Here is a 72,089-nt window from a genome sequence, read left to right as displayed (position 1 = left end):
AGGGACACTACACATGGGGATTTTTTTGTTACTATATAAACATTCGGAAAATAAAATAAAATAAAATAAATATTCTACAATAAAAACAGCTATTTTTATTGATTTTGTGTGGAGAAACGCACACAGTGGATCTAGAACACTGTAAGTGTTACCTTCACCCCCAAATTGAGGAATGAAGGCCACAATGAAGCGCCAAAGGGTCCTACAAGTCCAGGTATTCCTCATTTAACGACCTACCTGTTTAACGACCTACCTGTTTAATGACCTACCTGTTTAACGACCTACCTGTTTAACGACCTACCTGTTTAATGACCTACCTGTTTAACGACCGTTCGGACATACGGCCAGCTCTCCAACCACTGCGTACTGCGTACAATACCGCGGTGTGCTCGCTGCGTGCACGGCATCTTGGCGTCAAGCATTTCATCTCATCACTCTTTATATACTCTATATACACTATATACACTATATATGCTATATAAACTATATTTACAATATACACTATATATACTATATATACTAAATACACTATTTATATATATCGCATCACTGTTGTGAGTCTCAGTATCGTTCCCACAGTCGGTCAGTATTCACTACACTAGCGTTGGCAATCTCCAAGACTGAAATAACAGTAAGGGGGCAGGTCCTCGCCCGGGGAGTCAGTGCAGGTGGAAGCAGGGAAGCCGTGGCAGGGTTCTCACCGGGCTATGGAGGAGCCCTGCTCCACCTCCCATTCACAGCATCTTACTAGCCAATGTGTACTCAACAAGCTGGCTGAAATTCCCTGCTGTATCAGCTCCCAACGGCCCACGAGGGACTGCCGTGGATTTTGGTTTCGGGAAACGTGACACCCAACAGCCCTCATCAATCACTCATGGTGTGCTAAAGCTGAAGCTCTGATGTACTGGAATGAATTTCAGTTAAGCGCGGAGCATTTTATCTGCCGAGATAATTCCCTTGCATTCTGTTATCTGCCGTCTGCTGCTGTGCTATCAGCAGACTGGAGAACCTCTATCCAGAGGTCATCTTTAACGTTGCTGGAGGCTTCGAATCGTTCCTGCCTAATAATAACCAGCATGTAAGGTGGATGGAAGTTTTGGAAAATAAACATTATGAAACCTCCTCAACAGGAACGGTTAAACTGTCCATAGGAAACCACCAAAGCTCTATAATTCATTGATTCCTGACTTGCCGGGAAAAACTAATCAGTTCAATTGCCTGTGAATCTGAAATTGTGAATTTAGAATATTAATGGTCTTTTCCTGTCTGTTTGGATGAAGGGAACACACATAACACACTTTTTGGTGGTGTCATAAACAGCCTTAAATCAGCAGAAAGGGCCAGTAGGCTCAGTTGGGCTATAACTAAAAATTCAAGGTTGGCAACTGCGCAAAACTTTTTTATAGAGAGCTCAGCCTTTACCCTTTTCCCTGATTATTTTTTATTTTTGTAAGCTGTCATTCAGATACAGGCTTATTCTGGCATTTAGCCACAGGGACACACTGAGATGCGAGATTAACCAAAATATGATCACAAGGACACACTTTAAGCAACAGCTCAAAATAAATCCAAATGATCAGACCAAAGGTTGAAGGTGGAGCAACTCATTTTCCCTATTTGATCAAATGATTCAGTTCATTGTAAGCTTGAGTATGGGGACATTTGGGGGACATTTTCAAAAAATGAGACATGCTATGAATATGACATACCTTATCTTGGCTTAAAGGACAGACAACAGTGTGACTATTTGCACATGAAGCAGGGAAGCTGAAATGGGATCAAAACTCCTCACTGGCGACGGGTTAGAGACGCATGCTACATGCAGATTGCACCCAAATGACACTTAATTACAACACAGTGGCGGAAGTGGAGCCTTCACAACAAAACAGGAGTGCGCGTTATAATAAATGTATTTTCAGCGCCCTATGACACAAAGATATTGGGAGAATATATGCAAACCCACCAGTTTATTGCAGAGAGTGGGGAAGATGGAACAAGCCGGGGGGCAAGTGGACACATCATGACAGAGGCTCTCCGCGCGTGTGTGTGTGTGGGGATGGGTGATTAATCTGTTGATCGTTGATTGCTCTGATGAGCAACAGGCGCACAGCCACCTCTGACCCCCAGACCAATTACCTAGACCCAGGACAGGTGTAGCTGCTTGAACCACACCACCCCTAGATTTTGTCTTTGTCCCTGGCAGAAACCGGCTTCCACAATAATCCAACCTGTAGCGGTTGTAAGAGGTAAAAGGTTTTCCCATTGAGACACGTCCCCCACTGGGATCACCAGCACATAAACAACGGCACCTCTACAAAAACATTATTTTACAACAATGGCCACAGACTGGGTGACCCAAGGCAGTGGTTCTCCAACTTTTAGTAGTGTACCCTCTCTAAGATGTTTTTTCAGCTTTTAAAAAAAAAAGAAAATGAACATAAACCAATATTTTTTTGACGCATTTTATTTTTATTTTACCTGAGTACTGGGTGCTGCAGTACCCCAAAAGAAACCTAGGGGTACGACTACCTCCATTTGAGAAACACTGTCCTAAGGCAAAGGAGAAGGGGAGGCTTTGTACCCCTGGCAAGAATGTTTTTTAAATTCATTTTAAATGCAGGAAATATGATTCAGCAGAACAGTAATTACTCCAGCTATCAAAAGGAAAAGCTTTGTTTTTCAAATTATGCAAAGAGACCCTTCATGGTACCATTTTTATCTTGGCAGAGCCTCAAGAACACAGACCAGCCTTTGTCTATTAACAAAATCAATTATTAACTATTGAGGGCAAGACGGCTCACCAATGATTTTGACGCATGAACTACTCTCTTGTAAATAATGAAGGGACTGACATTGATCAGAGAAAAAGAGGGGCTCTATACGGTATATACGCTACAGTATACGGTACATTGTAATTTCTTTAGCAAGGTCCACATATATACACCAAATTAAGTGTTCTTCTCTCAATGGCACCAGGGAGGCACTCTAAAGGTTTCCTCATTATCTAAATCTATAAATCAGTCTATTTATATATTAACTGTATATTATTTATAATATAATTACTGTATATTTTAAATATACAGTAATTATATAAATTATTACTTAGAAATTATAGTTTTATAATTATTTCTTCAATAATCTGTGATGACCTTTTTATAGCTAAAGTAAAGTGTGTACTTTTTTCTTTGATGGCTGACCTACAACTTGTTTTATCCACTCTGTTTCTCAAGTCAAGGTAAAAATGGAGTGACCACTGTTTACCACCCACTCCTATCACAATTTTAAACACAAGAAGAAGACACTCACCCATTTTGTTTCGGCCATCTCCAAACCAGTTAATGACTTCATCTTAGTCTGTTAGGGCTGGATAGATAGATTTTTATCCACAGTCTTTGAAATATATAATTGCAATCTTCCCTGTAACGCAGTTATTCTCATTTCTCAGACCAGCTTTAATGTGGAAGTGTTCTGGAATTCTGCTCCAAATCGACATCCAGGTATATTGACGTCAGCTGGCTGGTCAGCGTTCTCATCAAAGGGTGGTGCTGGTGGTGCTGGTGGTGCTGTGCACACAGTGGCCAGGACATTAGCCCCCTCTCCTGGGTGCTGAGAGCCAATTATAGACTAATCAGTTAGGAAATCTATTGTTTTTAACTCATTCATTCCTTTTTTGACATTCCTTGTCTTGGTGTTTTGGTCTTCTTCAATGAATACCTAGTTTGATTCAAGATTCAAGATTCAAGATTTTTATTTGTCACATACATATACATACTTCCATACATATATGCAGTGAAATGTAATAAACCGGAGCGCCGGCGCAGGCGACCGCTAGGGGCGGCGCCACTATCGCCTTTCCTTTTGTTTGCAGGATATCAGAAATAACGTTGTGTACAAACCAGCCACATCTTTGCTTTACCCCAAATAGTTTCTCGACAGCATACTGACCTCTTGCACTCTTGTGGCAAACAATATTTAAAAGAAAACCTTTAAAACTAGAGACTCAAACAGATCAATACCAGGATTTCTCCAGGAAATTCAAATGTACAACAATATGCATTGAGAGAAAAAAAACAAAAAACGAATGCATCATCATTGTAGTAGTCAAATCAAATTGTGTGAAATCTCGAGTTGTCAGGCAGAGGAAGTACACTCAGACCATGGACAATCACAAACTCAGTGAACACCGATTGGTAACTAAAAGAGGAAGAAAAAATGGAAGCCATGAGGAATTAATTATGTGGAGTTCAATAAAAGGTTCATGACAGGTCAAGGACGGCCCACATCTCACTAATTCAATGGAAGATGGACAGCATGCGAGGGACAGTTAGTGCCCCCACAATACATACATACTCACTTCTGGATTGTAACTTTATTTGTTGTTAGATAATGACAGTGTTCTGACACAATCTTTTGACAGATTTTTCTGGCAGATTGTCTGGCATATTTACACCAATATCGGTGATACCATAAGGCTGTATCTAATTTATTAGTTCTCAGCTAACTCGTATCAATAATTTGATCCAAGAGTGTGTGTGGAAACTGTTAAGGAAATTCTTCCGCAATGATCGGTGAGGTTAATCTGCCCGCTACAAGAAGACAAAACTGAGAATATCCAAGATTATTTATTCTGCAGAATAAAGAGAAAGATTCAGTACTGCTCCAAAGCAGCGCTGGGATCAATCTGATATCACATAGAAAGACAGGAGGCTTTATACAGAAGAAAACAGGGTGTGGTTTGGGTCAGAGGTCTCTGACGAGTCTGCCTTCCCCCTAACTGTCTTCCTGGCTTCCTGGCTTCCTAGAATGTAAATAACAGGTACTTGCAACCTTGACCAGGCTGAATGGGGGTTGCATGACAATGCACTTCTAGGTGTCCCCCATCTCTATAGAAGGTAAACAGGCCACGTGTGATCTGATTCTTTCATATTAGAATTGACATTGTAGGAGCAAGACATTTCTCTTTACATGAACTCTGGGGTGTTCCCGGGAAGACAGACAAATGTTTTCAAACCCCCTTTTGGAGGTAGAGGCCTTTGTCCTCATTCAAAATAGTTGATCGTAATCATTTTTCCCTCACAAGCCGTTGACCCCCTCTGAATAGGAATATGACAAAAAAGATGCTTATTTGTCTTGACATGTAGATGACTGTCTCTGTGTGAATTTGAAGAAATAGGTAGAAGAGTTATTACGTGATGATTGATGATGATTGTTGAATGAATTTTGATTACTTTTCTATCTTTAAATGGTGATCGTATTGACTTGGTACACAATTGGCCCCTTTTGGAGCCTTGTTGCGAAAAAACATTGAATTCACGAAATTGCTGGGCCTAATAGCACACGCAGTTAGAGTGAAATTATTTTTGTCTACAGAGGCCTGGTGGTAACTGCGTGGAGATCAAAAAAAACAAAACGGCAGTGCTGCACAATCTTCTTCAGAGAGCTTCTGCAATGGAAGTGAATTTATAAGGGGTGTTGAGCCCAGACTTTCCATGCTTTGAACCGTAGCAGTCTGTGGTGGTTTTCAAAATGCTTCAAAATGCAACTTGAAACTTTGAGAAGTGTATTGTACAAAGAAGACGTTCCAAATGTTGACAAAAATTCATTTCATAATTCCTATTTAACCAAAAAACATAAATAAAAAAAAAAGGAAACGTTATAGGGATTAGCGATGAAGTGGTCAAACTGGCATTGAACCAGAGATGGAATTGAACCTCATAGGACCATGGACAGCTCCGAAAGGCCGCAGATGGTGCAGTCCCTGCGCGATCAGAAACCTGTCATTGGGATTTGAAAAAAATGGAAATGGTCTGTGCCCCATAGAGAACTGCAATCATGCAAAACAAGGGCAAATTGCACTCATCAGCAATATGTTTTGTGAATCGGACGCCAAGCCAGCGCAAATAGCAGGTGCAAATTTATACGCAATTCATGGTGCTATTAGCGGCCGCAATCCGTTCTTTGTGAATTTGCCTTGAGTGAGAAAAAATGACAGCAAATGTAAATATTTAAAAAAAGTCCTAAAGTTGGAGGCATAATGGAGGCATGTGAAAAGACAAGGCAAAGACGCAGACGCGCATTAAGCCAAGTACGAGACGTGAAACGCAGAACTCTGAAGGAGGGAGCTTTTAAAGGTGGAGACATGCAATGTTCACACACAAACACACACACACACACACACACACACACACACACACACACACACACACACATACAGAGACGCATCTACTGTATAAGTGCGGCTGATAATCAGTAATGACTAAAAGGAATGTTCCTAAGCAACGTCTTGTTTCTCAGCTCAAATATCCCGACCAGTGACAGTCGCGCTGGACTTGAGAGAACAGCAAACTAAACCCAACACTGCGAGCGCTGCTGTAATTGCTATTCCACTAATAAGAGACCTGGTTAAATTAAATATTGAAATGAGCCATGACTTAAACGCAGGATGGGATAAGGTTACTATTCGATGTGAGGAGAAGCTGAAAATAATTAAAGATTAGAAAGATAAAGAGAGAAAAATAATTGAAAAATAAAGAGTCAACAAAAGAATAGAGAATGAAACTAAATAACACCCTGTAAAAGAAGATACTGAAAACTTGATATGCAAGGTAAGAAAATTATTAGAATCATGTTAAAAAACAAATACTGGAAATGATTTACTTATAAAATGTAAATAAATCAGATAGTGTATTTATTACATCCCATGGTGGATTATATGGATCAAGAGATTCCAACCTTCTATTTTCTCATGCAACAAGAGCACTTCTTCTCTATCAGCATTCACTGTAGCACTAAATAAATTTCAAAAGCTAATTGAAATGGCTTGTGTGAGAAAAATCTATTCCAGGATTACATAATCAATCAAAATTATGCCCTTAATATGCATTTTCAGATTCCACGAAGAAACAGTTGCTCGTTAACGAACGCGGCCTAAGCAACGTCTTCTATAGCTTCTGAGAAATCACTATAACGTCTCTCACATTTCTTTGCCTCAGTAGCTGTGCTTTCGATTCACAAACTAAGCTATTACGGCAAGCTTTCTTTTGCTATCCTTTCGGGGGAAGGGACAAGCAAGGAAGCCGCAACGTTGTTACTCTCAATGCTCACGTTCTTACTTTCAAACAACGTCATGACTTGCCATTCCAGCATTTGTAGTTCCTCTGTCGGGGCATGAATGGGTGTGTGGTATCCAGTCTCCTTATATTTAAATCCTGTATTCTTGTGTATTGTTCCAGGTCATCAATTCCACTCTCTTGGCCATCAATTTTCTTATCCCTCCCTTTAACCAGGTTCTTCAGTTGTTTGACTTCGTCCATCAAATCAAGTAGCACAGCTTGTTGTTTAGCCACTTTGCTCAGCTCATCTGACATGAAGTTCAGAGATTTTCTGATCTCCTCCAACTCTCCCTCAACTGCATTACTGGCTATGGTGTGGGGGTGATGTGGTCTAAGCAGCCACACCTGTCTTGGGTCTAGGTAATTGGGTCAGGGATCAGGGTGGCTGTATGCCTGTTGCTCATCAGAGCAATCCACGAGCAACAGGTAAATCAACCATCCCCACACACCCATCTGCTCCTGGCATGTTACATCGTTCCACTCTCTACAATAGACTGGTGTGTTTGCAGCGTCTCTGCTTGTGTCTCTGTGTCAGAGGGCTCTGAAAACGCCACTCGGGAGGCGGTGGAACTGCCACACTGGCTTTCTATGATGCCATTTTCATTTTGTTTTCGTCTTTGTTTTGTTCAGTTACTTTTCCCCGGTGATGACGCAGCCAGGAAAACTTATGCCGTCCCCTTCTCGGATAACACAGTGGCCCAACGTATCGGTGAGATGGTCCAGGATGTGTTATTTCTACTTTTGGAGACAGTGAGAGCCAGCCTCAAATTTTACTAATGCTGCACAACCACCTGTTTTCATTTGGTTGCTCGGTGATGAGAACTTGCTGAGAAAATATTGTTTTGCAATACACTAGAATAATTTAATCAAAGCCCGCCCTCTCATCCATCGGCTGTTTGCTGTCCTGTGAAACGAGATGGCCGCGAGTTTCGAGGGATTGCTCTCCCACTCCAATGTGTGTAGGCTTTGGAAAGGGGAAGTTGTCAGACACCAATTCGGGCCAAGAGAGGAGGTAACGGCTTTTCTAAGGTCTGGAAAAAGACCAGGTTGCAACATGCTTTGCAGATGCGGCTTGGATATTTAAACTTGCATATACTCTATGTCTGAAATATTTCCGGCATCGAAAAGCATTGATAAAGGGCCTGCAGGGACCTGGCACATACATAAAAAATGCCCAGGACAAATTATGAGCCTTCATGCAAAAGAATCTCCTCGTGGACAAGCAAATTCATGGATGGAAATTCACAGTGGTTGTTCTCACACCTTCACCAAGAGCTGCTGAGTGGTGAGAGGTCAGACATCTCACCACTGCCAATTTCAAACCTCACACACACACAGGAATATCACCTTGTCCTGGACAATGCACATCATAGCTGGATCAGAGCCCCATTTGCTGCTGGAGTTGGGACCAGCCTGGACCAAGAGGAACTCATTGATATGTTGAATAGGGGGGGCTGAAAATCGAATTCCCATCAGTCACACTCTCTGAGTACTGGATGTACTACTACATGTCAAGGATGCATTTTAATCAGCTGCTCACTAATTGCAGCAACACAAGAATACACCCTAATTGCTTCTGAGAACGGCTGAGCGGTTAGTACCGTATTGAAACAGTCTGAGGGCTGAGGAAAGGATGCGTGTTGTCCGCTCTTTCCGAGAACACGCTTTTTATCTTGAGGCAATTCTGGCACGGAAAAAACAGAGAGGGACTGGGTAGCACCTGGACAGACAGTGAAGCAATATATCATCTGTTTGCAGACCAAATGAGATTAATGTGGCTAAATGGCTATACAGGTGTATATAGGTGAAGTTATCCTGATACAGGTAGTAAACTTCTATTAACATTCCAGGTTGCCCGACATTATTCTTAAAGGCACACACATCCCATGAGAGTTTGACCTAGAGTTACACACACACACACCCACACACACACACACACAAACATATATATATATATAGAGTCGGATATTATAGTATAGATGCATACAAATATAGAAATACAGACTCTACTTTACATTTTCATCACAATAGTCTCTATATTCACTTCCACCGTCAAATAATGAGAGTGAGACTCTACTTGTTTATCAGTGCATGCCAAGGAGATACATGGATGGATAGATAGATAGATAGATAGATAGATAGATAGATAGATAGACAGACAGACAGACAGACAGACAGACGGACAGATAGACAGACAGACAGACAGACAGACAGACAGACAGACAGACAGATAGATAGATAGATAGATAGATAGATAGATAGATAGATAGATAGATGGATAGAATCTGTACATATACAGTATGTACTGGGGACATGTATAATTACTAACCACACCTTTTCCGGTTGGAGAGAAATGGAGAGGAAAAGCAGGAAGATTGACTGAAGGGAGAAATAGACGGCATTTCAAGTTCGAATAGATTTGACCTTAACTACTTGATAAACCTTTGCTTTCACCTTTAATTTTATATTTCATCTTTCCATCCAGTTTTTAACTTGATATTCCGGCATAGGTGGTACTTTTACACCTTCCAGGCTTAAAGAAGAGTGAAAGCCCACCCCAAGTATTTGGAGTCAACAATTTGGCTTTTCATCATTGCTACAGATTGGATTGGATTGGATTTTGTGGGCGTAAGGAAAGGTTTAAAGGAAAAGGAAAACCTTCCACTCTTACATACAGTTAACAAAGAACTTTGGAAGAAGAAAGAAAGAAGAAACAGTCTTTAATCGTCACACGACACTCCACAACACATGCTTGCACACACACACACATGCACATGCTTGATGGTGGCCGGTGAAATGGCTCCTCTGCTTTTGACCCATCCTGGCTTGTCCTTCCTCCGGGGGCACAGCCAGGAGCAGTGGGCAGCATACGTGGACGCGCCCGGGGACCAGGTGATAAGTGTCCATCGCTGGTCAGACGATGATGGGTGCATGTTTTTGGTGGGGGTCCTTACTGACGTGAGGTGGAGGAAACCCCATGTGAACACGGGGAGAACATGCAAACTCCACACAGAAAGGCTCCTGTTTTGGAAGATAACCCGCCGGAGCACGGTGCAACAGCGCCCCAGGCGGGAATCGAACCCAGGACCTTCTTGCTGTGAGGCAGCAGTGCAATGCACTGCGCCACCGTGCCACGAAGCTTTGTGTCAGAAGTGCGATTCGGACCCACGCCTCCAGGGGAGACTCCGACCTGAACGCAGTGCCTTAGACCGCTCGGCCATTCTGACTGCGGGGGTGGGGGTGACTGGGGGTGATGTTTTTCTCTTGGTGCTGAATAGCAATGCGTATGATAAATTAGCATTGCAAAGGTGGTATTTGGTGGATGATGCTGATACCCAGGAGTGTCTCCTACTGGTGAAACTGTGCGTGTAAAGGAGATGGGTCTGTGTGATGGAGGACAACCAGTGTCCTGCTGTTCTGGAGTGGTGGGTGAAGAGTGAAAGGGTTGACGGGAGAAGGCAAACGGGAATACACGTCTTGCTGCATAATGTTATCGAGTCACATCTCCCGATAATTCACTGATTAAATGTGAAATACACATCAATACACACACACACACACACACACACACACACACACACACACACACACACACACACACACACACACACATGCACACACTCACTCACACACACTTTTGCTATGCGAGCTATGAGAGCTGTGGTGTCCCTCTAAATCTTTCAAAGGGGTGGCCAGACGGGGACCCTGAAAATCTTGGAGTGGCACCCCATAGCACTTTTTTTTTCTGTTTGATTCAATTAGGAAACGAAGGAAAATAAATGCAGTGGTACTTTGACTTACGAGTTAAATTTGTTCCGTGACAGAGCTCGTTATTCAATCTGCTCGTATAGCAGATACATTTTCCTCATTGAAATTTATTGAAATGCCAATAATCCATTCCAGCCCCCAAAAAACCACCCCAATTTTTTTTGTTACGTGTTTTTAAATAAGAAAAAAATATTTATAAATAACAAATATTGTATAAAAACATGATAAAACATAATAAAAGAGAATGTAAAGAAATAAACTGGTTCATGCTTTAATTCAATGGACATCATCCGCTTCTTCTTCTCAGCACTTACTTTCTTAGGACCCATGGTTAGAAAAAACAAAATTGGCAAAATAACTGCACAAAAAGCACAAACGCGAGCACAAAACACAAAAGAGATGCTTCCGCAGTCAGGTAACCACGTGAAATGAAGGAGTGAGACGCAGGATGCTGGCCGAATTCGCTCGCCAAGCCAACTAGCGGCAGCGTACCTGAAGCTCGCTCCCTCTCATTCACATTTTTGCTCGCAAATCAATACAAAAAAATTGACGGAATGACGGCTCATAACTCAGAAAACTCGTATGTTAGTGCACTCGTAAATCAAGGTACCACTGTACATCTACAATTAAAACACACTGTGTTTATTTGTTTTGTTTGGAGACAAGCAGATCGTGGAGCAGAGATCGCTTTGCTGGGGTGGCACCTGGGGTGGCCAATCATGCTCCAGGGGTGGCCCGTGCCACCCCGGGCCACTCCCTGGACATGCCGATTGTAGAGAGGGAGAATCAATGTAAACTTAACTTGAAACCCCCGGTTTTTCACAACATCAAATTATTACTGCGAAATGGCTTTTTAAAATGTTTTTTAACAGTGTTTAGCCAAAGCTTCTTTTTCTGTCAGAAAGGTGAGGAAATTGCAGCACTTGAGTGCAAAGCACAGCCTGGGTACACATGGTGCCCAGCTGGGTTGTCATGGAAGCAAATTTAAAAGTACAACGGGAGAGGAAGTCTCCCCAGACAACTTTTATATACTTTATTGAGAGAAAGGCATTTAGAAAGTAGATTTCCTGCAAATTATATGTGTTATGCAGACTAAAGCCAAATAAGGAGCAGAATTGGAATTAACACTAGGTTGCTGGCATCTACCTTTGAGCAAAATAAAAGTAAGAAAACAATATTGGTGCTTTTAAAGTGCAGACAAAAAAATCCACCATGAAAATCATCCTCAAGGCTGACCAGAGTAAGGGTGATGCTGAGGCCGAAGTGAGCATCAGTAAAAAAAATATGATTTTCAATCCGGAAAACCCAGTATGCCATACTCTCACCGCTACAGCATACGCCAAAGGCTCCAGTCATGGAGTTGTGTTCTGAAGATTAATAATAAATTTCTTCTCCACTATGTTCACTTCTGTTGTCGATATTCGTAGACTGTGGGATTGGAATTCAATGTATTAACCATGTGATGGACAGAATGGACAAATTAATGGCAGATGGAGGCTTGAGCAAAATTGCTCTTGCCCACATGAATATACACATGATATCATTTTGGAAATAAAACACATTTTAAATAACCCAGTAGAGCATAAAAAGGCACTTGTTAGATCCGGGTAACAAGAAGGTTCAAAATGATATCGAGATTTGTATTTGTAATTGTGTGTGGCTTTCAGAACATATAAATCCAGTTATGAATTCCTAGATTATCTAACGTTCAGCTGGTACCAGCAGGTTTGAACCCAAAAGCAGGAAAATGAGACGGACCAAGTTGTAAAGAGAGTTCAGTTAACTAAAGTCAACAGGCAAGGTCAAAACCGGGAGATCAGTCACTCAGTCACAGGCAAACAAATCCGACAAAGGGGAAGGTAGGGAATCCAAGGTCCAGAAAGCTGGCAAGCAGGGTCAGAAACAGGCAAGGTCGGAAAAAACAGGGCTGAATAATACCGGAACCACTACAAACTACTAATACCGGAAACACAAAAGACAACCTGGCGGAGAACAGAGGGAAAAGGGGCTGTATATAAGCTGAGGGACTAATGAGGGTATGGGCTGCACGTGAGGAGATGGGCGGGGAACCTAGGTCAAGGGAATGAGGTGACTGAATGGCAAGAGGGAGTGACAGGATCCTAAATGACAGGAGAGTTAGTGACATGGCATTATAACAAAAATCCAAGATGCAATAAACTATGGTTAGCGGTATTTGTGACAGATTATATGCAAATAGCAGTTGGAAGGTGAAAGGTGACTATCGTTCCACAAATGTGGTGGTTAAATGAATCTCTAAATTACAATTGTGAATACCTTCATCTGACTGTGAGTTTTGAGAGTTGGCCACCGGCACACTGATGTCATAGACACAGTTTATCATGTTGCATCTCATGAAAGAAATCATCCTAATGAGAAGGATACCTGGTTAAATAAAGCCTGTACATATGAATCTGACTTAGAAATGAATGTATTTTGTTTCAAGTATACTCCCTAAGGGAGAGCATGGGGATAGCAGCAGTTTTCTAACACATGAGAGAATGTGGTTTAAATTGTTATTTTGATCAAAAATTGAATATTTATTGGAAATTTGGGTGGAAGAGATGAGCACACAAGCTTCCTGAACCAGAGTTTGACACAATGGGACTTGCAGGAGAGCGGGCTGCGAGTCAATTTATCTGTGAGCCAGTTTGTTATCCTCCCTGCCGCCCTCCCTCGGTTAATATTTGAGAGACAAAATACAATCATCAAATGCCAGCGCCAGTTTTGGGGGACACCGATTCGTAATCTTCCATTTCATCTCCAGTCTAGTAAGGAAACCTAAAAGCAGTGGTTTGTTATCATGCTGTAGCTGATGACGTCTGTCGAGTCTAGACGATGGGATTACGCAGTTTATTGATTCAATCAACCATAGAAACAGTAATTGCACAGTTCTGTTTGGTTTGCTAGAAACCCTGTATCATATTGCCATATGTTTTCATGTCCATTATCCACCCATTATGTCCCCTATCCGCCCATCATGTCCCCTATCCGCCCATTATGTCCTCTATCGGCCCATCATGTCCCCTATCCGCCCAACATGTCCTCTATCCGCTCATCATGTCCTCTATCTGCCCATCATGTTCTCTATCCGCCCATCATGTCCTCTACCCACCCACCATGTCCCCTATCCACCTATTATGTCCCCTATCCGCCCATCATGTCCTCTATCTGCCCATCATGTCCTCTATCCGCCCATCATGTCCTCTACCGACCCATCATGTCCTCTATCCGCAGATCATGTCCTCTATCAGCCCATCATGTTCTCTATCAGCCCATCATGTCCCCTGTCCGCCCATCAGATACTCTACCTGCGCATCATGTCCTCTATCCACACGTCATGTCCGCAACCACCCATAATTTCCCATATCCACCCACCATGTCCCCTATCAACCCATTATGTGCTCAATCCGGCGATCATGTCCTTTATCCTCCCATCATGTCGCCTATCCACCCATCATGTCGCCTATCCACCCATCATGTCCTCTATCCACCCGTCATGTCCGCATCCACCCATAATTTCCCCTATCCACCCATCATGTTCTCTATCTACACACAATGCCCCTATCCACCCATCATTTGCCCATCCACTCATAATTTCCCCATCCACCTATAATTTTCCCTATGCACCCATAATTGTCCCCCTCCATCTATCCTGCCCCATCCAACCATCATGTCGCCTATCCACCCATCATGTCCTCTATCCAACCGTCATGTCCTCCGTGGACCCATGTACTGTAAAGCTATAAACTATGATGAATCAATTGTAAAATGCTGAAACTTCGATTTAAATATTTATGTACATAGTGCTAACAATTATTCAATTGTTGCCCATTGAATAGGTCTAATCATTTCTCAAAAGTATCTCAAAAGGGAAACTTTCGATGAAAATACATTTCTAAATCTCTCTGTATGGCTTTTTGTGTAATGTAATGGGCTGGTAAACATGTTTTCTGCATCACATTTTTTGTTGTCAAGTGTGCCAGGATGACAACGACTTGGACGGTTAAATCCTCAAAGCTGATTAAGTATTTAGCAGTAATGGACTGAGGTCATTATGTTGACAATATAATTAACGTGATGTTAATTGGAAATCATTTGCCTGGGAATATGCGACATATCTGCAGAGGTACCATTGATTTAATGTCCACAGTCATCTGCATATAGAAGACGTTTGTGCAAATAGGAGCATTGGGCTTAACGAGAATGTATGATTTTAAAAAGTGGGGCTGCATAACTTTTTTTTGATGTGCATTCACTATGCAAAGGTCTCACATTATTCTGTATTGAACCAACTAAACCAAGTATTATTCATGTTCTTAAGTCAGCTGCTTCATCTACAGCAGGGGTCGGGGGCCTATGTCTCGCGGGCCAATTATGGCTCTTTCGATGACGGTATATGGCTCGCAGACAATTTTGAGCAAAGATTTTTCATCACAATTAACAAGTCATAAATAATTATTCTGTGTCATTTGAAAGTAAAACAGGTAAGAGAAATCACAATTTTGAAAATAAAATTCAAAATATAAATGTGGCAGACAAAGGGGCGTTAGTCTTGCACCGGCTGCAGACCACAGAAAGACTCCAGGGCGCCTTTTACTTGGCACCCTGCCCCTCCCGGGTCTCTGCCCGGAGCTTAACTTAAGGAGCTTAACTTAGTCCCGGAGCACGTGAGGAGACACTGCACCCCAGAGGCGCACACATACAACCCACCCCCATGTGTAGGCACAAGACGCAGCCAGAGGTGTAGAACCTGCGGTGCCAGCCACAGACCGCAGGCCCGGAGCTAGGTCCCACACCGACAGACCAACACCGAACCGCTTGCCCCGCAGGCAAGCCAGTGGGGCCCCCATGCCCACCCACGCCCTGCGCAAGGACGAGACCCATCCCATCACAACCAATCAGATGCCCCATCCAGCCGCGAGCACTGAGCGCTCATCCACATAGCCGGGTGTGCGCAGGGCACCTGGATGTCAGCGCCCCCCCCTCACCATCACCAGCAGGCTGCTAGATATGTGAGATATGTGGGCCCCTTCACCACCCGGGGCACCCGCTGCAGAGAAGCCACGCAGTGGGGTCAAAGGCCGACAGCAACTCACACCCACGACAGCAAGCGGCCCTCCAGGTGCCCCAGAAGGCACCCGGCAGCGCTCTCCGCAGCCCCACCAGGTCACAGCATACCAGAAACCACCAGGCGCAAGCCGCCAGGACTCAGACCCAGCCGGCAGGGGGCCCACCCAGCCGCCCCCCGACCAACCACACCCCCACCCCAACCCAGAGTTCCAAATTATTATGCAAATAGGATTTAAGTGTCTAAGTGTCCTAAACATTCAATTTTTTGTTTTTCAATTAAACTCAGGGATGGTATTGTGTCGCAGGGCTCTTTGGATCACTGAAATCAATCGCAGACACCTGTGATAATTAGTTTACCAGGTGAGCCCAATTAAAGGAAAACTACTTTAGAAGGACGTTCCACATTATTAAGCAGGCCACAGGTTTCAAGCAATATGGGAAAGAAGAAGGATCTCTCTGCTGCCGAAAAGCCTCAAATAGTGCAATGCCTTGGACAAGGTATGAAAACATTAGATATTTCACAAAACCTAAGTGTGATCATCGTACTGTGGCTGATTCAGAGCACAGACGTTAGTGCAGATAAAGGCATAATGAGGAAGGTTTCTGCAAGACAAATTCATGGGATTAAGAGAGAAGCTGCTAAAATGCCATTACAAAGCAGCAAACAGGTATTTGAAGCTGCTGGTGCCTCTGGAATCCTGCCAACCTCAAGGTGTAGGATCCTCCAGAGGCTTGCAGTTGTGCATAAACCTACTATTAGGCCACCCCTAAGCAATGCTCACAAGCAGAAATGGTTGCAGTGGGCCCAGAAATACATGAAGACTCATTTTCAAACAGTCTTGTTTACTGATGAGTGCCGTGCTACCCTTGATGGTCCAGATGGAATGCAGTAGTGGATGGTTGGTGGATGGCCACCATGTCCCAACAAGGCTGCGATGTCAGCAAGGAGGTTCATGCAAGAATCATGGGGCGAGAGCTGGTAGGCCCCTTTAGGGTCCCTGAAGGTGTGAAAATGACCTCGGCAAAGTATAAAGAGTTTCTGACTGACCACTTTCTTCCATGGTACAAAAAGAAGAACCGTGCCTTCCGTAGCAAAGTCATCTTCATGCATGACAATGCACCAGCTCATGCTGCAAAGAATACCTCTGTGTCATTGGCTGCTATGGTCATAAAAGGAGAGAAACTCATGGTGTGGCCCCCATCCTCCCCTGACCTCCACCCTATTGAGAACCTTTGGAGCATCCTCAAGCTAAAGCTCTATGAGGGTGGGAGGCAGTTGGCATCAAAACAGCAGCTCTGGGAGGCTGTTCTGACATCCTGCAAAGAAATTCAAGCAGAAACTCTCCAAAAACTCACAAGTTCAATGGATGCAAGAATTGTGCAGGTGATATCAAAGAAGGGTCCTATGTTAACATGTAACTTGGCCTGTTAAGATGTTTCTGATTGAAATAGCTTTTGATTTCAGTAAACATGACCTCCTAGTGCTGCAAATTCAACAAATGACCATTTTCAGTACTTTACAACCTATAAAATGTTTTGAAACTCTGTTGTGCATAACAATTTGGAAGTGCATTTTGAGTTTTTTATTTTTGAAAAAAATACTGTTATCATAGGGAGGCTTGTTCAATAACATTCAAATTATACCCTAACGCTTGATGACTTTATGAAATTATACTGTGATTTGCATCGACTATTTAGTCAAATCAGAGGAAAATATAATTTGCATAATAATTTGGAACGCGGTGTACTGTTATACCGACCTCATACACCAGAACCAATTAGAATAAGTCCTGAACAGTCACCGGTGGACACTACACACGCATCACACACGCACACACACATACACGTTTTTTTTCATGTACATGTTGTTTGGTTCCTTCCATCCGTCTCAACCGTGGTGATTTTCCCCCTTTTGGAGTAGTGATTATTTGTTTAAGACCCAAACATGGTAAGATAGTTCTCTAAAGAGGGGGATTGGTTGCAGTTCTGTGTAACCAAAAACTGTGCTCTTGTCATCCTACAAGTCATCCACAGGACAGAGTTATTGCAGCAGTTATCGATGATTTAAGAATTAATAGAGATGCATTGCAGGTGGTGAACTTGAACTCCACTTGCAGACTAACTGTCCTAAATGCAATAGCATACAAATACTCTGTGTTCTATGCCAAGCATGCTGACAGAACAGGTAAAAAAAGAAGGAAAAAAAGAAGTACAGATTATTTGATGTCTCTGTTGTTATAGTTAAGTTACAGATAAACTTATGGCAAAGTGTCCATTAGGCCCACTGTGAGAGAGAAGAGAAAAAAACAAATCAGAAATGGAGGGTGGAAGGACTCAAACTCTCTATGCGACCTTTACCTATACACTCAAGAAGGAAACTGATTTATCTGGAATTATGAAGAACATTTTTACTATTTTTCCAATAACGATAGCCTTCTTTCATATTTTAAATAACAGCCTTTCTAAAAAAGTTTTTATGTTCCACTGAGTCAGATAAGTAAACAATAAAGCTGTGCTCTTAGTATTTGGTTGCCTTGATAACAATATACTGCCCAGTAGCTGGATTGGCCAAGATGGGTGTAATTTGTTTTATTTGAATGTTTCCATTGAATGGACGGTCAAGTTTGCATGTGATGGATAATACAATATTCATCACTCAAATTTAAAGATTTATAATTCAGCTGTATATCCATCGATATACCTCAAAACAACTACTGTGAAAAGGGCTCATTATGCAATGTAATCTGATGTCCATTGTATGGACACCTCCCTCGACCCCTACTAGTGTAGTAATGGACTGCGTTGCTTTGTCTTTGTTTGTAGTGATCTTTGTCCATTCCTTGGCTTGAGCAGGTTCCGCTATGGATGTTGTTAAAAGTGATATTCGATTATTTTACTTGTCTCTGAAAGTGGGCCTTCTTTCTGTCAGATGCTGTTTTTACAAATGGCATTTTTGCACAAGTGATGACACCAATATTTTAATGGGGACACATTATGCCATTTTCCAAATCTCAAGAAAGCACTCATTTGGGAACATGTGGCAATCACGTTGACACGAGCGGGCCAGATTTATGATTTTCCTGCAGTTATGTAGTTAAGTCTATTTCGTAGAAGTGAGAGTATTTAATAAATGGCAAACTGGCACAGGTCCACCCAAGGGAAAAAAATGTTCTTGCACGTAGGACAGACAGACAGACAGCGTAGAACACAGTTCATTTATTCCTTCCTTGCACCCCTGTGCCCCCCCCCCCCCCCCCCCGGTTCGTCAAACATTGATGAAGCTCTTCTCTCCACAGCGTGCATAGACCAGTATTACTGCCTCAGTAATATTAAACTAAACTGCGAGTGGTGTATAATTATAAACAATGAAAAGACTTTCAATCCTTTGTATTAGGATTAATGTTGCAGGATACAATGTACAGAGCATGTACATCTTTCAGCATTTATTTCAACAGTTTGGTACGGGACCCTTTCATGTGATGATAGATATGAATACTTAAAGTAGCTTACATTAGTTCAATTAAGGTGGAATGAAAATGGAAAATGCTCTTTGACCTTTTTTTTTGTCATTATCTCAATCATCTGCTAAGAACATCATGGGGTACAAGTAACATTTTGATTACTTTGAACCCGAACACTGTCATTTTCCCTCATCAATGCCTCGTCTTTGAAATTCAAACAACGGCAGATAGGAAAAGTCAGAACTCAGTCTTGCTTTCAGCACATAAATGGAGTTGGACAACATTGTAAGAAACTAGTGTTTCTGAGTGCATGTGTTTGAATTCAGCAGGGGGACAGAATGTTCACGCAGTCTTCCACCATCTCGAACAGGAAGTGATGGGGCCCGCTGCGTCGGGCCACCTCGCCGGCTGTCTCGCCGCTGCTGCTGCGCAGGTTGGGCTGTAGGTGGCGCTGGGAGAGGAGCAGCTCCAGCATGAGGGCGGAGTCTGTGGGCGGGGCGCCGGCATGGGAGGCAGCCAGGTGCAGCGCCGTCAGCCCGCCGTTGGTCTGGGTGTTGACATCCGCTCCCCGGCGGAGGAGGATAGTCGCCACGGCGACGCTGCCCCAGCGGCAGGCGCTGTGGAGGGGCGTCCACCCGTCTGCGGTGCGGCGGTCGACCTTAGAGCCGGCGTCCAGCAGGGCGGCGGCCATGACGGCGTGGCCGCTGTACGCCGCACGGTGCAACGCGGTGTAGCCGTCCCTGTCGCAGCAGTGGACCAGCAGAGGGTTGGAGGACAACAACTGCTTGACGGTCGCCAGCTAAGAGACAGGAATGGTCAGAAATGAACAAGAGGGATTCCCTTATTCAACTTTATTCTACGGGGGATCATAACATGAATGACGATATCCGCTGAAACTGGCTTGTTTCTGGGAATATTGACTATTCCCCCCCCCCTACTTTCTCCAGCTGTTTTTACCAAGATTGCACCACTGCCACTGACCGCTAAGTACAGCTATTGACCAATCAGGATTGAGCATTCGTCAGAGCCGCGAAATAATTAATGAATGAAAAAGACATATTAGGGGATGTAATCTGTTATCTGATTTTATGAAGACTTTGTTTTTACACTTCGTTGTTCATTAACATTCTGAACCTTTTCCCCCTTCGTTCCACTATCGACGCCGTTAAGATTTATGGCGATTACTTCACTTGTTTCTGAAAGCGGGACTTCTTTTCTGTGGGATGCCATTTTGAAGTGAGCAAAGACGCCAATCTTTCAATTGGTCAGTTATGATAATTGCCAACCCTCACAAACGTGATTTCGTTGTCCCTAATTCCTCCAGCTGTTTCCAAGCAAGTAAACCACTTAGGCTCAAGATACTACCATAACCATACTGGTTATAATATTACTGGTTATAACTTATTTCAATTTGTGTGACACATTGTGAGGCGAGATGTAAAGTAATTAAGATAAAAAAAGATGATAAATCATGCGGAATATAGTCGTTCTGTATCCAATCCTCACTGCCGACAGAGTGAAATAGATTAACTGACAGCACATGGAAATCAGGATCCATATTATTAACGGTAAAACAGATACATTCATAGAACTTGAGAAATAAAACGACTTTCAATCAATGTGCCTGAGGCAGGACCGGATGTTGTATGTTATATTCTCGACTTATTATCGGTGAGGAGCTCCAAGTAATCATCAGAGTAAAATCCGAGTGACAAAAAATACAAAAATAGATCAGAAAAAAAACAAAACAGATAGAATAGATAAATGTCAACACTTATGTAGGCCTGCCTCTATTAACATTTTATACACCGAGTCATTCCGCTCATGTTTCATAGATGATTGGTGCCGTGTCGTAGCATTTTCGATTGAAGTGTGGTTTTAAGAATCTATGTAGAAGGATTGTGGTAAAGCTTGAGGTTTAACACCAAATAAATTAGCTTTTCTCCCACATAATAACATACAATTATTATTATTATGATGAGGGGTCCAGTCCGCAGGACCCTTATTGTGTTTTCTATTCAGTTTTTTATTTTTTTTGCCCTTGGCACTTTTCGGGCTCAAGGTGTCTGGCACACGCCAACCACCCGCCTGCCCAATTACATGCCTGCACCTCTGGAACGCCAGAAATTGTATTTTCATTGTCACTGCGATAAACACAGCGCAAAAGACCTGAAATGCGATGAATAACATAATCATTTTATTTACACGCAACATGCACAGTAAGCTGGCGGAATTTAAATGTTAACATTCCTCACCCACCCCCAAGTCGGTCAAAAACATAATATATTAAAGTGACAGGCCCCGCCACTACCATATCTGTCCTGGAAATGTTTTTAAAAAGACAGACAAAAATACAACAGACATTAGTTATTTTAATTTGCCATTTAATTTATACTTATTTAACCACTGAAGTTGTTTTCCCTCAGATATTTTTTATTTGAAGAGATGTTTTTGTTGAGTTTTGAGGAGAATATTTTCAAGGGAGCTGGGAAATTAAACTTTAATTTCTTAAAGATATAATGTCTTATTTAAATTAATGTTCTGTTTAATTGGTTTGGTATTCAAGAGCAATTCGTTCAATAAAATCATGTTCTAAATCGTTTATTTTATTTCTTAATTCAGTGGGCATAGGCTTTTCAATGTTTGGGGTCTGTGTTAGCAGTTTACCTATTCAAAGCAGAAAGCTATAGGAACTGTATAGCTAAAATGCACACTTCAAAATTTGTTTATTTATCACAAGCCATATCGTCAGCGCCCTTTTTAATGTTGTTGACCGTTGTTTTGTGCCTTTTTTCATTTTAAGTATCAGAGCAGAGGAGAAATAAATGAAAACATGTGACACGCACAGCCAATCGTACAGAGCAGAGAAACAACCATGTCAAATCCCCCGCCCGGACGCGGCTTGTCTTCCTCAAACGCCAATTTGACCTCAACTCACCCTCCTCCCAACTCGAGCCCAGTGCAGCAACCAATCCCCACAAAAAGGAGAGTGATTAAAGACAGAATTCACGAGTTTCGGTGACGTCTGTTGTGACATGGCCAGACCCTCGGTCAGCTTCAAACGTACCCGCCTATAATCACAGAGCGCAGGTTCGGGAACCTTGGTTTACGGAACCTCACAAATCTGTGATACATACGTAACAAGACTAAATTAGAGCCTGTGTATTGCTGCCTGCAGCTATATCTATTATAATTATTATTAGTAATTATAATCAAGTCTGTCTAGAATAAACAACACAGTTTCTCATTGGTCTCAAATCTAATGTTTTTCAAGAGGTGAGTAATGGAGACTCCACGCGGGACAGACTGCAGTGACCCACCAACAGCCATTTATTGAAACCTAAATACAGGCTGGACGGCTGTCTCAAACTTCTCATATTAATTGCTAAGAAGGTTTTTTTTTTTTTTTTTTTTTAAACATTCATCCCCAGGGCTTCACATTAAAGCTTGCCTGCTTGCCCGGGGCAAGTAAACTGTGTGTCAGGGAAATTGGAATGCCTCATTCAGTTGTCTGATCGGGCAAGTGAAAAATAAATGTGCTCTTTAATGTAATGTTATCTAAAAATAAACCGCGTACTGTTTCGCTGAAGCGGAGCTTTTCCAGCTGAGTCTGTCACCACCAAGCGTTGTCAAGGACAGTCTAGGGTCCCGTTAATCCGGCTAACACCGATACCGGTATTGGGCCCAATACTGTGCTTATGTACTCGTAAAATTGCTCCGATACTCAAACCACACCAAAATGATGTAACGTATTTGCTGCCCAAAAGAGGAGAGAAAGAAAGAAAATGTCAGCTGTTTGGAGTTACTTCAAGGTAAACGAGAAGATGAAAGTAAGACAGAAGACAAGCTCTGTTTACCCAAGATAAGATTGCAAAATTGTGCAAACTGCATATCTATTTCAAAGCTCCGTCAGACGCTGAGCCACGCTCAGCATGATTACTCAAAATCTTTAAAATTTCTAAATTAAATTCTAACGTCAGTAATCATTTAAAAAAAATGAGAATCAATTATTCCATAAAAACAAGTGGATGAAAAAGCTAAACGTCAAGCCCTGAAAACTTGCGTTGTCTCAAGGGGTCCCAATAGGGCTGGAAAGAAGTCTGTCTAACCGGTGATTTTGCCAAGGCTCCTCACAAATGAGTCAGATTTGGCCCCTTGAGGACCCAGGTTGGAGATGGAGCAATCTCATCAGATAGACGATTAAAAAAAAAAAAAAAAAAAAATTTAAAAAATGTAAAAAAATAAAAAAATAAATAAATAAAAGGAACATGGGATTTTCAAGTGGTGCATTAGGGAAAAAAGCACTTACACGATTCTTCTCGGCCGCCCAGAGGACGAGCTCTTCAGGTCGGTCTTTGAGTTTGCTCTCCTTCTCCAGATACCATTGTTCCCCGTGCTCCTCATCTTCCTCATCCTCCTCCTCTTCGCCGCCATCCTCCTCCCCTGTCCACAGGCTGCTGGCCCCGCGGGGGATCAGGTGGCCATGGGTTTTCAAGAGCTCCAGCTGGTTAAAATCTTCGGGGAACTCCATGGCTCATGATCTCTGTCGGGGAAAAAAGGTGCCATGGTGATGGCATTGATGAGTAGAAATTGACTCGGCTCGTAAACACGAGGATTGGATTGTACGGTTGTTCTGAAGTCAAAGTGTGGACTTCTCAGCGCCAGTCAAACAGCCAATGTAACAATGACGTTCATGAAGCAATGCTTGACTCATTCTGTAGTTGACCACGATCCATGCTAGCTGCAGCCATCTCTGAAGTCCCTGGGGAACTTCAGTTAGGGCTGCACAATTACTTCTATATTTATCCCGACGTTGATTGATGATCCACAAAAGAGATTGCGCTAATGATATGCCGGCGCAAACACGGCCATAAAGTTTTGCAGCTGAGTGCAATTTGCCCTTGTTTTTCCATCTGATCGCAATCATCCATGTGTAGCAAAATAATTAAACCAGGCATTCAAGATTCGAGATTCAAGATTTTTTATTTGTCACATACATATACATACTTTCATACATATATGCAGTGAAATGTAATTGTGCAATTCGTGGGCCAGCGGGAGCGTGAGCAGTTTTTACATTAGTCTTAACCTGAATTAATTAAGCTAGATCCTGCACATATGTCCCCTCAATACACATAAGTGCTCCTTTTGTATGGAGGGGCAGTGGTTCGATTCTTTCCGGTGAATTTCATGATCAGATTGTATTTGGGACGTTACATTGAATACTTGCCAACTAATTTAGAATACAAGAGTATGAAAAGGCAAAGATGCACAAAATCAAAAGATAGATAAAAATAAAAATAAATAGATCGGGATGTATGCCATGACTGTGAGTGATATATGATTTCACACACCAATATAGAAGATTTTGGCCATATCACCTATCCCGACATCCCCATACTCTTCGGCCTACTAGATATACTCGAATATATTAGATAGATACTGTAGTCATCCTCCCCAGAGGGAAACTGCTGTGTTGTTACAGCAGCACACATCAGAACAAATAAACAATAAAAGTACACAACAAAGCACAAAAAAAAAAAAGTAAAAGTAGAAAAAAAATACTATACAAACAAATATTAATGGAAAACATGACAATATACAATAAACCTAAAAATAAATACCCCCCCTTGTCAACAATTCCAAGGAAAAAAGCAGAAAGTTGTGCTCTGTAGGACTACTGTATGAACAAGTATGAGTACGAGTACGAGCGTGTACAATTACTTACTAGCCTAGTGAAAGAAATCGGGGATTAATTATTAGTATTTCTCAGAATATACAACTTGTTTTCCTTTACTCGTTGCTGTCTGATGTATCGACTACAAGCTCCAGACAGGAAGGTATTGAAATCGTAAACGTCCCAATGCTTAGAGAACCCTTCGCTGCTCATTTACACTCCAATTACTAGAAATGACTAGGTCGACATGCTTGTCAAACGTTAGCAGTTGTCGCACTTAGCTTTATCTCGATCTAACGAGATCGATGCTGAAAATAAATGTGCACTGCTCATTCGACGAACCCGGGGTGGAAGATTGTAGCGCTGTTGCGAAAGTTAAACCTTGTAGACGATTAGTAACCGAGGAAATACGAATTGTACTTACCACACGTCCGACTTCCAAAACAAACCACGATACCCTCGTTCGACAGTCGCTGTTGCTGTGTTCCTGGGAGATGTCGTTCTTGCCAAAGGATATTTAATGTAAGAGCATGTCATAAGAACTACAATACCCGTCGGCAGTAGTGCTGCGTTCCGGTGACTTTGAAAAATCGGACACCCTACTTGGAAAAGAAGAAGAAAGAAAGAAACGGTCTTTATTCATCACGCAACACACCACACCATAACAGATGCTTGCACACACACACACACATGCACATGCTTTTTTTAATGGTGGCCGGTGAAATGGATTCTCTGCTTTTGACCCATCCTGGCTTGTCCTTCCTCCGGGGGCACAGCCAGGAGCAGTGGGCAGCATACGTGGACGCGCCCGGGGACCAGGTGATAAGTGTCCATCGCTGGTCAGACGATGATGGGTGCATGTTTTTGGTGGGGGTCCTTACTGACGCGAGGTGGAGGAAACCCCAGTCTCAATTGAGTCCCTAGTCTCAATTTCGGGACGGATTGCGAAGGGCCTGAATAAAGTTTCTTTGGATGTGTTTTGAAATGACTCCTCAATATTAACCCCCGTACAGATGGTTGTAAATGAGAGGTGGGAAAATCGATTTACCGATTTCCGACTCTTCTGGAAATGCAGCATAAACTCTGTCATAAATATACATTTTAGAATAAAAGAAAATAATTATGATTATAATAAACATTCTTCAAGATATTTACTACAAAGAATACATTCCATCTAATATGTCTACGTGTGGTATGATGATCATACATAATAAGCACCAAAATAGATGTTACCATGCTATTTATACCTGATCGGAACAAAGTACCAGCAGCATATCATGCCATCATATTTTGACTGTACCATTGAGTACCAAAATGTAAATACAACTATATTTGTTCAGTCGACATATATCACTGTCATTGCAAAATAGTATATAGTAAATAGCATTGCAAAATAATATAATAACAGAATGTCACAAATAAGTAGATTTAGAATATACTAGTACATGCCCGTTCAAAATTGAAGACTTTCTACGATATGTTTAATGGCCCAGTTTAACAAAATGTCAATGATTTAGTCCTGTGTTCCACAACGGAAGATGAAACTGTCAGTTAAAGTCATACACCGGGGAAACACTCTTTGTGGCTCAGCCGCAGAGCCCTGAAACCCCGCCCCCCGCTTTATCACTGTTGGTTGTTTATTGAAAGTTTATTAGTATTACACGTGTCGCGTGTTCAAATTGCACCAAATTCAACACTGCATGTACTTGGGTCTCCAGCAATACACCGCTGAGGCATGGACTCCACAAGACCTCCGAAGGTGTCCTCTGGTATCTGGCACCAAGACGTTAGCAGCAGATCCTTTAAGTCCTGGAAGTTGTGAGGTGGGGCCCCCGTGGATCAGGCTTGTTGTTCCAGCACATCCCACAGATGCTCAATTGAATCAGACCAGAACGCCGGCCATCCACACGATGTAGAAGAAAACATGATTCCTCAGACCAGGCCACCTTCTTCCATTGCTCCATGGTCCAGTTCTGACGCTCACAAGCCTATTGTAGGTGCTTTCAGTGCTGCACAGGGGTCAGCATGAGCACTCTGACCATTCTGCGGCTACATAGCCCCATATGTAGCAAGCTGTGATGCACTGTGTTCTGACACCTTTCTATCATAGCAGCATTAACACTATCAGCAATTTATGCAACGGTAGCTCTTCTGTGGGATCGCATCAGAAGGGGTAGACCCCACGCGCATCAATGAGCCTTGAGCTCCCGTTGACCCTGTTGCCGGTTCACCGGTTGTTCTTCTTGTACCACTTTTGGGAGGTACTAACCACTGCATACCGGGAACACCCCACAAGACCTGCCATTTTGGGGATGCTCTGACACAGTCGTCTAGCCATCACAATTTGGCCCTTGTTAAAGTGGCTCAGATCCTTACGCTTGCCCATTTTTCCTGCTTCCAACACATCAACTTCAAGAACTGACTGGTCACTTGCTGCCTTATATATCCCACCCCTTGACAGGTGCCATTGAAATAATGGACCAATGTTGTGGCTGATAGTGTATATTAGACTATAGATATAAATTACACATATAGAATATATATATATTAGACACATAGATAGATATAGAATAAACAGATGTAGAAAAGATAATTAATAGAAGAACAGAACAGAGGAGACCACAAGTGGAAAGAGGATCAATTGGACGACACTCTATCCACACCCTTTCCATCACTCCATGTAAATACAAATAAACTGTAAATAAATGAAATTATACACCCCTTTTACCCTGTTGCACAAGCACATTACCCAAATCTGCTGTGATACATTGCCCTATTGTCTTTGCCCCTCATGTACAGTATTTATCAAGCACTGATGATGAAATGATTTCTCCTGAGACAACCCTCCATCACATGAAATACTTGGCATTTAAAGATAATACTTTGTTCATTTCTTGGAAATGGAAATTCAGCAGCAAAATAGTGCAAATCAAGACAGAGATTAAGAATAAATTAATGAACTACAGCCTTTAATAGTTTAGCCCCCGGGCCCGTTAAATACTATAAGAATGACGACCAAGACGAGGCCCAGCCTGCACCTTAGAGACACAAACTCTCTAAGGAGTCTTTTTTCCTCTGCAAATTCAGTTTGTGTCTCAGTGCAGGACTCAACCCAGGTTGCAGGTATCAGAAAAGTTTATTTTCCAATGAACCTGTACTGTAATTATAATTTGAATCAGAAAAGGAACTAAAACAGAGGCTGATGAAAAATAATCAATGTGCATGTGTGTTATGAAAAAACCATGGTGTGGAAAGTATGAGTGATCCTCCGTTGAATGGTTGCTACAATTGGTTGGTGTGTGGTTGGTCTTGTGTGTGCTGGAGGATTGGTTTGGCTGACACTAACGGCCTCCGAACGCACAGAAGAACCATAGGGAAAAGGTGCAAAATTTCCAGAAAACAGCACATCCATGGTACGTTAGTTGCAGTTACAGCACTGAGAGGAAAGGTTTGTAGTGTATTCGATTAAATCTGAGTACAGTAAACGCCGAGTTTATTGTGTTTATTGTAAATAGAGTACTATACAGAGGTCGGGGTCTAGTGAGAGACAACAGCATGTATGTTATAATTACTATGAGAGTGAGCAGAGCCCAGATGCGGGTAAACGTACAGCTTGTCCGGGGGGTCGTCACAAAGTGATTACATATGTTGTTCTGGTGTTGAGGAGGTACAGTACCTCTAGATTGAAAGCCAGAAGATAAAGTTCTAGAAGAACTTAAGCCGGCACAACTACTGTGGATACTGCCGTTTGTGCTGTGTTGTCACAGCCATATGCTGCAACGTCCCAGTGAAGGAGAGGACTGAACGGACAGGGAGTTGATTGAGTTTATATAGTTCAAGAGTAACCTTAGCACAGCTACTGTGGATACCACCCTTCATCCTGTGTCGTTGTAGCCATATGCTGCAACGTCCCAAGTGAAGGAGAATAGTGAATGGACAGGGAGTTGATTGAGTTAAAAAATTGCCTAAGGGATAGGCAACACAATTAGCGTGGCAACACTTAGCCAAGAAAAGTGTATACAAGTGCTTGTAAATATTGCTATTTGTGGCGTTTTCAGGGCCCTCTGGCACAGAGACACAGAAGACGATGTTGTATACACACCAGTCTATTGTAAAGAGTGGGCCAGTTGGAATTAGCCAGGAGCAGATGGAACATGTCATGACAGGGCTCGTATCTTGAGTGTGTGTGGGGATGGCGGTTTTACCTGTTGCTCGTTAGACTAACCAACAAACAAAGCTTGTTGGTTGGTCCCCCAAGTGCAGCATGGTCGACTGGCCTCCTTCCCCCAGGGCGACGACAGACTGCCCCCTCCTACCTTCTGGAGCGTGGGGCCTCGGCTGCTGCGCTGGCTGGTGAAGGCGTGGCCAGACTTGGCTGTTGTGGGGGCTGCTTGGAGGATTGGCCTGGCTGAATGGTCCCGGTGGTGGCTGCTGGGCGGAGGAGCTAGCTGCAGACAGTTACACATGGTGGTTGCTGCTGCTAGACACCCTGGGTGCTGGTGCTGCCAGTTGGGAGAGGGTTGGTGCTGGGGCCGCCCGTTGACCCGCTGGTGGCTCCGGGGCATCTTTGGATGGTCTCTGTGTGTCCCTTCCTCGTGCTGGAGAGTCCCTGCACAGGTGCCACTGTGGCCTACCACCCGCCACCAAAGTGCCGTGTTCAGGGACGTCCGGCACAGAGACACAGAAGACAGGGGGTTGTAAACACCAGTTTATTGTAGAGAGTTGGCCAGTTAAAACTAGCCAGGGGCAGATAGACATGTGTCATGACAGGGCTCCTAGCCTGAGTGTGTGCGGGGATGGAGGTTTTACCTGCTGCTCGAAAGACCAACATACGAGCAACAGGTATGCAGCCACTCTGACCCAATCACCTAGATCCAGGTCGGGTGTGGCTGCTCAACCAGACTATCTCCACACCAACACACTATATATGGGTGCTGTCATCGCCCTGGGGGAAGGAAGCCGGTTGACAATGGTGTTCCTGGGGAACCAGGTCCCCTGGAAGGGGACCAGCTCATTTTTTGGGAACCCTGTTTCAGAGTTTGGTGTTTTATTGGTATTGGAACCCTGTGTAAGAGTCTGTCCTTTTCAGGTATAGCAATCCTGTTTCAGAGTCTGTTTTGGGCATTTTATTTCTGTTATTTGTTCTCTGCTTGGTGGTGGTAGGCTAGGCGTAGGCTCGGCCAAGTATTCTATACCAAACTATGCGTGTTAAGTTGAGAATACAACAATTAAATATATGTCTGGGACGTATTTAGGTTTCGATGTCTGGGACACGAAACGGCTAAAAGGTTGGGATAGTGGTATTACAATTGGACTTCTGGGAGAAACTTGTTTTTTCCCGAAAATGGTAGTTTTAGCACAAGACAAATAGACCAGTTGAGAACGAAGAATTATGATAAAGTTAAAGGGCATAAGAAACAATGCCCTAATTGGAGGATTTTTGGTATGTGGGACAAAGAAGCAATAATAAGAGAGAAGTAATGTGTGAATAAATCTGGAGAGCAAAAACCTCCCAGACCCCAAAAAAGACAGCCCAGAAGACTTCATACGAGACTTTTGCGCCCTGATCTATATGCATCGACCCACCCTCACAGAAGTGAATTTGGTTCTGCACCGCAAACTTGGCGCAGACTGGAACTGTTGTTGGGGGGGGTTTCCCGGAGGACGGTCTGTGGGTCGATGAGGAAGGACAGGGTGCGCACAACCAAGCCTGATGCAACCAGTATCGGGACCTGGAAGACCGAATCAATGGGTTGTTCCGTCAGACCATGAATTGGTCCACCTTGGTCTACAGGACTGTACACAGAAAGGTGATAACCTGACAGTAGCATCTGGTACGAAACAGCCCGGCTGGACAGTATGTGTGCACATGCTGTACACACTGAAAAACAACTGAGGGAGAAGGACAAAACCGATAGGAAGCGAAAAACTGCCTAACGGGACCGATTGGAACAGTTCCAAATGGCCCAGCTGCAATACACCCAGGGGAAAGGCAGAGGACGAGACATGGACTGAAACCAGAGGGACAAGCGAGACCGAGGACCCATGAGAGTCCAAGGATGGGGACAGAGTGAGAGACGGCACCTGCTATGTTACAACTGCGGAAAGCCTGGGCAGTTTGCTTGGGACTGCAAGGAACTAAAGAGGAAGCATGACGGAGGCGATGGCGGGTGGGGATGGCGGGACAGAGAGCACAACAGCGAGGACAAATGTGGATGGGCACAACCATTCAGTGGACCATCCAGGTACAGAGATACACCAACCACAATACCAGCACCACACAGACCCCACAAAATGAAAATGAAAAAAATAATGCCTCATGTGTGTATTTTTTCTATGATAACTGCAGCCACCGAGGTGCCCGTAGTTACACTCTTGGTAACGGAACAAAAGTTAAAGTTTTAGGGAGATTCCGGGGCAGGGTTTTCTGTCATACGGCTGTCTGAACTGACGCCCGTCCCAGCCTTGAACGGACAAAATATTTGTACCATCGGGGCCGGAGGGACCAAGACGGTGGAGCCTTTCACCATCCCCATTCTGGTGGAAGATGGGGAGGGAGAGGGCCCCGGCCAGCATGTAAAACATTCGTTCTTACTGTCAGTGGTTTGCCCTATAAATCTGTGTGGGCGAGATTTAATGTGTGCATTCGGTATTTTGGTTGTATGTGAAGGGGCAGGGATACATGTGGTGAGGGACGTGAACCCTTCTTATCAAATGGCTAAATTCGGGGCTCTGGGTCCCCCTTGTTGTATTATTCTTGGGATTTAGAAATGCATGGTCCAAGGTCAGTTATGACAGAGTTATAACGACATGCTCATAGGGCATGTCCGGGAGAAGATGTCATGCCCACAGAAGTTTTACATGTGACAGCATTTTTAGCTGCCAAAGCAGACCCCAAGATGTAGCGTAAATGGTTTGAGAAAGGGAAGAGACAACCCTGGCTAGGGCTAAATATTTCTATTGGGATGAGACACAGGTAAAGGCAAGTGTAGGACTGAATGAGGAAGAGTTTAAGTTTTTCGATGTACTTGGGAGGATCTGGGGAGGTGGACAGATCAGCTGGATGGACAGGGGGATTGCGAGGCCAAGACCCTGGGAGGGCTGTGGTCACCCAGGGGCCAGGCCTACTGAGAACCTATGAACAGGGTGTTCCTCCCCGGCTGAGCCGTACACCTGGTACCAGGGAAACAAGATTATGGCTCCGCCACAGGTCCCCTACAGTACATGTTGACAGAAGCTCAAGAGGTGCTCCTGGTCTCAGTTCCAGAGCACCTGTAGGCTCAGAACAAACACGATGTGGGCCTAATGGGGACGATAGCTCAGGAGGTAGAGCTGGTCGTCTAGTAATCTAAAGGTTACTGGTTCGATCCCAGGCTCCTCCTGCTAGCATGCTGTAGTGTCCTTGAGCAAGACACTTAACCCCTAATTGCTCCTGATGGCTGCGTCCATCGGTGTTTGAACAATTGTAAGTCGCTTTGGATAAAAGCGTCTGCTAAATGTAATGGCTGGAGTTACCCCACAACAGGTACATGCAAACCGCAGTACCCTTTAAAAAGGGAGGCTGAGATTGGCATTGCCCCCCTTTTTGACTCGCTGTTAGAAAGAGGAATTGTAATACCATGCCCCACTTCCCCATGTCACACACCCATACTCCAAGTCCACAAGGCCGCACAGAAAAAGCAACCACACACACTGCAGGCACCAGCCGTATAAACTACTCCCTCGTGGGAAAACCTCAAAGAATTCCAACAGAACACAGGGAAACAAGAGCGAGCCACATGGAAGAAAAATGGCGGCCGGGTAAATGAAATATGGGAGGGGCAAAATGGGAAGCCCTTCCCCCCAAAATGTTTATACCCTTATTATGCAAAATTGACACATTGGAAGGACAATGTGTCAAAGCGGGCAATGGTGAGTGAAATACAGAAGCATTGGGATAATGGGAGGGGGATTTACAAATTATTCTCCAAAATTTTGAAAAAATGTTTGATTTGTACCACCAACAGCATTGGTTGCAGCCAAGCAATGGCGCCGTCTGCGACACCGGCCCAGATGCACCATTCGACTACCTGATGATGGACTTTGTCACCCTCAACCCATGCTGAGGTAAACAACATTGCCGAGCAGTGTTAGACGTATTTTCAAAATGGATAGAAGTATCCGGAAGTATCCGGCTTCTCTTGGGGCCCAGGGGTCTTCTGTGGCTGCAGGGCAGGGTGCTCGGGCTTTCCTGCAGCCGTAGGGTGCCTACGCGGCTGCAGAGCTCGAGGAGGGGCTTCGGGGCCCTTTCCGCTGCTTGGAGCGGCCACGACATAATACCACCTTTATACACCAGAACCAATGGGGATAAGTAATGTACACTCACCGGTGGAAACCTTCCCATCACACACACACACACACGCGCACCACACCTGCTTCAAATGCACCCCAGCACCCTTCGGGTTGCATTCCTCTTCTTTCCTCCCTCATTTACTGCCATATCTATAACAGGAAGAGGCCATGTGCCCATTGTAGTTCTAGTTTTCTTGAACCCAATTAATTGTTTTTCAATACATTTTGTCATACAACATACATGTTTTCGTGTAAATGTTCTTTGGTTATATGTTATCTCACTCGTGGTGAATCTCCCCCTCTCAGAGTAGTGATCAGTTGTTTATAGACCCAAAACTTGATAAATAGTTCTCCAAAGTGGGGGTTTGGTGGTGGTTCTGTATAACCAAACACAGGTGCTCTTGACATCCTATAGGTCATCCACAAGACAGAGTTATTGCAGCAATTCTTGATGATTTAAGAATTAATAAAGTGTTGCATTGCAGGTTGAGAACTTGAACTCCACTTGCAGACTAACTTTGTCCATGATGTAATGACATACAAATACTCTGTGTCGTATGCCCAGCATGCTGACAGCACAGGTTAAAACCCCCCCCCCCAAAAAAAACCAGATAAAAGCGGGGGTTGGCAACCTTAACTATCAAAAGCTCCATTTTAGGGCAACAAAAAAAAAAAATCTGTCTGGAGCCACTAAACAGCGTGTAGCCCTAAAATGAAGGTATCACAGCCTATTGAGTCTAAATGAGCTTATTAAAATTACTCAAAACGAACATTCGTTAATATATACATATATTTTGTGCAATGAAGTGCAAATGAGAGGCAGGACAACGAAGAGATGTCTCGGGTGGTTTGGCAGAAAGCACCCGCTGGCGGGAGCAGTGGCTAAGAACATTGAGGGGGACACATTAAGTGGGGGGTCTGGGCGTCCTCCCTTATAAAATTTTGAGCGTGAAACACTTAATTCTCCTTAATTGCTTTTGCTGCATACATTTATGTTGGGAATTCTTTGAAGTTCTTAAAATTCTTAAAAGTACATTTGCTCTGCTTTCTGCAGCAGTTCCAAGATTGCTCTCTTTCTATTATCCCCAGCCGGATACTTTTCAACAAATGCAGTGTGTATGTTCTGGAATGTCTTTCAATATTATCTTTTTTGTTTGCTAATTTCTCGCCGCAGATCAAGCATAGCTGTAAGCCAGCAGAGTTGGTGGTGAAAGCAAACAAATCAGTCCACGCACTTTTCCTCCAAGGCTTTCCTTTTTGGGGATTTGGAATGCATAGCTACTGTATTGCCTGCTGCTTCTATCCAGTATCCACTCCCAGCTGTCTGCTCTCCCATTGGCTGAAATGTCTGCATGTGCGCGAGTAACGGGCTGACTACTCGGTTTTGACTGGTTGCTCGACACGAGGACCCCGCCTCGTCAAGTTCCTGTGGCGTGCGTACGAAGCAGCTGCATTCCGTCAAAGCTGGAACTCGGAACTTAAACACCTTATGCACATTTTAGTTGACTGAAATGTTATACGTTGTATAGGCTACACATTTTTACAATTGAAGAATGTAAGAGTCACTTTCGGCCTACAATAATGTTGAAAAATTTCCGTTATTCATTTCCATATCATTTTTTGTCAGCCACAGGGAGCCAGGGGGGAGGGGCTAAAGAGCCACATGCGGCTCTGGAGCTGCAGGTTGCCGACCCTAGGACTAAGGCAATGGAGGACACAGGCATGGACTGGGTGACTACCATTAGTGCTAACCGCTATGTGCAGTCGCACAAACCCCTCCACAGGATTATCACCGAATGAGATCCTGCATGGCCAGCCCAGGAACACGGGCTTGGATGCACCCACTGGTCCCCAAACACCAGAACGAATAGAGGATGTAATGATGACTTACTGTTGTAACCTTCTCACTGTGCTTAGACAAACCCACCTACAGATTAAAGCTGCCCTACCATCCCCTGCGGAGGGACCACTCCACAACCTGCAATCCAGAGATTGGATAGTGGTCAAGGACTTCCGGAGGAAATGATGAGGCGCCCCCAGGTGGACAGGACCATACCAGATCCTGCTCATCACAGCATTGGCAGTAAAGGTTGCAGAAAGGGCCACCAGGATCAACGCCAGCCACTGTCGGAGGGCCCTGGAACCCCTGGAGTAGGGGGGGAAGAGCCAGCCATAGGCCACCGCGCCTGGCCGGACTGCATTACGTTTTAGGAATCAGTTAGTTTCAGTTAGTTTGTCAAGTACAAATTAAGTAGTAGTTGTGTTCAGTCTAGAACATATTGTGTGTAATCACCGGGTGCGTTGCATTGACATTTCACTGAAAATATGTGTGGAAGTATGTATATGTATGTGACAAATAAACCTCTTGAATCTTGAATCTTGAACCCCTGGCCGAGCTGGAAATGGAGATCTGGCTGTGGGCTGCGTTCCATGGTCCCTCTGCAAGACAGTTCCACTATAAGCATGGAGCTCCTCAGTTTGTGAATACACCATGTGGTGCTACTTGGACACATCTTGAGTGATGTACCCGGGGTCAGTCGTCGGTGTTTCGGGTCTCTAATCATCAGACACCCTCACCCGGGCGACCCAGCCAGGGGTGATCGGTCCCCGGCTTGTGTCCAAGTGGCCTGCTACTCCACGGATCTCCCCTCCGGATCCACAGCTATTGTGAGGCTTTTTCAGCAGCCTCCAAGATGTTTTTGATGGCTCTTTTGCACAGCTGACCTTTTGCTCCAAGGAGTTTGAGGGTTCGGTGCAATGACTGGCCGGCAAATCCCTGGCATCCAACATCGACTGGTTCGCCATGGGCTTTCCAGCCATTGCTCCTGTACTCAGGCCTCTTCAATTTGGTCTTCCCGGGGAACACTAAATTCCACTATGACCAATTGCTTTGTAGACTCCAATGTTAACACTATGTCTGGGTGGAGTGAAGTGGTTGAGATGTGTTCTGGGAACTTGAGCTGCTTTCCCAGATCGACTTGGAGGTGCCAGTCCCTTGCAGTGGCAAGAAGCCCACCTGAGGAGTGTGGCTGATGTTGTACCTTCTCCCCAGCTCTGACAAAGGTGATGGACTGCTTGCGGGTATGCTGGTTCTTGCTGTTCTGAACCGTTGCGCTGATTGTGTCTGCCAAAGCCCTAAGGACCTGGTCGTGGCGCCAGCGGTACCGCTCATCGCCCAATGCCTTCGAACAGCAGCTCAGGATATGCTCCAGGGTGCCGCTTTTTTGGCACAGTTGGCATGGAGGCATGTCATGCCAGGCTCCAACGATGCAGATTGGCTGGGCTTGGGAGAACATCATACACTGATTGGATGAGGAACTTTATGCACATTGGTTCAGCTCTCCAGAGCTCTGACCAGGTGATCTTACGCTGTTCTGCATGTTCCCACCTAGTCCAGGCACCATGCTGGTACATGTCGACCATCTTGGTTCGGCGGTCTTCCTCCACCTCTGCTCGTATCTCATCCTGAACCAGTTGGCGCTTCTCCCTGCCTCTGGCTTTGTCATAGTGTGGCTTGGGAAAACTGTCCAGTCCTGCCCTCCCCACTGCCACTTTGCCTACCAAAAGTTAGTTGTTGAGGTGGTGAAGAATTCAACATCCTGCTGGATGGTGTCACTACCAGGGCTAGGAGGGACCCAAACGCACGACACGGGGAGACGGGAGGCAGACAAAGGATGTTTATTAGCCCACACGGTGGAGCTGGCCGGGGGGACCCGGTCAGGTATGGATGGAGCATGGCTGGGCAGGGATGATGATGACCGGGAGGAGGGGTCCAGGTGGAGAGACAGGGAACCGGGCTGGATGGAGAGGGACGGACAGCCTTGGTCGATTAGCGGAGACAAGCAGGTAAACCGGGCTGGCTGGAGATGGACGGACAGACTGGGTCGACGAGAGGAGACAAGCAGGTAAGGGGAAGACGACACAAAGAGACATAGACTAGAGACTTGAAACAAGCACTCGGAGCTAGGAACTTGGAACTAGGAATGGAGCCAGTAGCTGTACAACTCGGGTAAGCTAGTTGACGGTCTGGCAAAGAATGACTGGGAAGCTGGAGACTAAATACTGTGTAGAGTGATTCAGGTAATTGATCCCAGGTGTGTGCAATTGGCTCAAGGGGGGAGCTGCAGATGAGGCAAAAGAGGCCTCTAGTGGCGCTGGGAGGCCGTGGGCCTAACAGATGGTCCTTGGACCCCACGTCCCTCCAGTCCGATCCCCCTCTAGCCTGGCCACTCTCCACCTTGTTATAAGGTGATCTTTTTCCTTCGCTCCTCCATCAAAAGGACTTCCTGGGTTTCCCACAGGGTTTTACCGGACGTCAAGGGCTAGGTTTTTTCTGATAACCATATACAACGTGTTATATGTAGGCATTTCCGTTTATTTCTTGTGTAATGATTATTTATTTTATTGAATTTGTTCCCACTTTATTCTTAGTATACATTTATACATTTGGATTGATTTAAGGTTTTTATTGATTTAAGGATTGATTTGATCTTGTTTTTAGTTTTTGGTTTATGTTTTGAGATTGGTTGTCGGTTGCTGTTTTTTTTTTCTGTTGTAATGTGCTTTACGTATATATTTTGTTCCCCTTTTAATATATGCTCGAAGGGGTGGAATGTTACAATATATTTGCCACAATACTGTATTATTGTATGATCATATAATCAAACACAGTTGTGTGCGCTCATCACAATAGACAACTCCCATTGAAACCAGTTAAAACCAGTTCTAGTCAGCTCATCGCCCGTCACATTGTGACATATCCCTATGTCATGACCCTTGATCAAGAGCTAACTCGCGTCTGTCTCATCTTTTATTTAAATATTCAGTAACCCATAATTTTTCACGGTAACAGACCCTGTATTGATTATCATGGACTTAATAACATCACAGTTAAAAACAAGTATCCTCTGCCTCTCATCAGTTCTGCCATTGAACCGCTGCAATGGTGCCACAGTCTTCAGCAGTGGAAGCATTCAACACCCCGCTAGGCCACTTTAAGTATTTAGTGATGCCTTTCGGCCTCCAACACCCCAGCCGTCTTCCAGGCCCTCGTCAATGACATGCTGAGAGACTTCCTGAACTACTTCGTCTACTTAAACAACATTCTGATCTTCTCCCATGACCTGTCTGAACACAAGCTCCATGTCTGCCGGGTTCTCCAAAGGCGCTGAGTTGCAGCCCCTCTCGCCAGACTCACCTCCCCCACGGCTCCCTTCGCCTGGACCCCTGCTGCTGAGGAAGCCTTCTGCCGGCTCAAAAAACGTTCAGTTTCAGCTCCCATCCTGGTCCAGCCCGATACAACTTGGCAGTTCGTCATCGAGGTTGACGTCTCCGACGTAAGAGTGGGGGCCGTTCTCTCCCTTTGCTCTGGTCCTGACTCCAAGCTTCATCCCTGCACCTTCTTCTCACGTCATCTCTCCCCGACAGAGTACAACTATGCTGTAACAACAGGGAGCTACTGGCTGTTAAGCTCGCCCTAGAAGAGTGGAGGCCCTGGCTTGAGGGAGCTGAACAGCTGTTCATAGTTTGGACAGATCACAAGAACCTTGCCTATATTCAGTCCGCTAAACGACTGCGTCAAGTCTGTTGGGACCTATTTTTTGGACGATTCAGTTTTTCCATCACTTATCGCCCGGGGTCCAAGAATGTCAAGCCTGATGCCCCCTCCCGCCAGTTTGACTTCGGAGAGGCTCCACCTTGTCCTGACACCATCCTGCCCTCCAATTGTCTGGACCCTGTACGTGATGCTCAGAGGTTGATGTAACAACAGGGAGCTCACTGATTCAGTGAATCAGTGATTCGTTCGCAGGGATACACTCACAAGTGAGTGAATTGCCCCTTTTCACCCAAAAGATTTGAATCGTTCTGGTGTGGTGTGGTGAAGTTCGTCGCGAACTTCACCACACTATGAAACACCTCTGTTAATGTCAAAGGGATAACAGTGGAAAGTGGAGCCGATCAATCTCGCCATTGTTCCATCGTTGTTGTGTGTTGAGTGTGTGTCTGGCTGTGAACCCTGGAGTTACCCTCCATCAGGCAGGGGACAAAGCGTGTCCGAAATTAAAGTGTCTAATCAAGCTTAATTTGATTTAGAAATATGATCAAATAAATCGAAAGGTCTATATTTACTTTTGTTGCTGTGTTTTGGATTGACACCTCTCCCAAAATTCTAATTGTGACAAGGTTGCGTCCAACGAATAAACTTCTGTTCCCCCTTTATTGAATGCCTTGTAGGTTTGAAATGTTTTATTATAATGAAATATTGCGTAAGTGCTAATATGTAAGTAATATGATGATAAACCTACTGTATCTTAAAATGATCTCTGCTGATAACTTAGGTGTTTTTTTTTTAAATCAAAGATATAAATAATTTTGCTGTAATTTTTAAATTCCATGTTAAAGCAATTATGCTACACACTTCTCAAGTTGAATTAACAAATACAAGATATGGCCAAATTAAATAACTTTGACAAGACTATGTGTTGGGTATCTTACACAATGTAATACATTTAATCATACTGTCCATGTTTTATTATAAAAAAAAAAAGAATAAAATCCCATCCATCCCTTGGACGGATTACACTTCTGGTTCATGTGGCCAATTATCAACAATTGACCTCCATACATTCTGACCTAAACATCTAATGGGGTGTTCCCCTGGCTGACTGGTTGTAGAGCTGCTACTTGGGGCTAGTCATTAGCTGGGGTCAATAGCACCCAGGCGGACATTTACAGTAGGGGAGCAGTGTCTTGACGTGTTTTTGGTTCAGCAGTAAAGCAGCCCCTGGTTCCTGGAAGTATCATGGTATGAAAGTTGTTTAGTTTCATTCTAAGCATAAAGGCAGTATGTATTATGAGCTGAGTAAATGTATTAATACACGCAGCTGCAAGTGTGTTTTTGCTTATTTGTTTGTGTGTTATAGGGCTACAAATTTCTTGTTTTGGGCTATCAAAACCCTGGGGACGTCCCCGTAACCAACCAATCTGCCATTGGCAAGCCTTTAAAAGCACAAATTTGTTTTTTTGGACACAAGGAAGCGAGCTGAATTAATTCTCATGGTTTACAGGCCCTTTATAGAGACAAAACAATAGCACTGTGGGGGATACTGGGATTTCCAGTGACCAGGACGAAAAGGGAAATATGCCGGTTGCATTTCAATTAAAGTTTTTACCCATGTGTTCAATATGTTCTCATCAGTGCAGCAATTATTTATTATATATTAAAATAAAAGTTCTCTCATGTTTGTGTGGTGTTTTAATTAATTGTGTGCTTATAATGAAGTGAGGTATGACCTGAGCATTTTAATTATAAATTTAATATGAGTGAGCACAATAAGCAGCAGTAAAATGTATTGATGAAGAAGGAGTGACCGCTGACGCTGACTTGGGTAAAATAATAGGTTTATTACAAAAGAACAGCATCCGTCCGAAGCCCCCCCCGAACTCCGCAGCCCTGTAGACACCCTACGGCTGCAGGAAAGCCCCGAGCACCCTGCCCTGTGGCCGCGGAAGACCCAGGGGCCCCCAGAGAAGCCAGAGGGCCGTGGAGCAACCCCCACGCCCAGCCCCGAGGAGCATGACCCAGTCCCAGGGAGCACGAGGAGACCCCGCACCCCAGGGGCGCACACATACAGTACAACCAACCCCCGGTGTAGGCACAAGACGCACCCGCCGGCACAGAACCCGGGCTATGGGCGCAAGGCATGGACCGCTGGCCCGGATCCCGGCCCCACGGAGATAGACCAACACCCCGCCCGAGCTGCCCGCCCCACGGGCAAGCCGACGGGGCCCCCATGCCCACCCATGCCCTCACAAGGGGGAGGCCCGCCCCACCGCATCTGACCAGCGTCAGTTTTGGATAATATTACAACAAATGAAGAGAAAGATGAAGCCAAACAGGACCACAGATAAGGATATTTATTTTTCCCTATCTTTCTCTTTCCTTAGGCTCAGATTATACATATGATTGGAGAAAATGTCAGGTGTCAGGGGTAAGGTCAGAATAGTGGAGGAGTGAAGTAGGAAGTAGATTTTTTTTTTTAATAATTTGATGAAACTCAATAAGCCTACTGATATTTAACATCTTTCAAGTTTCAAGTTGAATTTATTAAAGTTTGACAAGACAGGGCACAGCAGCATAAAAACACTGTTTTTAAACAGCGAATCCTGAAATGCATGCAATTAAAAACAAAATACAAAGGTCATTTTTTAAATAATTTTAAAGCATGAGGAATAAAGGAGAGTTTTTGTCTTTTGGTTCTGCTTGTGGGCACTACGTGTTATCTGCGCCGACCAAGCGACTAAGTGGGGGTTGAGACTGCAGATAGGAAACCATGCGGGCGGGGGGTGAACCATCCTTGAATATTCTGAAGAAAGAGAGAAGATGGAATGCCGATGATCCTGCAGCATCGTATTTGCACCCTCTCCAGCTCCTCTGAGAGGCCTTTTGTCAGCCCACCCCAAACTGGGCTGGCATAGTCAAGGATTGGACGAATGAAGGTCAGGTATATTTGTTTTAAAACGTCACATGGGAGACCAGCTCTTTTGGCAAAACATAGTGTGGCACTTTTGCCTACCACAGGGACCTCTGGCACAGAGACTCAGACGACAGGGTTTCAGACACACATTTTATTGTAGGGAGTGGGCTAGGTGAAATGGGCCCAGGAGTAGATGGACATTTATCATGACAAGGGCTCCTATGCTGAGTGTGTGCGAGATGGGGGTTTTGTCTGTTGCTTGTTAGACATACTAATGAGCAACAGGTATGCAGCCACACTGATCCTGGGCTCAAATTACCGAGACCCAGGACAGGTGTGGCTGCTCAAACCACACCATCCCCACACCACACTGAGGTAATGGATCCTTGGCGGTGTGTTTGAGAGCAAATACTTGATTTGTGTATCCCATGACAAATCAGATGATATCTGAACTCCAAGCAGTTTAAAGGTGGAGACTCTACTGATGTTTTGGCCAGAAATTGTTGGAGGTGGTGGAGAGGAGATCTCTCCTGGCACTTGTTACCATACCCATGGTCTTAGCTCCATTCATTGCCAGTGAAAACTGCTGTCCCCATTCAGCCACAGAATCCAAGGTCTTCTGATTCAGACCATGTAGAGACCCTGTCAGGAGCTCCATGATTTTAAGGTTAGTTTGTTGATGCAAATGACAAAGATCAATGGGGACAATAGCTGTTGGTATTGCTCAGAGATCAGACTCACAGGAACATTTAGCTCCTCACAATGAGCCAGAGGGGGTGACAGACATGTCAGCCAGTGTATTAAGCAATAGACAGAAAAAAAGGGAGACAAATATAACTATGCTTTCCATGTATTCCGTTAAACTAAAAGCAAGGAACTTTTTGCCAGTGGTCTTAAATGAGACAACATTTATGTCCAATGTTTAAATAAAATCTTAAAATATATAAAATATTTAATACTCAATCGTTAAATTAAAGAGCAATATGAGGCTTCAGATACATTCTTCTTTTAAACATTGTAGTGAATGAAAGAATATGATTAAATCCACCCCCAGTAAGTGAATTTATTTCCAAACCAGAAAACAGTATCATGTTCAATTTCTCACATTTATAATTAACTAAATTTCATTAAAATCAGTTCAATATTAAGTAAGTTTAAGTCTATTTTGTAGAGAAGTCTGCATCTCTCCTTACATATCGTATTTGCTTAATAGCGGATGTTGACCGCTCCAATATGGAGGATGAGCAGACGCATAGCAGCGGCATACAGCAGCTCATTCCTGACATTCCTGTTGTAAACTAGTAGCAACATAGCCCGACGCACCATAAACCAGTCATTGTGCTTCAGAGTAAAACACAGCATGAATCTCTCTTGTCTATCTTTTTTTAACTGCAACTCTACATTGAGATTTATGGAATTATTGCTTTAAAAAGTAACAGCGGCAGCAAAACTATATTTCACTATAATGGTTACATTTTGCAATTCATCCGCGGTTCACATGCAAGCCGAAACGTGGGCAGTTTTGTCGCAAGAGCAAAACACATGCTGTCTCTCTTTTATCAGATTTTAAATTTGTACGCTTCATTCAGGGCTTGTCATTGTTAGTCATTGAGACTCTCCCCCGGACAGTTTTCCGAGAGGTGAAAAATGGCTAGAGCCTGCTTGGGCTTGGGCCCCTGATGTCTTTGCATTCTAGCAATGCTCGGGCGCAACCATACCCATAAGGCTTCATACTCATCTTCCTCCAAGTGATTTAATCTTTTCTGTGTGATGTTGTAATAAGCACACAGTGCGGCTCCTCCTTCCCTGCCGCCCTCGCGATTGCGCCGATGTAAAATGTTTCCAGGAAAAGTTAAAATAGAGTCTAGAATGTCAGCTTTCAGCCGGGTCTCTGACACTGACTCTGTTCACTGATATACTGTGTAACTCATCACATTTGTGGCATAGTGAATTAGAAAGGAGAAAGGAGAAATACGGATAAGGATTGCTTTGGTTTGTTTTGAATTGTGCTTATAGGGAGAGGTTTATGGCATGGGAACAACCTGCAGATGTATACAGTCTTTGCTTAGTCAAGTGTGGTTCGGTGACAGCTGTGGTTTCACAGAAAGTTGGGCGATTACCAACAACTCTACATAAAGTATTGCACAAATAAATTTTTTTCCAGCTTTCTTACCCTGAATTGAATTGTAGTATTGACTTAACTTTTGAGGCCAGTGATGTAGCAAATTTCCTCAGGCTTCTTAAGATTTGTGTATTGGTGATATATCAAAAATGTGCCATTCTCACCAAAAAAAAGGAGCATTAACTTAAGAACGTTCCAGTAGTAGTCACCATCCAAATCGCGTTTCCCAGAATCCATTCAAATTCTCTAAAAGAGGATTGCAGTAGTTTGTATCTTGGCCCTCAGATTACCCATGTTGCCTTTCAAATATTTGATTTGTCGATGTATTTCGTAGCTAATACTGTGTTAAAAACAATAAATATGTTCTTCCTGCAGCTTAGACATGCTCCACACTCAACAACTTCCAGTGAAAGCACTGAAAAATGGCTTTCAACAGATGATGCTGCGAAAGGCACAGCCTTGTGGACAAAGTGTAAAAGGTCAACCGAGTCATTCAGAGTGTGTGGGAGGGGTCAAAAGAAACAAATTGTTTGTGGAACAGGAGTCCACCCCCCACCGAAGGAGACCACGTGGGGAGCCATGCCGAGCACACCCGGCCAGGCTCAGGTCCCTGCCAGGACAGGACCAGATGGAACGTCTAACCAGTCACCCCATCATCAAATGTTTAACAGAGATGTTTAAATTCCAGTTTCTTAACCGAGCACAGCACATCTTTGTGGCTTGGAAGTGCTGGCAGGTGCAATTACATCTCTCAGGAACGCCAGGAAAAGCAGAATCAAATCGAGACTCTTTTTACTGATTGACTCATCGAAAACCACATCTCAAAAAAGAGCGGAACATTTCATCACTAGCTGAACTCGTGCACTACAGCTAACAACCAGAGCAGAAGTCATAGCAATAGATAGACACAATTTGTCATTTGTCAGGTGACTGGCAAATTGCTAAATTTTTACATAAAAATTGGTAAATCAATGCATTGCTTCGGTAGTTGGAACGCAAGAGCGCGTCCTGAAAAAACGTAGGTCTCACATTTCTGATTTTGGTTGCGCATGGGCATCTATGCACCAGGTATGCGCATCACTGGTCAAGACATAATAGCATAGTAATTTTCCTAACGTTTGACCTTAAGTAAAAAAAGGAAAGATTGGTTTCCTTTTTGAAGATTTTAAGCCTTGTATAAGTTCATGCAGGACACATAAGTCATAGTCAGCTATAAAGCTATAATCAGCTGTCAGCCTGCTATTCGTAGCCAGCTGTAGCTGATGGTTGGATCAGCTGTTCTCACAAATCACAGTACATTCTCACTAGAAGGTGGTCCATTAAAATATGTTGCCCTTCTTCTCTGACTGCACCAAATTCTGCTCTGACTACTGCTGCAGGTAAAGCTGTGCCTCCACCACGCCAGCCGTCACCTTTCTGGTTTAGAGCCGTACCATGGCTCAAGGGTGAAACTGTATTTAGACATTGAACTGTATTTCAAAATTTTGCTTTGGGTCCACTGTTGTATACCCACGGGGGTTTTCTGCATTGCGCTCCCTGCTTAGCTTAGCATGCTGCTCGGCTAAATCAGGGCGCATCTTAAAGAGTGGTGCCATCAATGCCAAGCATAACTGCATATGCATTTATTTGTTTCAATAAATGGCAAAACTATGATGAGTGCTCTTAACTCAACTCCAGTTCATGATGTCCTCATCTGTTCCTCCAGTCATTTTCTTCTTAAGGTAAACTGTAGCCCTGACAATGTAAAAGTGTGAAAAATATTTTACCCACCAGACATTGTAGGCATCCTTTATCACAGTGGATTTCTACTCCTCTTCAGGGACTTTGTCCTGCAAGTCGTTGCCATGCGTACTCTATATTCAACATTAAAAATATATGCTGCCATTAATTTGACCACAGCGTAACTCACATTAAGTAAACACAAACAGCCATAGATGGTTAGTGTAGTGCTGATATGGTTTGTCCGTGGTATCTCACATACTCATAGTAATAAGCTTGAACATAATATATGTAGTATGGGGTGGTAATGCAGTTTTGGATGCAGGATGCACTGCACAAAACTGTATTGTTATTTTCTTTGTTACTTTTCTAAGTAAAAGCACAAGCATCCAATTGTAAAATGCTAATATGGATATATATTTTTTAATAAAATACTTTCATACTAATGTGTAATTACAGTTATTAGCTATTATTTACTTATTTTTTTGTAGCTATAATTGGGTCCAGTCACTTTTACTCATAGTGTAAATAATGTTGTGTTTTTTGTCATGGAAACAGATTCCAGTATAAATTGAACTGGTAGATGTGGACAAACATCAACCATGAGACAAAATATTTCATACAATTTAATAATTCCAAAGAAAAAAAAAAGCGAGAGCTATAAGAGCCGGCTCTTATCAGCGGGCTGAGCAAAAATTATTCACTGCAAAGAGACAAATTCCCAGCACTACTACACTTAATACCGGCATTGTGATACCAGTAAATACTGTTATGCTGTTATTCTGGTTTTACAGTCTGCAATATGGCATCTGCAATGTTAGCTCATGATACATGTATTTACATGTATTTACAAACATAACTATGAGTGTATTCGCGATGTCGATTTTTCATACATCTTGGCTAAATTAACTCTTTAATCGATCTAGCCAGTCTAACTTTATGCAATATATCTAAGCATTATAAACTGTATCACATAAGTTGTTGTATTTGACCCGATCCCTTCCATCACTGCACTGCACACTGAATTCTACCTCACTACAGTATGGCGATAATTTTTCCATTGAACTGTTTTCAACTAGAGAAAGATACAAACAGATTTTTTACTATGAACCAATTTAAACAGGGTTCCCTAAACCTTTTCCCCCTAGGGACACTTATTTTTTTACCATTTAATTCACTTACCACTGCCAACCATCGCCAGCAAACACATCACTGAGGGAAAAATTGCATGCATTTTAGTTGCATGAAATGAATATCCCTTTAATCTGTGTATAATGCATAATTATGAACAATAAGAACAATGCATGGATCTGGTGGCAATCTCTCTGGGATTTAGTTGTTTTGATTTGGTCATACTTAGACAGCGCTTAGGTGGCTCGGCCTGCAAGACTTTGGAGGGAGCCTATCCGTCCCTAAACTTACCTAAAATCCATATTAAAATGTCCCTGTTTTTTAAGAAATGGTGATGACCACAATATTTTTAGATATTTGTTTTCTCCAAAGATTTTATGTATTCGACATATTATTTTACCCCTCAAAGTGTAAGGGCCCAATGACCCCCTGTGAAACTTTTTTTTGCATGGTGATACAGGTCAAATAATTTCCCATTACGAACTAAAATATCGACAGTTTATTTCCTACCAAACCTTTTATTGAAAGAAAACGAGTTACACTTATCATCCACATCAACAGATTTGTGGGTGGTGTGACAGAAAAGAACAGGTGATTATTATTTTAACTGCCGTTCAGTGACTCTGTATGGTCTGAAACAATTGACACATTGTCAGGCTCATCTCAGTGTTCCTATAGCAGACGAAAAAGCAATACTGACTACGTGCAAGGGAAGGGAATGACGTCCACCCAACACGCGCACGCACGCACGCACACACACACACACACACACACACACACACACACACACACACACACACACACACACACACACACACACACACATAATGCAATAAATAACACTATAGCATTTTGTGTGTATAATGGTTTTCTTGGCATGTTTTACATGGACAAGCCTCTGCTATTAAGAAAGACATTTCGCTATTCCTTTTCACACATACGCACGAACGCACGCACGTAGCCTACACACACACATTCAGGTATGGGTGGTTTTGTAGTCACCGAGGAAAAAAAAAAACCGGTTTAAAACAATATTAGTTATATTATTAGTCATGATGTACCCTTGATACAGCAGCTTTTTAGGGAATAAGATTAAATCAGGAAAATGCATATCAAAAAAAGACTTGTGAATGCTAAAAAAAAACCACCTGCATTTCACACACACACACACACACACACACACACACACACACACACACACACACACACACACACACACCCGCGCGCGCGCAGGTTTTAAAGGCAGCCCCCACATGGTCGCCTCACTCCAACTTGTTCCTCCACCGGACGCACGGCTCTGAAGATGCGAGACGGAGGGGCGGTGCGGCCGCTTCCACGCACGCCACGGCTCCCGGCCCTGAGAGCTGCATGTCTGCCCCTGACCCTCCTGGGGGTCGGGTGCGGGGAAGGGTCCGAGCAGCTCCGCAGGCTGCTCAACGACTCGTCCACCTCCCCCTCTCTCCTGGAGGACTTCTTATTTCCCCAGTCGGGATTATTCAACGTGTCCAACCCGGGGAACCACTCCTCTTCACCGGCATCAAACTCCTCTTTCCTCCTGGACTTCGACGAGGGGACCCTGGCGGACTGGCACTCGCTGGCCGACAGGAAGCGCTACGGAGCGGTGTCCCAGGGCGGCTGCACCAAGGCGCTGCTGGTGGCCGCCTACTCGCTCATCATCTTCGTGTCGCTGTTTGGGAACGCGCTGGTGTGCCACGTGGTGGTGAAGAAGCGCACGCAGTCCGCCACCAGCCTCTTCGTCGTCAACCTGGCCGTGGCCGACATCCTCATCACGGTGCTCAACACGCCCTTCACCCTGGTGAGCGGCGCGCTCCGTGGAAAGTGGCAATGGAGGGGTAGAGCAGTTGATACGCAGATGGCAGAACTTTGCGCCACCAGCAGCCTAAATAATAATAGTAATAATAATTATCATTGTATTTCGAGTTTTTGTGAAGGTTCACTGCACTAGACATACCATGACTCATTGTATTCTTTTAAGATAAGATAAAATAACACTCGATTAAACCCAGTGCACGTCAGGAAAGAGAGAACAATAATTAAATCACATAAAATATGTTCACAAATGTACAGAGTGCCACTGACCGGCAGCTGGCGATTGACAAGCTCCTTTAAAAATCACTTTTTGCTTTCATGTGCTTTTATCTATAATGTCTCCTAATTTACTCCACGCGATCTATTCAAGATTCAAGACACTTTATCCATGATACATTTGTCACATGCAGTCATACAAGAACAATGCAGTGGAATGATTGAAGGGTGAACTCCAAAGGCTGTGCAAAGCAACGTAGGTCATATATATATTTTTAAATGAAATAACGTAATCTGAAATAAATAAAAATTTATCAAGCAAAAATGTGTTCAAAAATGATATACAAACAAATATACAGTATACATAAGAATATATGTGTCATTTTGTACAGTGTTCAGGCGGGAGTAATTTCCTTTTTTGTACAGAAATGTACGTACTACATGCAGTAGGGTGCAATGGATTCAAGATTCAAGATGTTTATTTATCACATACTTATATATATGGGCATACATATATGTAGTGAAATGTAATTGCAACACACCTGGAGATTATGCACAATAAGTACAAAGACACAATAGCTAAGTAATTTAGTAATTAACTAACTAACTAAATTAACTGATTCTTTAAGCGTAATTCAGTTAATAAATATAATAAAATAAGCATAAAAAGGTAATACACTGAACCGGGATGCAAAATAGAAATAAGAAGAATAGACTTATGTATTTACAAATTTGTACAGTAAAGTGGAATGTGAATAAAGTGAGGTAGTATGTGTTGAGATATAAAGTACAGTATACCACATACATTACAGTAATGCAGTGGGAGCTTAGGTATGTGTCTCAGTGAGGACCCCTGGTGGGTTCAGCATTGACAGTTCTTATGGCTTGCTGGAAGAAACTCCGTCTCAGTCTTTCTGTTCTCGCTGTGTGACTGCAGAGGCGCTTGCCCGACCGCAGCAGCTGGAACAGTCCGTTGTTGGGGTGATGAGGATGCTTCATGATCCTGCTACTACACCTCCTGGCGTATAAGTCCTGCAGGGAGGGGAGGGTAGTTCCAGTGGTACATTGGGCTGAACGCACCACCCTCTGCAGGGCCTGCCTGTCCCGAGCAGTGCAGTTCTCAAACCAGGGAGTTCAAGATTCAAGAGGTTTATTTGTCACATACATTAACATACTTTCATACATACTGTATATGCAGTGAAATGTCTTTGCAACGCACCTGGAGATTATGCACAATAGTTACTAAACCAAAAATAATAGATAACCTTATTCCTACCTAGCTAACTAACTGACACTAATTGATTCCTAAAACGTAATGGAGTTAGCGAATAGAATAATATGAATAAAAATAAAATAAAAAGAAAATGAGACTCAAAATGATAATACAAAATGGGGGTACAAAATAGAAGGGAATAGAGTTATTTATATGGGACTATTTGTATATACAGATATGTGCAGTAAAGTGCATGTGAATAAAGTGAGTATGGAGACAGTACAGTATACAGCAGCACGACACAGCAATACAGTAACACTGAACACAACAGCAATACAGCACAGTATGCAGTAACCCAGAACAGTGATACAGTATGCAGTACAGTATGCTACATATAGTACAGAAAGCAGTGAGGCCTGTGTGAGTGTCTCAGTGTTTTTTGTTAGGACCCCTGGTGAGTTCAGCCTTGACAGTCTTTATGGCTGGCAGGAAGAACCTCAGTCTCAGTCTCTCTGTCAGTGCTGTGTGACTGTGGAGGCGCTAACAACGCAGCAGCTGGAACAGTCCGTTGTTAGGGTGATGAGGATCCTTCATGATCCTGCGGGCTCTGCTACTACACCTCCTGGTGTATAAGTCCTGCAGGGAGGGGAGGGTAGTTCCAGTGGTACGTTCGGCTGAGCAGTACAGTTCCCAAACCAGGCAGTGGTGTTGCCTGTCAGGATACTCTCCACCGCTCCAGAGTAGAAGGACTTGAGGATCCTCACGAGACCATGAAATTCTTTCGCTGCCTGAGGTGGTAAAGACGCTGCCTCGCCTTTCTTACCAGAGTGTCTCTTTGTAAAGTCCATGTTAAGTCCTCTGTGATGTGGACTCCCATGTACTTGAAGCTGCTCACCCTGTCGACAGAAGTCCTATTAATCACCAATGTCCTCGGTTGTAATCCTCTCCTTAAGTCCACAATCAGCTGCTTTGTTTTACTGACGTTCAGGTGGAGGCTGTTGTCCTGGCACCAGAGTGACAGGTCAGCCACCTCCTCGCCGTAGGCCTTCTCATCATCGTCGGTGATCAGGCCCACCACGACGGTGTCGTCAGCAAACTTGATGATGGTGTGTACAGGGAGTACAGTAGGGGGCTGAGGACGCAGCCTTGGGGGGACCCTGTGTTCAGGGTGCCCTAACCACCTGGGGCCTGGCCGTGAGGAAGTCCAGGCTCCAGGAACACAGCGGAATGTTCAGTCCTAGCTCCTGCAGCTTGACAGCTTGAATCTGGAAGTCCAGTTCCAGTCCAGTTTTGTGTAGATTCAAGATTCATTAAATATTTGCAAACACTGCATTGCATAACTTAATAGAGGTACTACATTGAGTATATCGATTTATTTTTATGAATTAATGTATTTTAGAAATATTAACATTATATTATTACTTAAAGTGGCAATCTAGAAGATTTTCCTTTAAATAAATGTCTGAAAAAAAGTCACTATCGCTGAATGAGGTAATACAAATGTGATTGAGCCTATGGCCAATTAATGAAAGCCCTTTGCATTTGCAGTGTTCTGAAAGTGAGATGAAACAAGCCAATCAGATTTGCAGCCCATTTCTACGTCACATGGGGCCTTGAATTTGAACCGGCCTCCAGCTTGAGTAACTCAAACAAGCCTGCCATCTGTGTTCCACTGTGCCTCACCGCAGTGGTGTAACTACCATATGCAAATGTAGCTGTGGCATTGGGACCTACAACAGTTTAGGGCCCGCATGCACAGGTCCCTCTATATCTCGGCACTGTCGTCTCATAAAATAACGAGCACTCATTCCACCATATACCCGTGTCCACTAAACTTTTATGGTCAGTGGTAAGTATTTATAGTATTCAATGAGGCAGGTCATTTTCTCCATGGTGTCACATACTTGATGTCATTTATTCACCAAATAAATAACAATGGAATAACAATACAAGCGTTTAGTTTTTGACTCATAACTCTATGTTACTGTAGCGGGTTCGCTACCCAGCTTCGGACTAGGAGAGACGCAGGTTGCAGTGAAGAGGTGCCGGCACAGTGGGTTTTATTCATTAAAAGTCCGTACAAAACCGGCGCTTAAGTGCAATTAAGTAAATATCAAGGACAACTCATTAGATGAGAGTTCTCAGATCGAGGTTCTCTGGTACAGTGCGTTTTCGCTCCAGCACGCTCCTATACATTCCCTGTTGGGTATCCCACACTGCAAGACAAGACAGACACATAATAATACTTCCCAGCTGCTGTGATTGACCAGTCAGCTCCAATGGCCGCAGCGGGCACAGAGGCGGGGAGCGTCAGTCTACCAAGCTGACTTCCTTCACCTCCCGGAGTCGACTCAAATACCCTCCAAGACCTGGGCTGGGGAGCCGTCTGGCCAACAAAGTCAGGTGCATGCAATACTGGTGCCCCACAGAGGGCTATCTTAATCCTCTCAAATGCCCGCTGACAACGCTTTGTCCACTGGACTGGCTCTGACGCACTCTTTCAAGTTAAACGGTTAGAGGGGGGGGTCAATTCCGAGAAGTCCGGGATGAACCTCAGTTAGTAACCGGCCAGCCCCAAGAACCGCTTTAGTTAATTTTTCGTCTTGGGTCTGGTGCTGGCCGCAATCGCTGCGGTTTTATCCACTTGGGGCCGCACCAGCCCCCCACCCAAGTGGTACCCCAGTTTTCGTACCTCGCTCACACCCAACTGCACACTTTTTAGGGTTGGCGGTAAGTCCCGCCTGCCTAAGGGACTCGAGCACTGCCACATGCTGCATGTGCCACCCCCAGCTGTCGCCATGAATGATTACGTCATCTAAGTAGGCGTATGCCGCGTGCAGGCACAGAACTCAGTCCAAGAGTCTCTGAAAGGTGGCTGGGCCCCCGAAGAACCTGAACGAACCTAACAAATTGGTACAACCCCTGCGGAGTTGAGAAAGCCAATTTTTCCCTCGACTCTGGAGACAAGGGAATCTACCGGTAGACCTTGGTTAGATCCAGATCAGCTATGCCTAACCAGTCAAGTTGCTCGTCGACCAGGGGCATTGGGTACACGTCGAATTTTGACACCTCGTTCACCTATCGGTAGTCTACACAAAACTGGACTGCCCCATCGGGCTTGTTAACTAGCACGATGGGGCTACACCAATCACTAGTAGACTCCTCTATTACCCCATTACCAGCATGGCCTTCAATTCTGCCTGCAGAACTTTGCATTTGTGCTTGGGCAGCCAGTAGGCTGGGTGCTTATTTTCACCCCCGGGGTTGTCTCTACGTGCTTGTGTATGAGAGAAGTGTGGCCTCCATGCCTTTAAGAGGTTGAGGTGATACACCTGAGCCACCCCTTGCCTGTCAGTTCGCTCGATCTCATAATCTACCTCCCCGACTCGCCGTGTGACCATGACTGGTCCTTGACTACTGGCGAGTAAGTAAGTAAGGGCTGGATGTTGGGAGTAAAACCAGCACCCTGTCTCCCAGAGAAAACTGTCTGTCGCGCACCTCTGTCACACAGTTGCCATTCCTGGGCCTGGAGCGAATTCTCACGTGATAGGTGGCCCAGCATGTGAAGGCGCCAAACCCAGACCAATCTTTACCTAATAACAGATGGCGGGAACTAACCACGACCTGCACCAAATGCTTTTTCCCCTGGTAGCAAATTTCCAGCCGCACCACCGGATACACAAGCAAACCCAGAATCGCAATTGTGGCGCCGCCCCTTGCGGTCGCCTGTGTGAGCGCCTCCGTGACGATAACACACATTTTAGTTTTGAACAAAGGAGATGTAATAACTTGTGTTTGATGATATTTGTCTTTGTTATTCACTTGAAAAGGTTGATCTTTGATGGAGTAATGTGGGTTTCTTAACCTGATAAATTAAAGGGATTTATGTTATAATAGCACAGAGCAATGTGCTTCCATATATTTTTACATTTATGTAAATGCATAAACAATATTAGTTCACTTGAATCAATAATTATCAAATTCAGAGACAGTCATTTAACAATATGTTAAGGAGAAGTTATGTTTATACAGTCTTACAGTTACAACTGGCCCTTTGAGGGATTGCAGATCATTTTTTACATCTAAATGCAGACAAAACACCTATCCTTATCTCTGCCCCTCCTAGTCTTTTCCATAAAATTAGGGATGGTCTTGGGTCTCTTACCTCTGAGAAACATTGCACAGCTCAGGCCCATGGTGTCTCAAGTGGAGATGGAACAAAGCACTGACAGTTAAAAAATGATCACACTGATTTAAGAACATTGGGTTAGGTTTACTGCGTCCGGGGATGGGGGCTCTGTCCCAGTCCCTCCGGGAGGAGCGAGGAGACGGGGAGCAAAGCACTGGTCTAAAATCTAAACCAATCCTGTTGCCCAATCTCGTGTGAAATTAGACACCTCTCGCGGGGACGCGCATTATGTACTGTATCTGTAACAGTCATCTATGTCGGAACGGACTCCATACTTTTCCATAAAGGAGGCCAATGTGGGAATGTTTACCTACTGCCTTTGCCGGATATTTTTTATCCAGCGATGTTATGAATTTCATGTGGGAAAGGGGCTTTACCTACTTACTTACTTACAAAGCTTTGCAACTGTTTCAGGAAAGTTATTCCAGATATCCTTTTTGAATGTGATTGCAAACATCGTATTAAGATCTATTCCTAAATGAGTCAACTTCTTTCTGTGTGTGTGTGTGTGTGTGTGTGTGTGTGTGTGTGTGTGTGTGTGTGTGTGTGTGTGTGTGTGCGTGTATTATCCCTCACTCAGGTTCGCTTTGTAAACAGTACTTGGGTGTTTGGGAAGGGCATGTGCCATATCAGTCGCTTCGTGCAATACTGCTCGCTGCACGTCTCCACCCTCACGCTCACCGCCATCGCACTGGACAGACGGCAGGTAGGTCTAAAGCAGCAGAGAAGTTTTACACTAATGTAAGCAACATATTAAACGGCTGAAGTGAAGCACATTTTAATATTTCAGTATGTTGCATCGGCAGAGTTTAGTGCACTACTTAGGCTCAGCTAGCCTGGGAACCAGAGTAATCTGTGAGCTCATGTGTCATTTGCTCTCGCAGAATACGTCTGGCCACCCTCCCATTCAAACAGATTTAATCACAACCATTTATCTAATGTGGTGGGTTTGATACGATGACGATGCAGAGGTGCGCCATTGAGGCACCTTACCAAGATGGCCCCCGCTGTGCGGAATGGTGAATCCGCTATCGCGACAGTATTAAACAAACTGTTCTCTAAAAAGCTTTGTTTGCCGTACTTATGACAGGATTTGGTAAAAGTTAAATTTACCAACTCCCTCGCTCAGCGCTGTCACAGGTTTCATTGCTGTGATTGGTTGTAGGTCTATCCAATGCTCTGATTGGTTTTAGGTCTATCTAATTGCGTCCAGAGACAAGTAGAATAAAGGGTCTTTGTGTTAAGTTTTGTATGTCTGAATGTATGTATTTATTCCTCGCAGGAAATTATCCATCCCCTGAGACCACGTATGTCACAAGCCAAAGGGGGCATGTGGGTTGCCCTCATCTGGATAATGGCGAGCTGCTTCTCTCTGCCGCATGCCATCTACCAAAAACTGCTTTCTTTTGCATACAGGTGTGAAGTTACTCTCTCTCTCACTATCAACTTCTGTCTTTTGAATGTGAACACATTTTCGGAAAAATCTCTCTTGTATGGCACATATTAAGGGATTTGTTTCAGTTACAAGAATGGAATGAGATAAATGATACGCCATCAATCCTGTGAGCAGAAAGGAGTAGATAAATCGAAAACCATATTGGAAAAATAATCACGAGCAACCAAGAACCAAAATGTCCCATGACCATGATCGATGACCATGGTTTCCTGAATTCCTCCCTCTACCATTAGGGAGACGGAGCGCCGCCTGTGTGTCCCGGACTTCCCTGAGCCATCGCATCTCTACTGGCAGTACATCGACCTGCTGACCTTCATCCTCCTCTACGTGCTGCCGCTCCTCATTATCACCGGTACCTACACCACCGTTGCCCGCCGCCTCTGGCGCCGGAACACCATCGGCGATGCCACAGTGGCGCAATATGCCAACCAGCGGCGGAGGCGACGGCGGACCGTGGCCATGCTGCTGCTGGTGGTAGCCGTGTTTGCCGTCTGCTGGTTCCCCCTCAACTGCTACGTGGTGCTGCTGTCCAGCCAGGCCATCCACTCCTCCAACGTCCTCTACTTCTGTTTCCACTGGCTGGCCATGAGCTCCACCTGCTACAACCCCTTCATCTACTGCTGCCTCAACCCCACCTTCCGTCAGGAGCTGCGGCTGCTGTCGGCCATCTTCAGGCGAAAGAGGCAAGTGAGGGTCAGTGTGGAGCCTGAGCTCCGGCTGGCGGGCTCCCGCGCCCCCTACCACGGGGCAGCCTGGCACATCAACAGCGACTCCTACAGACCGAGCCACGCCTCCTCCCAACCTTGCCACGCTTCATCTCAGGAGAGCCACACCGCCTCCAACCGGTCCCGCAACCTGAGGGACAGCCATGTCCTGTTCAACGCCAGGCAGGGGATGTCAGGCAAGATGGACATTCTCTCCATGGAACCCATCGTGGCTTTAAACTAATAATCTCAGCACCCGACTCACCTCAGTTCTCATCTCATCTCAGTTCTCTTGGACACATAAATGGCTTAACTCGGCCTAAAGCAAAACTATGTTGTCAACAGTGATTATCAGCATTATTGTACAGCAACAATACACCAGCATTAACTTGAGAGAAGTGGTCTACAATAAATTAATAAGTAAAAAAAAATATATATATATATGTGTGTGTGTGTGTGTGTGTGTGTGTGTGTGTGTGTGTGTGTGTGTGTGTGTGTGTGTGTATCTATCTATATATACTATAGATGGAGTGTGAGTGTGAGCTTGAAAGCAGCCAACACAATTAAACGTTTTTAACAAACAATCTCAGCCCGGACAAGTGGAAACACCGCAAATGGCCATTAACCCTGCACTCAGAGCATTAGTTCATCACAGGACAAGCATGACTAATGTGAATGCGGAAAAAAAATGCCAAATCAGAATTTGAATTGGAATGTACTATGGATTTACACACATTTAATACTCTACAGGCTGTAGGAGCCGAGCCCTTTACCTTTTAACTAGTGAGCGAGACGGGGAGTCGTTGTTAAGTTGTTGACAGACCATTTTATTGTGATGCCGTGAAAGGAAATTCAATGCTTTTGGGAGCGAGGGTCCTGATGATGAAATCCTGTTTTCATCGTTTTGAAAACCCCATTCTTCACACTTCGTCAGCGGTCACCTAAATAATTCAATTATAATTCGTAGGAATACCACAAATAATTCACTGAGATGTAAAAAAGTGGACATGGCAGCAGGTAATTGACATTTTGGTGGAAGTATGGAGGAAATAACTGAACAAACATATGTTGATTCACACACCAGGTGAATTTACCAAAGCAGATTTCGTAACTCTGCCTGGGGTCCAGCAGATTAGCACTGCTCGGTTCACTATTGATTTGCCCATCCATCAGTAACAGCATTCCAAGTTAAACTTAAATTCAATGTGACATCCTACTTCTTCTGCCTATAGCCTTCCTCAGGTGATCCCATTCCCATCTTGCCAGAAAATCTCAAGCTTCTTTATCTTTATAATCCACCGCTGATACCGCTGGCTGTTTATGGTGTGGTTCTGTAGTTCTTTCTCTCTGTCCACAAAATTGTGAATTTGACATTTTCCTGCTCTGTTTGATGTTTCTTTGAACGTGCAAGTGTTCCTCCACGTGCCACCTTCCTTTCTAGTGATCTTTTGTACCAGATAGCAAAAAGAAGAAAAAAGTATTTGATCTGCATCGTTGTGCATCATTGAACATTTATTTTTGGAATCCATTCTGTCTTTTGGATTAACCTGCCCACCAACTTTACAGTATGTGTGGCTCTAGAGGAGTGTTTACATATTGCTAATAAGACCATGCCGACATTAGTGTTTCACTTTCTCGATGGCCGCTTCTGGGTGTCAACAAGGGGTGAGAGCCTCCGCTATTTGAGTTTGTACACCTTTTTTTTTTTTTTTCAATTTTCAATCTTATCGAACAGAGAAAAATAAAGAGCAACCGAGGGCCTGATTCATGAAAAGGAAGGCAATTTGTATTATGACGCAACCTGCAATTAATACTAGAAATCTAAAATCTAAAAATTAAAATTAGATAAGAAAAGATAGCACTTTATTGCCAGCGGAAAATTCAGGTATGCTAAGTCTTATCTAGTAAGGCAGCAGCTCATTATGCAGACTGAGACCCCATCCTAGTGACATATTTGCATGTGGAAAGTGGAATTTGTGCATTATTAAGCTCTGAAAGAGCGCTGAATTGAAAATTCAAGTGAAATTCTGGAGAATAAGGGAACAGAACACCATATTGTGAAATACAGTGGGAGAGGACCCCGGCAGAGCAACTGGTCCAGCACTAAAAGCAGGATAATAGCGATGGCATTGATATTGATGGGGCTCCAATTGTTCCAAACATTTTTATCAGTATAAAACAGTATATCCACCTGTTTGAGGTAGAGAAATCTCCAGGCAAAAATGACCTTGAATTGAACATGTGAACGTTAATAATTAATTAGTTAATTATCCCTTTCTTTTAAATGCGGTTTAATATACTGCATTTACCGCATTTCAGAAAATATTCTGTATACTATAATATAGTATAAAGAATATTTTCTGAAGCACTGTGACATGAGTTTCACATCCATGTAATAAGTATGCAAAATTAAATAACAAAATTAAATTAATTAAATGTGTGACACAGTCATATTTCATATCCCATTTGTTGCACGCGATCTGATGATCATTGAATCACAAAAAAAGAATAACTTATATATACAAATTTTTGTGTTTTGCCTGAAAATATGTGGTGTGTATATTTTGTGTCTAATAACAAAAGGGAAATGCTTGTCATGTAAAACCATGTAATTACTGTACAGTATTGCCTTGTTGCAGGTTGCAGTTGCTAATAAATGTGCTTTACAAAAGCTGCATAAGTTATGGCATTTGTAATTTCTATACTTTGAAGACACAATACCAAATAACACACAGACACACACACGCACACACACACAAAACCAGATTTCCTCAGGGCAATTTGCTTTTTCTTCTATAGTTTCCATCCTTAAATGTATTTTTTTACAAGCCTTAGGGAACAGAATGCACATAGAGGAAAAAGGAAACTTTTAAAATTTTTTGTGTGTGGGTCTGGGTGTGTGCGTGTGCGTGTGTGTGATGTGTCCACCGGTGAGTGCACGGGACTTGTCCCAATTAGTTCTGGTGTTCAGGTCAGAATTGTATCGTAGCGCCTCCAAGCTGCGGAAAAGGCCCCGATGCCATCTTTGAGTCCCGCAGCCATATAGATACTCCACAACTGCAGGAAAGCCTAGAGCACCCCACCCTGTAGCCACAGAACCCCAGCCCCCAGAGAAGCCAAAAGCCCAGAGGAGCATAAACCAGTCCCAGGGAGCGCGAGGAGGCGCACTTAAGCACACATTTACAACCCACCCCCACATGAGGGCATAAGACGCACCCGCAAGCGCAGAACCTGGGCTGCGGGCACCAGATCGGACCACAGACCCAAAGTCCTGTCACATGCCAACAAACCGACAACCAGCTGGAAACGCCAAGGCAACGGCAAGCCGGCGGGGCCCCATGGCCATCAACGCCCCTGTGCAAAGGCAATCTCGCCATAATGCAACCAGTTAGATGCCCCACCGGGCTAATTGCTGGGTGTGAGGGTGTGAGTCCTCCCAGGATGTCGAACCCGAGTCACTTGTGCCCTTCCTGCCCTGCAGACCCTTGTCTGGTGGCGTGTGTGTTGTTTGGAGTCAGATTTGTGTGGATGTGTTCTAAGCTTATATGAGTGGTATTAAAATTGCAGGACAGACGTGAAGCAACCGGGGCAGGAGCGTGATGGGCAAGACCCGCCCACCACATACAACTTAGTAAAAAAATGACTACCTTGCTGAAAGATATAAATTCAATAATAAACAGAATCGTTAAATCCCTTGTGGTACACACAGAATCCCAGTTAAACCAAACAACAAGAGAGAACCTCAGGCAGTGCCGTCATAAATCTCCATAAACTGGCTCCAAACAGCGTAGTTGGCTGCCAAGCTGCAAAAACCTCTACAAGTGCCAATGTGAGTAAATGTGCACCTTCTTCCTGGCTGAAAATCACCAAGACTATTGAATGTGTCATTAAATGAGGCCCACTACCTCCAGACGGCTAAACAGTGGGTTCTGGTCATTGGTTACCCTCCATCCATAATTACCACCACCAAAACTGTATAGGCCTGCCCAGTGGTCAATTCCACCGGCAACATTAATGCATGGTCAGTCTCACTGGTTCCGTACGGGACTCATTAGTCGCGACCTTCCATTCCAAATTACCACCTAAATAACTGCAAAATGGTTAACCCCAATGGCATGATTAATGCATGCCCAGTGTCACCAGTTCTGTACGGGTCTCCTCTGTGGCTAGCGTCTATCCCTTACTGGCATATTAGCTGCCTTCCCAATTGATCTGTTTTCCTCCCAACCCCAGCCCCTTCAGCCCTTTTCAGAGAAATCGTTTAGAGCTGATCTTGAATAACAAATTACTATCAATAGCAAAAAAAAAAGTGAATAAATGTTCCAAACCCTCTCTCGAAGCTTTGGCTGAAAGCCATTAACGCTAACTCTTAATTGCACGCTGGTTGACCCGACCCAATCAATAGAACCCTCACGAAACAGAGAGATATAAGAGATAAGGGCTCTTTTCCAACCTTGAAAAGATATGTAGTAAATAGTGAAGAGAAGAAAAGTAGAAGAAAGAAGAGAGAACATTTTGTGCAATCAGAAATGGCCATAAATAGAGCATTCTAAGTATTTCCATGTCTTGAACAGATGCCTCTTTTCTCCTCTAACTACATCCCTCCATATGTCTCCATGTGCCTTCATGTGTCTCCATGTGTCTCTCCATCTCAGCAGTCACTGATACTCACAGCATACACATTATTCCAAGTTCAGTGGGACCAGCAGGCTATCCTCAAGCGGCAGTCGCTGCGTGATACAGGGTTATCTGTAATGAGTATTTCAGCCCCAGAGTGCTCTTAAAAAAGAAAAAGAAAAAGGTGAGCATATGCGCTAGCTCCGCATCGCTATCATGTCGAGGACAGCGCTACTAAACGCACTTTGGTTTGCAGCTTTTAGCCTGCAAGGCTCAGTCCAACTGTGATGGGACTTTTCCATTTTTACCTGCAGGGTTGAATGCTGATGGAGCTGTAAAAGGAATGAAATGACAACGCTATAGAAACAGCCAGCACCTTTAATTTATACCTGTTGCTGTATCTATCTGCTCATCGGTGAGCAAGTACATATCTCACTTTAACGAGAGATGTGGTCGGATTCAACCTTAGTTTGAAAAACCTAACCTATTATTTATAACCGAATAAACCTTCAGGTAGACCTAACGAGGAGTTCCCTTGTCTTTGAAAAGTCTCGTAGTACATACACATATAACCTTACATATAACCGCGTCTCATGAGCATAGTTTGATAGAAAATATTGTTCTTTCTCTCTGATTATACCTTTTTGTGACTTGGCCGGCAGATAGAAACTTTCATCTCAAGTCTTGCGTTTGAGGAGCAGAATAACAATTGACTGTGTGATGTACAAAATAAGGAATGTGAAGAGCTCCATAGACGCAGAACTACGAGGCGAAGGTAACAATTTGGGCAAATGTATTACCATTTTCCCCAGGTAGCCTTTTAATAATGCTGAGAATATTTCAAGGAGCCCTTCTCAGGAAAGTTTGAAAGTTTCAGCACACAGTAGCGTGCCATGTACAAAATTTGTCACCGAGTAGGGACGGCCATTTGAGAATGAGGTATTTACTGAAGAGAGACTGTAGCTCAGGATTTGAATTCAATCTGCAGATAAGCATTACTCATGATCCAGCTTGTTGTATGGATGCTTTTGAGTGTAAAATACGGTGTGAGACTTGTCTTGGCAACTGCTTGCATACATCCAAATGGGTGTTCATTTGTATGTTTGTCATATACGTTTTAATACATTTTGCGACCGAAACAGCAGCTGTTTTTACTGAGGCGTCAAAAAATGTGAGAAAGAGGAATCAATTGTGATGCGGATAAAATGGATACGGACTCTTTTCAAAGTCAGGTAAAACCGTCCCTTTGACACCCCATTTCTCTCCAATATTCGGAAATGCAGACTGGGGCGGACCAGGGGGCGTGGTTAAGCCGTGGCTGCAGAAAGCGGCGCGGTTCCCTTCCCTTGGCCAGCTGTCCTGAATTGGCTAAATTAGCACCCTACCACCGCTGATCAGGCGGATTTGGGGCAGGAAGGTTTTTTAACCGCGCGTCTGTCTTGCAGCGAGGATCGGCGTACAAGGCTCGACAGCCAACCAGGAGCCCAGCTGGAGCACCAGGAGCGTGAGAGTCCGATCTTCCTCCTGAGCCCCTCGATTAAAACAGTTACCATTATTGTTTATCGTTTGGGCCAGCAAGCCGTTAAGTTTAGGGGTTTGGTGATATAAATCATTTATGTAAACGCACGCCTGAACGGGGCCGAACCCATCTGCCTCTTTCTGCCTCCTCCATTCCACCCATTCCATCATTCAAGTATGTACAGTTTATGTTTACCTACTAGAGATACTGACCAAACCAGGAAAAGGATTTGTTCGCCATTTCTAAGGTAGCTACTACGATCGCCACCCACGGCCCATCAAATCTGGGCGAAAGGGAAAACTTAATTAGGAGCGTTGGCTGTGCTCTCCAGACAAGGGACCACGAAGCTCCACGGGCTTCGTAGAGCTGAATTCTCTCAGCAAGGCATCGGCACGACATGGAAATAGGGGGAAACAGGGCACCTCAAGGCAACAGTCCCACCGAAGACATTTGGGAAGTCCAGGGTGGACCTACAACTGACCGAGGAGAGTATAAGGGAAACTGACTTTCATAGTGGATGTTGTCCAAACCATCAGAGGCATTTGAGATCAACTCTCTAAGGAAGATCTCCTTGGTAGAATAGAAGGTGTAAAGAAATCCATAACGGGAAAAACAGGAGTTATGAAGAGGCTGAATGATTGCACTACCTTCCTGGGGAAACAAGAGCTCCCATTTAGGTGCCATGGTAAGGAAAGATCTGTATTACTGCCTCTTCACCAACATGGTGTTCCCTGGTACCTCTGGTAAAATCCATAATGGCTTGATTAGTGTTGTTTCTGACGTATTGGGAGAATCAATCAACGAGGAAATCAGGAAAGCTACATTAGCTGCTGTTATAGTGGATGAATCTGCAAATTTGAGCAATGCAGCACAGCTGTCTCTCGTTTCAAGATTCAAGAGGTTTATTTGTCACGTACATGTACATACGTTCATACATACAGTACATGCAGTGAAATGTCTTTGCAACGCACCCGGAGATTATGCACAATAGTTACTAAACCGAACATAATAGCTAACCTAATTCCTGCCTAGCTAACTAATTGAAATTGATTGAAATTGTTTCCTAAAACTTAATGCAGTTAGTGAATAGAATAATATAAATAAAATTAAAATAAAATAAAATAAGACTTAAAAAGATAAGCTTGTGCGCCACTATCTAACTGACAGCAGACGACAGCAGAACTTGACGAACAAAAGGTTCATCAAGTTCGATGACACCTGGGGGCAAGTGGGCCGAAGACAACACAGCTCTGGTCCTCCGATTTGTAGAAGGTTATGAGTGCTTGGAAATAGTTGTGGCTCATTGTTAAGATGGTGCAGCAATAACATTTCCGGCACCACTAAGAATTTACACTATTCACACATGCAGCTACATTCAGGAAAATTTCAGTTTTTGTGCCTTTTCAAACATGATAATGCCAGAATAGATGGGGCAAGGAACTGTCCAGCAGAAGTCACCCGGTGTGATCCCGGTCCACACTTCCGGTCCTGGAGAGCGACAGTCCATATAAATAAATGATAAATGAGTAAATATATTCCCAATGGACCGGGCGGAGGCGGGCTGATTCATTTTTCAAGCACGCAAAGTGAGAAAGCAACACTTCTGCACCTGCTCTGCGGCACTGCTGAGGCAAAAAAAACATGAAGAACATGGAGACAGGCGGTCATTTAGTCGGCACATTTTAACATCCCTAGTGTGTACATGTTTTTAAATTGTTTTTAAATAGCATTTAAAAGACTGTAAAGTCTGCTCGCTCTACGTGACAGTGTCTGACACCAGGCGGACTTAACCCCATACGTGCTTGTGTAACAGATTATTCGAATTATTAGAAATATTCCACTCGTCTTTTCTGTTTTGTATGTGTTTCTTTCGGCGTATGCTGTGCGCTGCTGGTTGGGTTGGGCCGAAGTGACGCTGCATTCGTCTTAGTCGGAAGAACTGACGTTGCTTTCGTCCCAGTTGGTGAGTGCACATCCACCGGTAGGTCGCATTAGAATGAGCTGCGCATGTTGTTATTGCAACACGTTAGAATGTATATGGTTCCGATTTTGAGCCAAAGAGCACCGCCAACCTTCCACTTTTGCTGCAGCAGAAACATAAAAGACAAGTCAAAAAGCTACCGCTTTAAATGCTATTTTAGTGGAATTTGAGCAAACTCTTAAAAAAACAAAATACATGAATACAAATTGTAATAAGCTAAATTTCTCAAGGTTGTATTTCTTTTCCACCAATGCTTGTTTTGAAGTCTATAGGTGGAGGAGTGTTGCGCCCATGTTATTGCAATTATGTTGTTGTTATGTGACTAAAAGAACTCAGCTTTGAGAGGAATCGTAATGGAGCTATTCTCAGCTGGTAGTGAATTATAGCTGAAATCCCCAAAGCGCACAATGACCTGCTAAGAGACACAAAGAGACATATGTTGAGGAAGAAACCTCTTCTGTGTGGCGTGGGATTGGTAGGCCATCGATTTAAAGCTTTTTCCACTTTTAGCCTTTCGCAGCATTGGAATATGGGAGATAAAATGGAGCCATCACTGCAAAATAATCTTAATGTGGGCAGAAAAACAAAAACAATGGACACTGAATCGGAACCATTTGGAGGCAGCAGACAATTCTGAGCAAAACAGTGAAATAATACAATTGAAAGCATTTTCCTTTATCCACATGTTTTTCTTTCGAAAACTCTATAGCCCAGCAACATTGTGGAGAAAGAACTGAATTGATTGCTTTTGATTGACTGAGGTCCACAACCTGAGAGCTCGTGCTGCTGATGCTGTACCAGTTCTTACAAGGAGAATGTTCCTCTGACAGCGGGAGCAGATAATAATGTCAAGTTATGTCTAGACATGTTGCATATCGGAGCTTTTTATGACAGCATTTCTGAACTACTCAAAGGGAAATGTCCTTGAAGCCAATGGATTACAACGTACTTTATAAAGCATTGTTATTGTTTACAGAAACAGGACAGGAAAGATGAATATGAAATAAAGTTTGTGTTTTGGGATCCAATTGGATCCATTTAGTTTGCCTGTGCATCCCAACAGCATACACATATTTTTTTGAAAAATATTATGACTGTTTATTTTCCTCAACTCAACTGATGTAAACTCACCTCATTTACATTTGGTTGCACCATTTCTGACATTGGCTTAAAATACCCTTGACATTTGGTTGGAAGCACAAGTATGGAACAATAACAATTTAGCAAAATGATTGCAATCAGCTCAAATAATTGTAATCGGGTAATGTGATATTTGTGACAGCTCTTAAGTCAAAACTCAATAGGGGATAGAATAAAACTAATACAAATAAATACATACATCAAGACAATGTGGAAGTTTTTCATGATCAATTTAGGCATTGCCTGTGACTCCTAACAGCTCCACGGCTTCATTTAGCTATTTTTCAAAAATACAATTTGAGTTTTCCGTCTGAAATTATAATTAAAGGGAAAAAACAAGCAAAGAAGACTGTTTGTACTTCTTTCAATTCAAGCTTATATTCTTTCAAAGGAACAGAAACATTGGAAGAAATACTTTGTTGCGCTTGATCAAGGAATGGAAAGCTGGTTATGAGAGGACGAGAGCCTTGCAGCTGGTGTGTTTTCCAGAGAGATATTGTGTCTTCTATGGCGCACCACCATCATGAGTCATATTGAAAAAATGATCAAACAGCACTGCTCTGCCATTAAAACACAAAATAACAGTAAATTAAAATGTGCACTTGGAAAAATGGAATGGGCTGGTAATGATTACAGGTTTAGACACTGATACCCAATGAGACCACGATCTCTCTGATCCTGGATCTAAACTCAAAATGATCGGACGACAAGCCTAATCAGACAAAAGCGCAATATCTGTAAAAAAAAATCGGCCCACCCCTAGTAATGCGCATTACTTGACATGGTAACTGTAACGTGGTAACCCATCACTGGCTCTTCATGGTCCAATCTATTTCAAGTGAAGTGTGAAGCTGAGTTATAGAGCCGTGGTCACAGTAGTAATATAGGGGATTTTCTTTACTTCAATTTCGATTTCAATTTCGGAGATAAAACTCATTCAACCTTTGGATTGGCCGAAAGCCCCAGTATACAGTACTTGCAACACAACAGAACCCATGTGTTTAGAACATTAAGCAAACCAAAAGACTGTTACAGTACGTGCAATTTGGGACCCTAGGATGCAGAACAGACTCGAAAGCTAACAAGGTTTTTAACAGGTTTATTGCGGACAAGCAGGGTTAGTTCACCAAAGTCCAAAACGAGCGAAGAGTGTGAGTGGCAGAGTGGGCAGGCGTGGTGGGGATCCCTCAGGAGACGGGAGACCGAGTACAGAGGCTGGCGACAGGCTGACCGGCGAGGAAACCGCATCGTAGACTGTACGATCTGGCGACAATGACGTGAATTTCCTGGGGTTAATTACTGCCGCGCGATTTGCGTGACGATAGGTGAATGAGTAACAGCCTGTGTGCTTGAGCCGACAGGGAAGGATTCAAGATTTAAAGATTCAAGAGGTTTATTCGTGACATACATATACATACTTTAATACATATATGCAGTGAAATGTCAATGCAATGCACCCGGTGATTACACACAATATGTCCGAGACTGAACACAGTAGCTACCGAAGAATTTCTACTTGACCAACTAACTGATTCCTAAAACGTAATGCAGTAAGTCGAATACTATAGAATAAAAACAAAATATATAGAATAAAATAAATTTGAATAGATAAGGGAATAGGCTTATGTATATGGGATAGACATGTATATGGAATAGGCTAATTATGTATATACAGATATGTGCATTAAAGTGGCATGTGAATAAAGTGAGGTAGTGTTTGTGAGATATACAGCACAGTATACAACAGTCAGCGCAGCAATACGGTAACACCGAACAACCCAGAACAGTGACACAGTATGTGGTACAGTATGCATCATACAGTACAGTAAGGTAGTGGAGCCTATATGTGTGGCTCAGTGAGGACCCCTGGTGAGTTCAGCATTGACAGTTCTAATGGCTTGCGGGAAGAAACTCTGTCTCAGTCTCTCTGTTTTCGCTGTGTGACTGCGGAGGCGCTTGCCTGACTGCAGCAGCTGGAACAGTCCGTTGTTGGGGTGATGAGGATGCTTCATTATCCTGCGGGCTCTGCTACTACACCTCCTGGTGTATAAGTCCTGCAGGGAGGGGAGGGTAGTTCCAGTGGTACGTTCAGCTGAACGCACCACCCTTTGCAGGGCCCTCCTGTCCTGAGCAGTACAGTTCCCAAACCAGGCAGTGATGTTGCCTGTCAGGATGCTCTCTACCGCTCCACAGTAGAAGGACTTGAGGATCCTCACCGAGACCCGGAATTTCCTCAGCTGCCTGAGGTGGTAAAGACGCTGCCTCGCCTTTCTCACCAGAGTGTCATACAGTGACACTCTGGATCCAGGACCACGGCCACGTCCAGACACACAGATGGGACACACAGGAGGGAAGACAGGGGGGAAGACAAAAGGAAAACGAGGCCAGCAACTGCGAGCCCTGACAACGACAGTGATTTGAGTTTTTATTGCAAACCCCTAGAGTGAACCAGTTAACAACCAGTAACCACCAGTTAACAAAAAATATTCAGAGGTTCCCTTGACTGTTTGACCCATTTTGCCTGTGTTGTGGTTGATCGGCCAGGTGTAAAAGTTGAACTTTCCTTTCATTTAGCCATAGCTTTATCTATACAGGTTGTCTTTTTGAGCAGAAACTCTTTTTTGCAAGAGAGATCTGAGCTTCTATATCAAACATTGTTCAAATTTTATTTGATCCCATTAAGTGTATTGGGATTGAGGAATATCAGCAGCATGAGTAATTTAAAATAAGATACATTTTGTTTGTTTTTACGAGTTTAAACAAATGTATGAATAATTATAGAGTTTTGGATGGTAACAAAGGCTGTAACTTGAAAAAGAATAGTGAAGGCTAGAGTCAATGCCAAACTAGATGGTCTCCTCAGCGTAGAAATGGATATTACTGGGTTAAGTTGGAAAGCATACTGTATGTACTGTCTGCTTCAGTTATAAGCAGAATCATAAAAAAACATGCATCTTAAAAATGCAGCTTAAAGCATTTTATTCAACAAGTAATATTTATCCCGCAGGTACCATACAGGTGTGCTCCATTGTAAATTTAAAATAAAAAATATGTGTGGTAGAAGGGCAGCTAGGCTTCCTTTCCCGCGGCCGTCCAGCTGCCAAGGATCAGGTGAGGCCAGCTCCCTGCCTCGAGTCAGTCGAATCAGCGGCGCGCGGGCGCTGATTCGGCTGACTCAGCTGACTCGGCTGACTCGGCTGAGCTTTCTTAATGTTTGTCTGTCTTGCAGAGGATCGGCGCACGGGCTCATCAGCCGACCAGGAGCCAGAGGGAAGCTTCATTCCTCCTGTGCCCAAACTCATTATTGATTAATTATTTGTCCTTTTTTTTGCCTGCGAGCCTTTCTGTTCAGGTTTATAATAGAAACTCTTGCCATGTTGGCAATCCACAGCCAAAAAAAAGAAAAACATTTGTGGGAGTCTCTGCCCACTGGTAGGGGTTTAGGGACACCTCCTGGGACAAGACCGCGCCCTCAACCTGACGCATCGGTCTGGGTCGGACCAATCAGCAGGACGCTGCTTCGGCAGTCTCGATGCAGTTGGGCGGCTGCGGGAAAGAAAGCCACGCTGCTGTCCGTAGCGCGGCTCGCCCACACCCCTTGTTCCACACCCCTTGGTCCACCACAGTGAGCAAGTAATGTCACTGATTTACCAAAACGATCTTACTGCGATGATGGATAGTAAATTGTGTTTGCTTTGAACATTTTTGTAGGTGATTTGTCAAAAAAAAAAGAATCACAGGAGGAGTATTGTTCATCAAAAGTTTTTGCCTTATCTTTTTAGCGCAGGACCAATTTCGCAAATAATACCAGGGGAGTGGAGGAGAGTTATTTCACCGCGATTACAGTGTGCAAGAGAAAATACAGGTTATCAGATGTAGCTTTCCTTATCAAACTAATGGCCTGCTTCCTCTGCTGTCTGAAGTTAAATCAGTCGATCTCAGTGGCAACAGAACTGGCGATGGTTCAGGATATTTTCCTATTGTGAACTTAAGTGCACTTAACTGTATTTATTTATTAAACTGTAAAATAAATGAAGTATCTTGAGGACATTCATATTCTTATTGTGTTAATATTCCTAGGATGCATTTGAGTAGGGTGAGGATTAGGTTAAGTACATTTATCAAAAAGTATATCTACTTCACAATTTCTTTAATACCATTTCACTGCACGTCTCATGTATGCATTGTTAAATCACTCCATTACTGATGATTATACATATAATTCTACAAAATATACTTTTTTATCTTTAATTGTCTGACGACATAAAAAATACATTGAAATAAATACATCTAAAATAGATGTACCATGATTCACTCTCGAGCTATGACTGGGAATCAATGAAGTCCAACAAATAATAACGTTCATTTTTTTTTCATACAATTGCAAAAACATCTTCTAAAGGCCTGTTTTCACCTTGTCATCAAGGTCTACTGTGTGTAGATTTTTGAGGGCAAAATGTGTTTTAACCTTTTAGAGCAAGGCTGTAATGTGAAAACACACAAAAGACCTTGATGATGGAATGGGTTGGACCCCACTTTTAACACGAGACAGAATAAAAGGTTTGACATTGAACCAGCTATTGGGCTGGCATTCCTGGAGATAATCTTTTTTTATTTTTATTTTTTTTTATTAAAATATCTTTTGTCGCCTCTTCAGAGAACGGCAAGATTTCGCTCCTTGTAATTCTGTCCATGTCACATGAATAAACCATTGTATTCAAAAACATAGTTTGGCCAGCCAAGATTTTTGAGCTAATTGACACATATCACATTTACATTTACATTTAGTCATTTAGCAGACGCTTTTATCCAAAGCGACTTACAAGGGAGAATAACATTCAAGCTACAGAATAACATTCAAGCTACATATGTTCTCTAAAGTGAATTATGTTGTTTTTTTCTCCAACTAGCCTGATTTTTAACACTGAGAGAAGTATGTGTTTTTCGTTTCTGTAGAAAAAAGCATTCTTGCAAGTATTTTTCAACCTTTGACGAACCCTTCAACAATCAAAGGAAACACTCTTGAAAGGCGTTCTTTAGATGAATTGTTCACTCCCTTTGCATCTGTATGTAGTCTGCAACAGGCCGAGATGCGCAAAAATTAATTGAAATCCATCGAGATACAAAATACAAATACATGCCCGTTAAATGTATCAAAATAAATTACAAATAACTCGCATGAGCAAATAAATGTAATTAAAATACATGTCAATTGTATTTCAAAATACAACAATACATAAAGTAACCTGCCTTTAACTGTCGTTATCTCTGTCACTGAGTGAAGCAAGTAAGCCCAAAACAAGTGTCATAGTCGTCAAAGTGTCAAGTTGCATAAACAAGGAAAATAAACCCCATTTGAAATATTCCCTTTTTTTATTCAAATTAACATTATTATTAATTCAGTCATAACAAAAGACACCCAATTGGATCTGATAACACTAGGGCTGTGAAACTGAGGGAATCAAGCAAGTACAAAACAAGTTTGCATAAACAAAAATATTATCCATTATCCATAAAACCTTTAACCATTTCCTTTCTCTTATTTAAATTAACATGTTAAACACTTTTCAATCAGTTATTTCCTTATAGTTGCTTTTGAGCACAACTCAGCAGTGAGCCGTCTTCTCTGAGGGCGATACACCATTCTTGCAAATGAGAAAAGAGGCTCAACTGCCGCCAATGACGTGGGGCTGTGTTAAATGTCACGGACAGTAGCTTAATAAGAGGATAGACATCCAATGAGACCAGGGCCCACTTGGGGTCTTCGAGATAATAAAGTGTTTCTTCTTGGAAGATGCCCTTAGATGGTATTTGTCTTCTTCTGCCGCTGGTAACAGAGATAGATGATGGCAAACAGGGGGGAAATATGCTGCTTATTTTCAAAATACTGCTTAAATTGTGAGGAAAACAATTCTGTGGATTCGATTATGAAATGTCTATTTGTAAAACAGCTATAGGAAGCTGAATCGTCAGCTTGGTCGGACGAAGAAGTCTTCATCGTCTCTTCACTGCTGATGATTGACGAGATTTCCCTTTCTGACACAAGGCCAAGTTCATCAGCAGAATGCAAAATAAGTTGATCTCCTCTTCTCACCGATCAGTCTCGCTGGTAACCACCTCATTCTGAAAAATGGATGCAGGGTCGTAGCCAGGGTGGCCTCATTGGCTACTGCCTGCAGCTGTGAGTTGCAGGGTGTCTTCAGTTGCAGGTTTGTTAACTCAAGTAGAATTTCAGCGGATTTTGATCTACCAGATGCATTCCATAGAGCTGAACGTTTGGCCATTCAGGCTTGATTCAGCCTGTTGAGGGAAAGTTTATTTTTCATTGCTTTTTT

General features: G+C 43.6%; 2 protein-coding genes across 2 annotated transcripts; one reads left to right on the top strand and one right to left on the bottom strand.

Annotated features, from left to right (window-relative positions):
- Positions 1-19,239: 19,239 nt before the first annotated feature.
- ankrd49 (ankyrin repeat domain 49) lies at positions 19,240-25,582 on the bottom strand. The gene is made up of 3 exons (XM_079998700.1): positions 25,534-25,582; positions 23,742-23,975; positions 19,240-20,231 (listed from the first exon to the last, which is right to left on the bottom strand). The coding sequence occupies exons 2-3, from the start codon at positions 23,961-23,963 to the stop codon at positions 19,755-19,757; spliced, it is 699 nt and encodes a 232-aa protein (XP_079854826.1). The 5' UTR covers positions 23,964-23,975; positions 25,534-25,582; the 3' UTR covers positions 19,240-19,754.
- Positions 25,583-48,192: 22,610 nt separating this feature from the next.
- On the top strand, positions 48,193-56,741 carry gpr83 (G protein-coupled receptor 83; the record flags this gene model as incomplete). The annotated part of the gene is made up of 4 exons (XM_079999487.1): positions 48,193-48,705; positions 54,918-55,043; positions 55,620-55,753; positions 56,027-56,741. 4 exons carry the CDS (start codon positions 48,193-48,195, stop codon positions 56,739-56,741), a joined length of 1,488 nt encoding a protein of 495 aa, XP_079855613.1.
- Positions 56,742-72,089: the final 15,348 nt, after the last annotated feature.

This window comes from Zeus faber (assembly GCF_960531495.2).
Source record: "Zeus faber genome assembly, chromosome: 4".
Lineage (NCBI taxonomy): Eukaryota > Metazoa > Chordata > Actinopteri > Zeiformes > Zeidae > Zeus > Zeus faber.
Note: the sequence above shows the minus strand (reverse complement) of the source record. Positions and strands in the feature narration are given on the sequence as shown.

What these genes read in the sequence shown, in the direction of transcription:
- ankrd49 (XM_079998700.1), bottom strand. Translation starts at nt 23,963, where the DNA reads ATGGAGTTCCCCGAAGATTTTAACCAGCTGGAGCTCTTGAAAACCCAT. An exon ending in GGGCGGCCGAGAAGAATCGT is followed by an intron (nt 20,232 to 23,741) that starts GTAAGTGCTTTT and finishes CCTGTCTCTTAG; the next exon opens with CTGGCGACCGTCAAGCAGTT.